General features: G+C 41.6%; 5 protein-coding genes across 6 annotated transcripts; 2 read left to right on the forward strand and 3 right to left on the reverse strand.

The window, feature by feature from the left end:
* Window positions 1–8,861: 8,861 nt before the first annotated feature.
* Window positions 8,862–10,045, reverse strand: LOC115764702 (protein arginine N-methyltransferase 1.1). Of its 2 annotated transcripts, XM_030707901.1 has the most exons (4): window positions 9,958–10,045; window positions 9,796–9,893; window positions 9,503–9,732; window positions 8,862–9,448 (listed from the first exon to the last, which is right to left on the reverse strand). In XM_030707901.1, the coding sequence occupies exons 2-4, from the start codon at window positions 9,880–9,882 to the stop codon at window positions 8,905–8,907; spliced, it is 861 nt and encodes a 286-aa protein (XP_030563761.1). In that variant the 5' UTR covers window positions 9,883–9,893; window positions 9,958–10,045; the 3' UTR covers window positions 8,862–8,904. The 2 variants fall into 2 exon arrangements, with proteins under 2 accessions (XP_030563761.1, XP_030563760.1); XM_030707900.1 differs by having other exon boundaries at window positions 9,796–10,018.
* Window positions 10,046–15,093: 5,048 nt separating this feature from the next.
* On the reverse strand, window positions 15,094–15,610 carry LOC115764741 (hepatoma-derived growth factor). Its single transcript, XM_030707957.1, has one exon. The coding sequence runs from the start codon at window positions 15,596–15,598 to the stop codon at window positions 15,146–15,148; it is 453 nt and encodes a 150-aa protein (XP_030563817.1). The 5' UTR covers window positions 15,599–15,610; the 3' UTR covers window positions 15,094–15,145.
* Window positions 15,611–16,177: 567 nt separating this feature from the next.
* LOC115764829 (inositol polyphosphate 1-phosphatase) lies at window positions 16,178–23,634 on the forward strand. The gene is made up of 3 exons (XM_030708078.1): window positions 16,178–16,223; window positions 22,352–22,846; window positions 22,904–23,634. The coding sequence occupies exons 1-3, from the start codon at window positions 16,178–16,180 to the stop codon at window positions 23,551–23,553; spliced, it is 1,191 nt and encodes a 396-aa protein (XP_030563938.1). The 3' UTR covers window positions 23,554–23,634.
* Window positions 23,635–24,330: 696 nt separating this feature from the next.
* LOC115764792 lies at window positions 24,331–27,940 on the reverse strand. Its single transcript, XM_030708035.1, has 5 exons — window positions 27,278–27,940; window positions 25,641–27,093; window positions 24,858–25,579; window positions 24,604–24,800; window positions 24,331–24,542 (listed from the first exon to the last, which is right to left on the reverse strand). Exons 1-5 carry the CDS (start codon window positions 27,421–27,423, stop codon window positions 24,391–24,393), a joined length of 2,670 nt encoding a protein of 889 aa, XP_030563895.1. The 5' UTR covers window positions 27,424–27,940; the 3' UTR covers window positions 24,331–24,390.
* A 23,321-nt stretch (window positions 27,941–51,261) lies between these two features.
* LOC115764665 (octopamine receptor beta-1R) lies at window positions 51,262–60,940 on the forward strand. The gene is made up of 7 exons (XM_030707853.1): window positions 51,262–51,713; window positions 55,022–55,219; window positions 55,291–55,462; window positions 57,234–57,370; window positions 57,426–57,608; window positions 58,094–58,247; window positions 60,379–60,940. The coding sequence occupies exons 1-7, from the start codon at window positions 51,304–51,306 to the stop codon at window positions 60,643–60,645; spliced, it is 1,521 nt and encodes a 506-aa protein (XP_030563713.1). The 5' UTR covers window positions 51,262–51,303; the 3' UTR covers window positions 60,646–60,940.
* Window positions 60,941–62,663: the final 1,723 nt, after the last annotated feature.

Here is a 62,663-nt window from a genome sequence, read left to right on the forward strand (position 1 = left end):
GGCAATTGAAAGGCAATAATTGAGATATGGCCAGCAGCAGCAGGAGTTGACAAAGGGCCGCCTGCCAAAGCACGCGTGAATATTTGTTATAAATTTGTCAAGCGGCGCAGGCAGACAATGACTGCGGCTCCTTGGCCCTGTTTAGAGCTGTGCAGCTGTGCTGCCAGGAGAGAGACAGCTCGAAGAGATCCCAAACACGGATAGCGCAGAAGGCAAGAAGAAGCAGCAGCAGGAACAGCAGAAGGAGCTGCAGCGGCAGCCGCATCGAGTCATTGCATTTCCATTAATTAAATCGAGTCGCACTTTATTGGGCCATAGAACGTTGCCACGCCCACAGTTGTCTCCTTTTGTAGCGCCTTTGTTGGACTCCATTGTTGGCCTAAGTGGACATCGTTTATTGCACTTTTGTTGGGCCTCCTTTGAAAATTAGTTGCGCTATTCAATCGAACACTCGAGCCGTTTACTGCGACTGCAACTGCAACTGCGACTGCGACTGCGCAACGCTGTAAATTACCCGGCCGCGTACCCATTTTCAGATGTTGATTGCACCCACACGCTCCATTGTCCATTGTCGTGCCCAGAGCTGGCCTGGCCTGGCCGGGACATGCCATGCCATGTGTGTTCCCTCGAAACTCTGGCTCTATGGGATCGGGATTGCCTCCGCGTTTGCATGTGGCACATGCGTCGTGTCTGTCCCCTCGTTTAGCAGCTGTTGCAATCGACTTTTGCTCTGGTAGCGAAATTATGTTAAATGACTTAATTTATTATGTTTGGTTTTTCGCTTTTTGCCAACGAGAGGGGAATCCAATTGTAATACGATTGTGCGGCAGCATTCGTGGGACACTTTCGCAATATGTCATTTGGGGTGTGCGTGTGTGCCTGCGAATATATGTATGTATGTATGTGGGTGTGTGTGTGCGTGTGCCCGGTAAGGTATGTAAATGTAGACACAGCTGATAACATGAGCCTGCGACACCTGTGCCCATAGTATATCATTTCAAGAACTTACATGCTTTTTTATCGCAGCAATCCCTACTCAAGCGACTGACCTTATATATTATGGCACGTTTATTGAGTATCTAAAAATAAATGAATAACAAACTGGGCACCAAAAAGTGTACACTTGTTTTAGCTTGACAAACTAAATTAATCTTAATGATATATATTTTTCTCATTTGCCTTATATTTGGATCAGGATCAGATTCCTATATATATATATAGGTTTCATACCGATCGGTACATAGTTTAATTCTTAAATGTAAAATGTTTTTGTTACCCAACAAATTGTGAATATATCTTATCAACATTGTATTACTTTATGATATAGCTAAAAACTTTATTTATTTTGTTTGCCATACTTGTGAGATGCGCGTTTCTATATTCCCCTAACATATCAATAAGCCCGTGTCACTATATTTTATAATTCCGAAGACAGCTGTTTTATTTGTTTTCAAAATTGTGTACCTTTAATTAAATTTTACCTGATATTTGCTTCAGATTTTTTTAATTCGTATCGTATGTAGGATCTAATATATATTGTATCCTCTTGTATTCCGTTGCTTTCAATTGATCTAGCCCGATAAAAGTAAACTTAAGTTTGCTTTAGTTCTCAGTTCGAAGGGACACCGAGTTGTTGCGGATCCGGCACGTTAGCTCTGCAATATCATTAAAGCGGGAATGCGCCAATTTCCTTACAATGTTTCAGCAAACGGAAAGCACCTGGCGGGCAACCGAAAACAACTGCCGTGTCTTTAAGCAAATCCTCGCCAGATCGCAGTTCCTCATTTCCCCATTTCGCAGCGGCAATCGAGCGGGTCAGCGGGCAGCTTACAAGTTACAAGTTGTCAGGCCATTAAGCTGATTGAGTTGAGCTGAGTTTTTGAGCACATTTCCCATTACAAGTTGATCAGTTTTGTGCCAAGTCTGTCTGGGGAAGAGGACAGCGCCGGTTCGCTTTAATTTTACTGCTTGTTTGCTTTCACACTCTTATTACAACAACAACAGGTCCTGAAGAATGAGAGGCAGTTCGTGATTGAGATCGAATGTCTGCTCCACTTCTGAGCGCAGCCCTTGCACTCCTTTACCTTCTCGTTCTACCTGTGTTTATCGGCTTCAGCTCCTCCCCCCCGCTCCAAACGCATTTCCCGTTTGCAATTTTCACTCGCTGCCCGTCTGATTATTATATTGTACGCACATGTTCCGCCATTATGGAGTTATTATGATCAATAAGACAACTTAAATGCTGCAATTAAGTCGAGCCAGCGATCTTTTTTTTCTGTTTTTTTTTTGTTTTTTGCTCTGCTTCTTTCTGATCGCGTCCCAAATTTGAGAGCTTGCAGCGCCAATGGCAACGGCAACATATTTTTGCCTTTGCAGCGCGTAATTGGCGCTTAATTCTCCTGCGGGATCATTTAATTTTACGAGCCCGGCCAATTGATTATAATGGACGCCATCAGACTTTTACAACATGCTAAATGCGCGCGTAAACAGCGCGAATACGTAGAAGAGACAGGAGGCAGGAGCGGGAGCGGAGGCCTTGGACCACAGATCGTCTCTCTGTCAATCAGCCAGGCAATATTGAAGATCAAGATGCGTTCCAGGCTCAGTTCGAGACCCAGCTTCAGCTCCAGCTCGAGCAGCCGCTCGGTGTTTGTGTTGAGTGGCCGTCGCCATTAGGCAAATTCAGCGATCGATTGTGGTCTTGGGGCAGCAACGCGAATGCATCGCGGATGCTGCCACCAATTTGAGTTTTATCGACGGCAGCAATTTGCAGTTACTTGTGAACTACCTGAGAAGCAGTTGTCAGACTTTACCGCAGCAGCGCGATCGCGCAGAGCCCAGACACGCATTCGCAGGCTCAGACGCAGTCTCAGTGCTCAGACGCAGTCTCAGTCTTAGTCTCAAGTCCCAAGACTTAGTCCCAGTTGCCGTTTCAGTGCTCGGCCTCCGTATTAATAACCACAAAAAATAACGATCGATTGCGGTTATTAGAGGCAATTTGGAGGAACAAGATTTTGGTCTGCGCCGCGTTTTGGCTTTTTTGATAAATTGCACCAAATTTATTGGTTGATTAAATGTTATTGCACTCGCGCCTAAGTGGTTAATGATAGGCACAAGAGTGCATAGCAATGCTGTACAGCTATGGCCCAGCGTTTGCTCTAAGATCGCATCGAATTTGATTTTAATTGACAAACACGTCAGACGAGTTGCAAACAAATTGGCCCACTCGATCCACGATCGTTGATCACCGATCGCCGATCGCTGATTGTCGACGATCGTCGCAACAACTTTATCATCCCAACTGCACACACACACACACGGATCTCGAAAAGATCGTCACCTGGCAATCTGGACAATCAGGCGCTATGGGCGGCAGCCCAGCTCCATTTGCCAGCCGAGAGGTTGTCTCTCCTAGAGTCTCAGAATGTGCCAGTAGCTGTTGCCAACTGCCAGCTGCTGTTGTTGTTGCCGGTCCTCTATGTCGCTGGCTCTTTTTCTCGTGCCATCTCCCTCTGCCTGTCTTAATGACACTTAAATGATCGTTTGCGTATGTCCGCTGAGGGGTTGCATTGTTCCATTTGCAAAACTGGCCAAGTGAGCTCACAATTGAGAGCAGCGGCGAGCACAGCGCTCAGTTTTATTGTGTTGCACTTCACTTTTTGTCGGCTTGTCGCCGCTTGACCGCTGCTCGCCCATTGCTGGGGTGTCAAAAGCAACCTTTTGACATTTATACCCAGTGACAATGGCCAGTCATTTATTAAGCAAACAATGAGAGCCCGAAGTGCCACTCGAAGCCAGCCGCCAGCCGTTGCACTCTTAACAAGTTTTTCTGCAGCAGCTGAGCAACAGTCGCACACGATCACTAGGATCGCCATGTGCCTCGAGCTATTTAAATACAGTTTAGCCTAGAAGTGTGAAATTTGCGGCAATATGCCAAGGATAGCATCGAAATGGCATTACATTTTCAGGTAAATTCGAGTGTTGTTCGTAAAAGATTAACGTAAGTAGCTCTGGAGTTGGCAGTTTTCAGTCAATCAATCTTAACAAACATATAGGGCAATAAGTCTCTTTCCATTAAATTAATTAGAAATTTGTACAAATTCTTCCTATTCATATATTTAGTTAAGAATTCGTGACATGCTAAGAGTATCTCTGAGAATTTTATGTGTGTGTTGCAAAATGCAAAGTTAATGGGAAAGACAAATGCTTGTAAGATTTAAACATAGTTGTAATATTTATAACTAAAAGATACAAAAGCAATTTAGAGCGAACAAGTATCTGTAAAAAGTTTCTGCAAGACTCGAAAACCTTTAAGATACAAAAGCGCCTGTAGCATGAGCGATAAACAAATTTGCAAGATTAAAAACAAATTTGGAAGATACAAAAAATTGTGTAAGATACAAAAAGTATCAGTAAAACACAAAAGTATCTGTGAGATACAAAAGTATCTATAAGACACAAAAGTATCTGTGAGATACAAAAGTAGCTATAAGATACAAAAGAAGCTATAAGACAAATTATCTGTAAGATTAAAAGTATATATAAGATTAAAAAGTATGTGTAACATACAAAAGTATCTGTATGATAAAAAAGTATCTGTATCATATAAAGTATCTGAAAGATACAATTGTACCTGTAAGTTATAAAATAATCTACAAGTTATACGAGCATTGCCATAGGACTAAAAACCAAGAGACTACATTCCATAGGCCTCTGAAGACAGAGTTGTCGAACCTACGACGGGTTTAATGGCAACATTTTGAGCCGAATCCTCATTTGGGCAGTGAACAGTGCAGACTTTTATGGAGCTTCTGCTGATATTTGCATATGGCTCACGAGTTGCCAAATTACCAGCTTCACGGGGCGATCATTTGGGATCGTGTCGGTAATTGCCGCATAAAAACGAATATTAACTGCAAGCAAGCGAAGCTTTCCCTTATTGATGCCAATGAAAAGCTATTGACAGGCCGACGCAATTACAATTACCCAAAACGCTGATCGGGCCCGTTGGCGAGCACGCACCGAGAAGCTGCTCCAAAAGGTACTTCAGATTTTGGGTAGCTCATTAAACTGTATTTAACGAGTAAAACAACGCGCTGGCAATTGCCAGTTGCCAGTTTCCAGTTAGCAATTGGCAATGACTTCGATTTATGGACGCCAAAACGCAGCCCGATAAAAGGGCGGCCAGCGAAGCACAAACTGGGCTAATGAAAGCGTTAATATAACTGAGTCCGGGCAGGCAATGGAGCAGCTGAGTGGCCGGGATGAATACGAAAGTGCAGATATATGTGTGTAGACGGCCTTAAAGATGGCTGGAGAGAGACTGGCTGCTATTTGTTTTAAATCATTTGGCCAAATGCCAGACATATTTCATGCTCGAATATAGCGCATACGCCTCCGTGTGCCACGTAACTCACGGACAGTGCCAAGTTTCGTTTTGGGCCACGTCTTCTTTCGTTGCAAGGAATTTGAATTTGAACGCCAGACATTTGGGCGTTGCACGGTTGTAAATTCATTTGTTAAACGATGCGCTCATAAAATTTGCGCCCTTTTTACGGCGCTGGCAGAGAGCTGAGCCGACCTGAGCTGAGAGGGCCACGATCTCGACTCGCCTTGAGAACAGCCTGGCTGCAATGCACAGGACACAAGGGGGCGTGTCCGACATCGAGTCTCGAGTCCAACTCTGTCAGCTCTTGGCAGTGCCATTCGCTTTGGCTCTGCGATTCTGACCAACCTCCACTCCATCCCGGAGGCACTGAAAGTTCAACAGCAGCGCGATTTATTTGCCAGCCACAGACGGCGCCAGCTGAGGCCCCTTTCAGTTCGGTAGGGGCTTAGCTTACCGCAAAAACTCAACACTAATTATATGTTTTGCACTCGCAAAAACACACATACACACACACATACACACGCAGACACCCTGCCCAAATGCAAATTGTGTTGGGCCAAAAGAAATTTCAGCTAATTTGCCAAGCATTTAAATACACACAACGCTGGCTGGCCCATAAGGTTGATGCTGCTGTTGTTAATCCCGATCGCAGCTGCCCCAACTGGCATTCCACTTGCACAGCAACTGAGCGTGTTAATTCGACATGTTTTTCGCCAAAAACCATTTAGGGCCAACTATTTGCACTGCGTGCGGCTGCTGTGCCCGCTGCGGCTGCTGCATCCTTGTGAAGCTTATGTGGATTTCATGGAATAAAAACGCGCGTAAAAAACGTCAAATTGCAACACCTCGAGGGCAAAAACAGCGCTCAGCGGACAGCCACCACAGCTAGAGCCAAAGCTAAAGCCAAGAACCAGAACATCAGCCCCGGCAGCCAAGTCAGGGCAGAGCAGAGCTGAGCTGGAGAGCCTGGACAGAGTCCATAAGTCAGTCGCAGTTCACGTTTCTCTGTTTCTCTCCCTGTGCCTGGCCCTGTCTACCCTCATAATAATTGCGTATCTGGCAGATGCAATTTATCCGTGAATTTGTTTTTAATTTTCAACACATTCGCTAATTTGATTTTTAACTTCGTTTCGAACACTGCCTCGGTCTCAATCACAGGCAGCCCGTCCAAATTGCTACACCTAATCGTGGACGTGGATGCTGCTGGGATGCTGCTGCGATTCTGCTGCGTCTCTGAGCTGCTCTCCTGTGAACGGCGTCCAACACCCGCTTTCATTTATAATTTTGTGCAACTCACTCTGGCCAGGCAGAGCGCAGCCTGTTCCCAAGTGCCCAGTGTCCAGTGCCGAGCCAGACCCAGTGCCGAGCCAGGCCGAGGCTTTGTATCTTTTTTAGCTTTCGGCCAAGTTGGTTGGCATTGGTTGGCTGCACGGGGCGCTGCTTGTTAGTCGCGTAATTTATGTTCCAGCAGATACTCGTTGGCGTTGGCTTCAACCATTTCGCCTTCTTGCCCCAGCGTCTGTCGCACTGCCAGTCCCTGTTCCCCTCCCCGTTCCCTTTCCCGTTTCTGTCCCTTTGCTGTGTGTCTTTGCTTATTTTCTTATCCGTTCTTATCCAGGGGCCGCGTTGTTTGCGCAGGCGCAACCCAAACAAATCGATTTTCAACGCAATGCGACGTACCTCGTTACCCGTTCCCGCTCCCGCCATTCTTCATGGCTCGTTGCCCGGACTCTGGCTGTCTGGCCGCAAATGCACAGTGAGCGTGAAAGGATTAGGGATTATTAGTGGCAAAGACAAAACTGTGCAATATGTGGCAAATATTGGGCAACCACATCTAAAAATGAACAATACTTAATCCATGAGGCATGATTAGACCCAAGATGTGCTCCTGCTCCTGATCGATTTGTGTGTGTAGAATATCTGGCTTTTTGCTAACATTTCGCGCAGGTAACGCTAATCGGTCCACCTCCAGCTCTGGATTCCCAGTGGCAGCACAAGCTACCAGCCAACTATAATCCACACCTTGGCTTTATTGCCAATAATTTTTAGCATCGGCCGCAAGAACACGAACCGGAAACATAACAAATCATAAATTAAACCCTCGTTAAGCGAACTTATTGCACTTGCGGGCCAAGCCGGGCCATGCCGGGCGTCTCGCCCATGCGCCATAACCTGGAACCGGGCGCAGATTCAGGCCAGGCGAGGCCAGACCTGGCCAGCTCTACCCCGGCATCATTTGCCTCTTTTTATGCCTTTCAATGCGTTGCTGTGAGTTTTATTTTATGTTACTACTTGTTTAAATTATATTGCGCTATTAAGCGAATTTAATGAAAACGCTGCGAGGCGAGCGTGCGAAAGGCGGAAAGCTGCAGAAAGAGAGAGAGAGAGTCGCCAGAAAGAGACAGCATTAGCATTGACTGGGTAGGTGTAAAATAAAGCAAAAATTCAGCGGGCTACAGAAAAAAAGGGAGCTTTCGAGTGGAATGCAGCAAGTGGCGCGGATCAGTGGGCCCGCCAAATGCCGCATGCCCCACTCGGATCTCGGCATACCGCACAAATTGCGCTTAATCCATTGGCATTTCATTATTAAGCAATTTTCTGGGTTTGCCGCGAAAAGCCAAAAAGTTCGCTGGCCAATTTAAATTTTTATGCAATTTGTACAAAAATGCTGTTACTTTTGCGCAAAAGCAGCATAATTATTTCCGAGAACAGCACGAAACCCCAAAAAAAAAACAAAAAAAAAAACATGTCAACCAAAATCATTGTCGACGACACATTATCCTCACGGCAAAATGATGCTAATCCATCACAGACCCACGTCCCGCAAAATGTCACTTAAGCATGCGAGCGAGTGGATCGATTCCCTGCCGCTGACTCGAAAGATATCATTTAAAGAACGAATTTGTGTGCCCAGCACAGGCAGGACGAGGAGACAGCCCATTGTACTGCGCCTTGTATGGAGCGTTAACCAAGTGCGAGCAGCGGACAGTGAACAGTGAACAGGGAACAGGGAACAGGGAGCTGCGATCAGTGATCAGCGATCAGTTATGAGATTTGAACAAAAGAACTTAACTGTAAACGAGGGCAGACAGAGACAGAGCAGAGCTCTGCAGGAAGAGGGAGCCCGAGCACGACGCAAAGTCTGGCGAAACGTGAATCCTCGATCTTGTACTCGATCAGTGAATTATGCGCGACATCATTTTAAATCGTTGTAGCAACGTCAAAGCTAAACACCGATCAGTTCAGCAAAAAACGCAAACCAAGCCCGCGCTGCCCATTGTCTTTTGAGCAGCAGTCGTCGGGCTGCCGCCCTAATTGATGCAGCACGGCCATAAATTTTGATCTTGCAACGATCGTTGCTCACAAGCCTTCAGCCGGAGCGACGTGTTGGCCTTTAAGGCGAACTGCCCAAAGAACGCCTAAATATTGCCATGAATACATCAACCCATCAGCCATCCGTTTCAGCATTCGCATTCGCATCAGCATCAGCATTACCCTTTATTAAGTACAGCCAGCTACTGACCCAGCCATATGCCCAGGGAGAATTCAACGCCGCGCGGTGCAAAGCAGCCGACTGCCATGCTAAAACGTCCAAACAGAAGCTGCTGGTCGACAACCTCGAGGGCATCCTCCTTCAAGTATAAGACCGTTTGCATCATATACGTTTTGGGCGACTCGGGACCTATAGAGAACAGCTTTTGCAGCTGACCCTTGGCATTTGTGGAGCATATGTCAAAGTAGAGCATGCACCCGGACACCTTTCCATTGCGCACAGCCTTCATCTTAAAATCGGCCTTAAAGAATTCAATCTCATCCTTGGCGCTGCTTAGGTTTATGCTCTTCAATAGATACTTCTCTGTCATGAGCGATTGCCGATTCACATAATCGTCCATCAGCAAGATGGGCGGCAGGCTTTTATCGATGATCTGATGTCGGCTCTGGGATATGCCCTGTATATAGAGATTGGCCACATTGGGAAAGATTTGGCCGCCCTTTGTCAGCCACTTGTCACGTGCGTACAGCACCTGGCAGAATAGAGAATCCGCAAATAGCGCATGCCTAAAAAGAACAAACAGACTTATTGAATGATAGCTGGGAATAAGTATGCCCTACCCCATCCATTCGGACACTATTATGTCCACTTTCTTCAGTCCACAAGGCAACTTGAGTTGGCTGATGCAACCGCTGAGCGGCTCAAAAATCTCCGCGTTCTCCCCATGGGCCAAAACCTTCGTAACACATTTGGCACTCTGCATGTTGCCCACGGCAAAGACCTTGATGGCGCCTGCCTCAACGGCCAGGATGCTCAGCAGTCCACTGCGACAGCCCACATCCAGTACAATCTACGTGCGAGCTTTCCAATCAAAAAGAGTGGTAAAATTCGTAGTATTGAAGGAAGGCCTTACCTTGTCCTTGAATAGCGATGCGTTCTGGTGGATAAACTGATTGTAGACATTGGAAACGAGCACATCCAACAACATGCTCTCGGCCATATTCCAAGCATCTTCCATTATTCGCAGTTAGAAAAAGTACAAAATTATGCCTTGCATAAGGCTTAGAATTCTCACCAAATATTCCGTATTTGAATGCAAATGTTGTTGTGCTTATTAACAGTCAGTGACAGGGTGATTCCTGATGACAGAGAGCTGACAGATTAACTGCCAGAGACAGGGTGATTCCTGATGACAGCGAGATGACAGACTATGAAGCACCTGTTACCTGTCACAGCTTGTGCTCCTAATAAGTATATCATAAAAATCTGTTAATTAACATTCGGCTTTACATTTCATATTATCAGTTTTTTATGATATATATTTGTATACCCTGAACCCATTAAAAATGGGTATAAGGGTATATTGTATTTGTGCAAAATCCAAATGTATGTAACAGGCAGAAGGAAGCACCTCCGAACCCATAAAGTATATATATTCTTGATCAGCATGAATAGCCGAGTCGGTCTAGCCATGTCCGTCTGTCTGTCCGTCCGTCTGTCCGTCTGTATGAACGCAAGGATCTCAGAACCTATAAGAGCTAGAGACTTGAAATTTTAGATGTAGATGCTCCTAGTGCCTGCGCAGATCGAGTTTGTTTCCGATAATCGATAACTTACTCCGTTTCCAAGCAATCGATAAAAATCGATATCGATATCACGTTTTTTCACCAGTCACCAAACTTGACATATAGCTTCTAAAATAGAATATATATATGCATTTGATGTTGGAAGAAGAGGGTTCAGGGTATCCCCTAGTCGGGATCTCCCGACTAGAACCTCTTACTTGTTTAATATATTTTATATTTTTCATATATTTTTTAATACGTAAGTATTAAAGTACTTATATAGAATCAAACTCAGTATACCTCAGCTGATACTGATCCTTAGTTGTTGCTGTCATTATAAATTAAAGAGAAAACAAATCTCAAACAATTTGTAGCTATAAATAAACAAGTATTTGTTAAGTACGACAACAGAATATCTCTACAAGGCACAACCACATGTTACATCTTATCGTGCTCCCACAGCTGTCCGCTTGAAGGAGCAACAATTAGTTATGAGCCAATGGATGACTTTGATAACGGGTAATCTCACGCCGTTTTATCAGCAGAACTTGTTGCCCGTGGTACGCCGGCTATCTAACGAGCCCTTAATTTATGGAAGACTTGCTCCGTTGACAAATGCCGGCAATTTGATACCCAGCACATTCCAGGCAACAGGAACAAGAGCAGCAACAAGTTGGGGGAAAGACGCGGCATGATATCATTATACAAATTGAAATGTTTGTTGCGCCTTCTCCGCATGCTCCTGCTCGCTGATCCGGGCAACTTGGTCTGGCCATTGTTTAGAGTTTTGTTAATGTGCGCCGCAGGGTGCGTGAGGCTGGTGTTGACCAAAATCAAAGATCGGGTCTCGCCCGCGGCTGGGTCACAGTCTTTGGCTCATTTGTGGCGCTTTTGTGTGCTCGCTTGATACTCAATATATTATAATAATGTCCAATATTGGTGTGCATATTAATATCGTAAACTTATAAAGCAATTTTATGGCATTTTAAAAACGCCCATTAACCAGAGACACACCATGCACAAACACAAAAAGAGCTGACACCAAATCTCGAACTACAGACAAAGTGAATACCCAAAAATTGTAAATAGAGCTATAAACGCATAAAAGGCGCTCTTTGTGGGCAACGCAAGGCGATGGCTTTCACAAATTTAGTATGGGGCTATCAATTAATTAGAAAATCAACCATTTTCACATTTTTAAACAAACCAATGAACTGAACTCTTGTATATCCATCTGTCATGTCAAACTTGGCCAAACTGAATTGAGTTTTTGTTAACATTCACGAACATTTTAATGTCCACTTTCGAAGAGAGTTTTTATTTGATTGCCTCAACACACAATTTGGTCTGAATTTAACGACCCGTTTTATGCTAGTTATGGGATTTTCATAGCCGCTAAGTATTATTCAAATATATATATATACATATATATATAACATGATACCAGGTCAGCCAGGATAATCGGCTTCAAGTAACTCACGACAAGACTGTTAAGATTATGAATACATTTTCTAATAAAAGCATGTATTCAGATTTCCAAAATGAATACACATAATTAAGTTATCAACTTTTATGGGTATTAAAAAACCTGCCACATTTTCGGCACGCTCGTAAAAAGTTTTCGATTCGAAAAGAATCCAAAATCATGCCGCCCCAATATCTTGGTGTTAAACAATAATAACGCCTAATCTGCCCGACCCAAATAATATTTATGGTCGAAATTTATTGACGCCTAAAACCACTTTCACTGCCAGCCCAAAAATCAGAAACACAAATTGTGCAACTAGTGCCAAAAAGAAAAAAACAAGTTCAGACAGACTTTAAAAAAAAAAAAAAACTTATAAAAGACAACAATATAATTCGTCATAATTTGAGTGTACCATAAAAATTGTCCATATGCAAACGAAATAAATAAATTGCTTCATTAATCAATTTTGTCACAAAGTAACCATTAAAAACGAGCACCTCGAATGTCAGTATATGAGCATAATAAAGTGGGTATAATATTATTATTTAATGTTGCAAAGTTTTATGCTAATTTGCCATTCCTGGCATAACTTAATTAGCCCAGGTGATCGCGGTCCCTTTTCCTCTCGAGCGAGTGTTGGCCTACAAAAAATTTTAAGCTTTTTGGCACAAATCAATTAATGTTTATGGCCAGTAAAGTATCCAACGGAATGGTCGGATAATGCCACCCACTGTGCACACGAGTGCAAATAAAAATCGTAGACGCTTTGCATATTGAATTTTTGTTTTCTGTGGCATGCTTTTGTCATCCATGTATTACCAAATGCCTAACATCCAATTATGAATGATGGCATCGAATCGTGTCGTTTTCACCTGCTGACCCATAGAGCACAGTCGAAAATTTATGACTTAATTATGCAGTGCGATGGCTGCAATGTCGCCCGACTTGGCATCGACTGCGTTTATGACACATTACATGAAAGTTGTAAATTGTAACAAATGAACAATGGTTGCTCGAGGGAAATATATATATATATATATATATATATATATATATATATATATATGGGGTGGATTCGTGTCATAGTGAGCCACTAATAATAACATGTGCGTAACAATGGTCGTCAAAGAGCACAGAATTAAGTGGTTGATTGGCCCATCAAAATCGTTATATATTCAATTGCATGCACCATTCAGGGTGGTTACACTATCCTACAATATTGAGGGCGGCAATCAGATCAACGTGTAAATTTGATTATACAAATAAATCACAAAATGGTTTTTAAATAGTAACGATTACTAGTCTTGCGTTACGAAAAGTGCTGTAAAGTGCTGTTAATATTGCCTATCGTTATCGTTAGCAATTATCGATTATATTATTGCCCCTATGAATTTTAATGCTTATAATAACTAACTGTACTTATACATACCGTATTTATTGCTATTTTATGTTTCATTTGGTTCTTAGTCGAATTTTTCGTATGTAGCACAGTGTAGGTAGACAATCAGTCATTGAACTCAACTGACTTCTTTTGCTCCCCTTCTGTTCCTGGCCAATTCGATTGCCATAAATTTGATTGATGCAATTATTTTTGCAAAGAAATAAATATACTTTCCGACACTTGGGAATTTTAATTAGAATGCCTTTGTTTCGCTGCCACTTGTTCGGGCCATAAAGTGATTCGATAATGCAAATGAAAATGTACGAACATGCACATATACACACACATGCACATGCATATGAAGCCAGTGTTGCGCAGCGTTTATTTTGCCAATTAGCGCCCGGCAAACTGTTAGCACGATTTGAATGCGGCTGATAAGCAATTTTTAATTTGATTTCCTTAGCAAATTTCCGCTGAACGGGCCGTCTGTTGTGGCTGCCAGAAAAATAAACTTAGCAAATTTATAGCCTCGGGCCGCAAGCACACGTGTGCGACATGCCCACACATTGACACCTTTTGCTGGCCAGATATCGAACCCCAAGCAGCACACTCCTACTCCTACTCCATGCACACCTGCCTATTCAGTTTGCTACAGTTGCAGGTCCCTCGGCGCGCTTTGTTTTTGTTTATGCTGGGCAGGCACATGTTGACAATGCTCCATCATGTCCAGCGTACGTGCTGCCAAACAAATTACAGGGGCACTGCGTCACCTGCAGGAATTTCCAAGTCTACATTGTCAAATGCCATCAAAAGTTGTTGGACATGTCGTAACATTAATTTGACATTTTACTGCCCTGGACGTGGGCCAAGGGTTGGTAAGCAGCAACAAACGTTCGAGTATAAATGAATAAATGAATTATGCGTGAATAGTTAACTCCTTAAAAATCTGTCCAGAAGTCAATTGCTGCGGCGGTCAACCGCAACGACACAGGACAACGTTTACCCAGCGACAGCTGTCAGGGATGCTTCATCTGCGAAAGCAACGGCAAGCAGCTGCTCTGCAAGCTGTTGGAGTACCGAAAGTCCCACGAAACATCTCGTGATAAAACCAAATTGATGCGGCTGCCAAATCTCATTGCAGGCCTAGCGAATCTGATTTGCGGTTAACTGCAACAGCAGCAGCAGCAGCAGCAGCAGCATCCGCCTTGTTAACCCAAATATTTGATGAGGCAGGCAGCCAGTGCAGATGCCAGCGATGCAACAACTGCAGCGATTAATTTTCTGCGGTTCAGATAATTTGCTAATGTAAATCGAACTCTGCCAGATCCATAATCCCCTCAACCATGCTCTTGTGCGCTTAAAGATCCGGCGTCTTTAAATGTAGGGTGGGAAAACAAATATGGACGTGCCGTTCTCTCTCGGGTCAGCCAGTTTCATGGGCAGCGCTCTTTACGATGCCCATTAAGCTAAACTATGCCCGCTTCGTTCTCATCCACGGGGTGGCTCCGGTTTTTGCTGATGGCGCAGCATTTAATGCGCTGCCATTTGTGCGCTGCCATCGAAACGTGTATCGGCAGGTTTTTGATTAACTGAGAAACATCTTATTCCCTCGACTGGATGCGTCACGCAGTGGACATTACGAGGGCAGACACGCCCACGCGATAAACGCAACAGCGCCGAAATCCTTAATTGCCACGTGACGGCTAAGTGTCACAAAATTGCAGCTGGAACCAGCTTTCCGTATCAGATAGATGTTACTGAAAAACAATTCTTTATTAAATTCCATTAGGGAAGAAAAACTTTGTTCAACTTAATCTTCATAAATGATCAACTTTCACGTGGCTGAGCCCTAATCCGAGTCGCCGGTTATGTGTGCAAATGGTACACTTGTTCTGCCCAATCTTTTTTTCATTCTCAATTGTGGAGATGTCGAAGCTAACGCTTCTTCGTCGTCGTCGTCGTCGAGCTCCGCCTCATCGCTGACCAAGTCGGCCTTTGCCTGAAAATAGCCATGATCCTCGCCGGGATTGGTCAGCGAATGCTCCACGTGCAGCATCGCCTCTTTAAATAGGCCGTAATGCTTCTGCTTGACCTCGCCCAAACGTGACTTGCACTTTTCGTACTCAAAAAGCTGGGTGACGCCGACTTTGGCGATGTTGCAAGTGCCGTAGAAATAGACCTGAAACATGTTGCCGTCTTCCCGTAGAACGCGCGCTGGCCAGGCGCGAAATCCACGCACCTTGGCGAACACAAAGTCGCCGACTCCCAGTTGTTTCGGCTCCTTCTTGCCCTTGCGACCCATTTCTGTGAAATAAGGCACAAAAAGTGTCTATTTGCAATGCATAAATTCAATTGCGCATCGCCTGCCGCGCAAGTGTTGCCAGATCGCGCTCTTGGGCGTGAGCACACGTGCTGTGCACCAGTGTTGGGCAGCGTGCGCAAATTCAAATTAGCATGCCAACGGAAATTGGGTCAAGCCGAGTTAATGTTTTCTTAATAAGCTGCTGATCAAGCCAAAGTGGCGACATTTGCATTAGCGTCTATTTGCGTAGAAATTCGCAGCCATAGCTTGGACAATTCTGTTTAAGATTTTCGCTCACGTTTCCCGTATTATGTGCAAATTGGCTTTTTAAATTGTCGACTTGGCTAGGCTAACCGCAGCTACACTTTATGGCCATGTTTCGTGCTGCATTTTAAAGCATGCGAAATACCGCAAACATAAAAACTAACTTGCCAGCCCTTCGACTCACTGGGCTTGTTAACTCATTTATAATAATTGCCATTGTACAATGCATTATTTAACAGGCGTAATTGCCACTATATTAAATATGTTAATCAATCTGTAGCTGCAACTGCTATTTGAAGAGATTCATGCACTAAGATGGTGATTCAAGACGTTTGCGTTAATGAGAACAGTTCGCAGCAAGGTGCAGAAATGTTTTGTATTTATAATCAAAAGATGGCGATTATTCATTCAGCATTTAAAAACCATTCTTGCACGGTTGATAGAGGCCCACACCCACTTGACTGTCATTCGGCTTGACAGTGCTCAGAATTCAATTAGGAAAAGCAATTTACGACCCGGCCGGCCACGAGACATAATACTAATACCAGCAGCGACGACTGCCTCTGGCCACATGGACACATGGACACATGGGCTCGTAACCCGCCGCAAAGCACATTAAGCAAACAAGCCGAAGGCGGCACGGGGGCATAAGCTACGCATGTAATTTGTAAGTAATTTTTTCAACTATCAACGTCCCAGACGACGACGACGACTACGACGATGACGGCCACGCACTTTGCCAGCCAAAAGGCATTAGCAGCGAGCGGGGAGGAGGGGCCAGAGCTGAGGATATGATCAGCAGGCACAAGCCAGTACGTTAAGTTGGAAAAATTAAGTAACGAAAGCATTGAATGGCCAACTGAATGGGTATGGGAACGGGAATGGGAATGGCAGTGGGAATGGGAATGGCCATGGCCAGCGACAGGCAAAGAACTAGGCATAAATTATGAATCATTTAGACGCTTCCTTATGACACCAAAACGTAGAAGCCACCACACTCTAACGTGGCCGGGCCAACTCCAGGCCCGATGATACAAGGCCAGCCAGGCGAGGAGGTGATTAACAGAGAGACTAAGACGACTACTTGGACGACGACGACGATGAGTCCAACTACTCTTCAGCTGTCGTCTCTGTGGACTCGAATGCAAACTTCTCAAGGGGGACTAACAAGTATTTATGCGCTGGCCCCGTGCCTCGTGTGCTTGTGCCTCAGTTATTGCCATTTCATTAGCCCTATTGCCTGGCAATGGTTAGCATAGAAATAGCCTAAATATGTGACAATTGCATTCCCAATCAGAATTTCAGACTTGTCCCAAAAAGTAGAGCAGGTTATGTAGAAGTGGGACCTGGTCGAGTATATGATAGGAAAGTCTACAAGGGCTACGATCCTGCAGAGAACTGGAGAGCTGTTCAGCTCACGCACTTTTGCGTCACCTTTAAACAAAAGACTTAAGACACGAACTTGGCTCGCAAGACACACATTTCCTGCGCGGCACGCAAACACGGCAAACAGCACACACCTTTTGCATAAATTGCAATAAATTCTAGTAAAGACAATTAAAAAACTCTCTAATTAAGTGATTAAAAACGCGCACAGACATCAAATTGTGGAAATATGCAAGTCAATAAAACAAAAGGCATGCAACGCGCAGCCCGACACAGCTGGCCACCCCACGCACCCCCCCCCCCCCCCCCCCCCCCCCCCCCCCCCCCTTCTCCTATTCCCTATGCCTGGCTGTGTGTGTGTGTGTTTTGTTGGTTTTCCAGGAACAAACACGCTTTCGCATTTTAATGCCGCGCAAATAAGGCGACGCGCGGGCCAGCAAACGAGCCGCAGCGTGTTGGCCAAATGTGTCTTGGCCATGCGGAGGTGTCGAGTGTACGAGAGTGTGTGCAGGTGAGTGTAGCTAGCACGCACACACACGCACACATACATTGGCATTGCCTTGTTTCTGGCTAATAAATGCCTTTTTAATGAATAAATCACTCCGAGATAAGCATCTCTTAATAACGTTCATTTAAAGCAGCGAAAACAAAACACACTCCGACAAATAAACAAGCCAGCACACACACACACACACACACACACACATGCACACATATCTGTCGAAAGCAGCGCCCAAACACTTGGCGTTGATTTTGAGCATTTACTTTGAGAAACCTTGAGAGATTGGCGCTAGAAACGCAAGGCCTGTCCATCTTCCATCTTTCAGCGGCCCACCTGCCCCCCACCTGTCTGTGCCCGAGCTGTTGCTGTCTGCAGGTGCCACAAATTTATTTGTATGTCTTCTTCATGTCAGTCGGCTGGCAACTACTTGCGTATACGACTACAACTAGCAGACTATATGCCTGACATACGCAGCTCAGCTGTCACTCTGGTCCGATATGATTTTTAATAATTTTGTTGCCATGCGCATTCCAATTCCGAGCACGCTGCGCGGGTAGCTGCCGTTCTCAGAGTTGTCCGCTGCCGCAATCATCAATGTCAATTAAATGTTAATGCCAAATTGTTGGAGGCCATCTGAGGAGTGCACTGCGTGTGGGAGTTAAACAGGATATGGCCATTGGAATGCAAGGTGTCTGCGGCAAATGAAGCTATCTACAAGAGTCGGACGGGGTCAGGACCCGGGCTTGTCTGTGGAAAAGCTGCCACAATTCATTGGCCGGCGCGTAAATCTCCAACTAACGCCTCCAATGCGAAAAATCTACATATTAACGCCACGGCAGAGCCGGCTCTCGATGGCAACAATTGGCACAGACTGGCTGGGGCCAGGTCCGCGCGACCCAAAACGACGATCATTTACTTTATGATCACTTGAAAACCAATCAAGCATAATAAATAATATCTGCAAAGGCGAGCGGGAGGCAGGCAACGATATTGAAAATTGCACAGACACACACACACATTAAATTATATTCACACTCTGGCCCCCAGAAAATGAAATGGTTTTAAATATGGAGGAAAGCCAAACAAGCCAGATCGCGCCGAGATCAGCAAACAGAACAGGCAGGATGCGTTCTGGCCAAATCCCATCCACAGGCCATTAAACATGACTCGGCATTGGCAGACACACAGACCCCAAAAGCAGTCACAGTCAGCGTCACACTCCCATTCAGAGTCCCCAGCTGGCCAGGGTTGAGACCCGAGACCTGAGACCTGATCTTGGTCTCGCTCCGCGGGCAGCCGCAACGCGCAGCACGTTCGACATGGTCGCCGCAACGTTCGCTCGCTTATCATCATAACAATAATGTTAAAGTGGCAAAATGGCAAAAATTTATATGCACTCGTCCAGCAACAGATTTGTATTTCTATACGATTGTATTTCCGCTGGATCTGTGCTCGAGTGCTAGTGCCAAGCAATACGATCGCAATGGACACCAGCGGCAGGCGGAACAAACTAATTTCAATTCTCTGCCTGTCAATTATGGTGAATAAGTGAATGCAAACAAATACGCCTCTCAGATATATATTGACTAAGGCATTTATATAGACCCATAGAAAGCAATAGATTTACGGGTCTGTTACAATGATCGGTGATAACCCAACCCCAGGGCCATATAAAAGAAATAAATGCATATTATTATGCTTATATTACTATCTCAAAAAATTACCATCATTTAACAGAAGGACACACAAAGGGAGAGAGTAAGAGCGAAAGAAATTAAATTATATTTATATATTATTATATTTTAATTAGAGCATTTTAATTAGAGCGTGTTAATCTGAAATTATGAGATTCGCAAAGAAGGGCAATATTAAAGAATATGATTTACTTTAGCCTGCGAAATAAATCAATGTTTTCTCGTTGCAAAAATATTTTACAAAGACGTTTGAAAATGAGATTGAATCCGATTGCGCGAATAATTATGAGTTTCAAGCAATAGTTAGTCCTCAAAGTTTTCAAAAATTGATGTATCCGATCGAACTAAATAACACATTCATTTTTACAAAGAGATCCAGCCAGTTCTTTAATCTACAAACCTGACAAATTCCATGATATGTCAATTCTAATACAATTTTTGAGCTTGTTCAAATTTTCCATTTAAAGACTCTTCCAGCATTCTTTTATTAATGATTTATAAACATTGAACCAAATTACGCAAAATATTATCTTGCAAACAGATTATGAATCCAACTAATTAAAAGAGGAAAGGTTTTCCAAAATCTCACTTGTATTTAATGCAACGTAATAGTAAATGCCTATCGCTGTAATAAACAAAGTCAAGGTCCAAAGTGAAAGACTTAAACTAAGGTTGGGGGCGCAGTGTGATGCTGCAGCAGGGCAGGGGCCGCAGGAAATGCAACTGGGGAAATAGAAGCCGCAGCTGAGCAGCTTTGTCGAGTGGGTGCTGGCCTCCTCGCAGTCTGCAGTCTGTCGCCCGTTGGCACCAATTGCACCAATCGAAAACTGGCAAAGACAAGTTCTATGTTCAATAGGCAGACATTTTGCAATCAGACTCGAGCTGCCGTCTACCTTTCTCGCTCTCGCGCAGCTCGCCATCTTGCTCTAACGCACAGAATATTGTCACCAAGTTTTTGCAGCTCTCGCAGCTACTTAGCTAATTAATGAAGATGTGTACTTTGCTGGCCATTTGGGCTTGCCACGCCCACTAATTACTAAAGCAAGATCTGGGCAATCGAATGAGACGCTTAATTAAAAACGGCTATCAACATTGTTAGCTTTGTTGTGGCAACTTAATAATCAAGTTAACTGCGAGGCAAGAAAATGATAAACAAAAAATGATAGAAGCAAACAAATTTGTAGAAGCGCTGAAACTTGTTTAAAACACCTCAGGGGCGGAGCCGAAGCAATAACAACACCAACAACAAAGACGACAACAACAACAACAATATTGTGGCCATAACAGAAATCAAGTCACAGAAAATTTAAATATTTATAAACAACGAGGGAATATGTATACATACAAGCGACTGGCTTACTTTTCGCTTTGGCGATTAATTAAAGACTCATTAGGAATTTGTTTAGCCCAAGCGATTAATTAAAAGGCTGTTAGACTTGAAAAGGGTGCCCAAAACATAAAGACAGATAAACCAAAAAAAAAAAAAAAAAACATGTGTAGCCATGTGAAGCATATCACAGCCTTAATGAATATATTATAAAGTAAAACAAAAGACTTAGGCGACAAACTTGTTGCTGCGACGTCCACAAACTGAATCATGTGTTCACATATAGGAAGAACATTCCAATTGAATATGTTTGTTAACCAATACAAAAGAACATTTTCGTTGGACTTAATTTAATCTGAAGAAGCCCGCGGAGATGACGAATACATCAGGCTGAGCTGTTGAAAAATGGGCAGCCGTTGAAAAATCGTTTGGCAAAAAGTTGTTGGCGAGATGAAAATTGAAACGTCAAAAGGTAAAAGGTGTCCAAAACGAAATGCAACATATGTTGCGGCTGATGCGGCTGTTGCGGCCCGCATGAATATTAACACATTATAAGCAACGCGTGCGTTTGAGTGAAAAATTAGCCCAACGAGAAGCCAACATGTTGCGCTGCTGCTGCCGCGTAAATTATGCAAAGTCATCAAGTCAACGTTATCCAAACATCAATTGCTTGGCCTGGCTCGGCGGCGCGCTGCCTGGGAAAATTAGCATAAGCCAAGCGATACACGAATAACTTGCAACTTGGATGAACGCTGGCCCGTAGGGCACTCAGGACAAGGGCAGAGCGGGGCGGGGCAGGACCAGAGCTGGCATTGCAAGAATGCGTAGTCGTTGCCACATTGATGCAGTCACTTTGATAGCGCGACATTAGCAGCAATTTATATGCAAATGCTTCAGAGGCAGGCGCTGGGATGCGGCAGGAGCAGCCGCACAAGCTGATTGATGGTCTCATTTCATAAGATGATGTCGCGGAGTGCGGGAAGCACTGCGAAGCCGAGCATCATTAATGCGAATCATTAGCGCTGCCCGTCGATAAGATCGGGTGCAAATTATGCAGCAGTTCGTCCAATATTATGCTCCTGCCTTGGTTGTGCAATCCCATACTTTGACATGATTTATAAATTTGTCCGATCACGCTAAATGGGGCGGTGAGTGCGTCATAATTAATTGCCAATTAAAATTGCTTTAATGAAGATGTGAAGGCAAGTGACAAGGCATGCAAAAAACTAAACATTTCACTTGCTCAGGAAAATTAAAAATAACTAAAGAAAAATTCACCATTTTTAATTGTTTGTTTTACTTTAAATTATTATAGAAATAACCAAAAATAATTATTTGAAACTTTTGTTTGATTTATAAAAATCAAACGTAAACAAACTTTCAAATTGAACTTGTCGGTTATTGTATCAGGTTGGCAGCACCGAACACTTCGTGATAAACTATCGCATAACATCGATAGGCGCGGAGTGTGGCGGCAGTCGATAACCGATAACTGGCATGTATGAGCAATCTGTTGGCATATGAAATGAAACCTTAAAAGCGAAGTCAAAACGTTAAAAGTATGCAATATTAATTCGTAGTGCAACTAGCAGACATGGCTGAGCACATAAATTTGCTGCGAGTGCTAATTAACTGTGCAGAGAAAGCGGCAAACATTGCGCGCGTTTGTCGCTCCAATGATGAACTTTTGGCGCTGCTTGTCCAGGAGAAGACTGGCGCCGAGGCCAATCAACGTTTCGAGCACGATTTCAAGACGCTGGCTGATGTTTTAATACAGGAGACCATCCGGCACGAGGTGGGCAAACTGTTCCCAGCCATGCGCGACGCAATATTGGGCGAAGAATCCACGCATTTCACCAACAAACTGGGCCAGGAAATTACCATAGCTGTGGGCGACACGGAAGCCGAAACTGCCGCATGCCTGGAGGCGGTGCTCGATGGAAATAAGAAGGCAGCTGATGCGCTGGCGTCCGAGGTGCATAGGATCGTCGACTATGCAGCGAACCTGGGCGACATTCCGGAACTTCCAGCTCAGCTGGACTACAGTAACTTGGGCATTTGGATAGATCCAATTGGTGTGTAAAATACCTTATTTCCCATTATTGTTGCTTAATACACACGTATTTTTCCAGATGCCACTGCTGAGTACATTTCGGGTGACAGCATGTTCACCGACTTTCCCGGCATCACCTCCACAGGGCTGGACTGTGTCACCGTGCTGATTGGTGTCTATGAGCGCGACAGCGGCACGCCTGTAATCGGCATAGTCTCGCAGCCTTTTGGTCATAAGCTGGATGAGCGCGTGTACAGTTCCTCGTTGTATTGGGGCGTCTGTTTGCCCAGCGTACAGGCTCATAACTGCAACTCGGACGCAGGCGGCAGTCATGGCCATAACAAAATTGGCATATTCTCTAGTTCCGAGCAGTCCGAGATACTTCAGCGTTTTCTCGACTTAAACTATCAGCTGGCATTTTCTGCGGGAGCAGGGCACAAGGCACTTAAGGTTATCTGCAATGAAGCGGACATCTACTTGCTCAGCAAAGGCTCCACATTCAGATGGGACACCTGTGCCCCACAGGCGATTCTGCGCGCACTAGGCGGCGATGTGCTCGACTTTAATGCCAGCATCAAGCAGCAGCTGCCCATACCCATAAGGTATATTCCACCTGAGGACATTCAAACAGAATCCGGCTCCGATTGGAAGCGTAATGCGACGGGCTTGATAGCCGTGCGAGATATCAGCATTTTAAAGGAGATCTTTAGCAAATTCGCCGAGCACTAAATGTGGTTTTGTTGTATACCCTGTTTATTATTGCTGTTGTAGCTAATCTGTTGTTGTTGTTTGTACCGCATAAAAACTGAAAACCCATTAGCCTTTTTTAAAATGTTAGTCTAACACAATGGACAAGTGCAAGATAACCGAAAGAATTGGGGTTTTCTTGCTAATCAGTCCCTTAAAGCCATTTAAAGTAAAGGGTAAAGTTTAAACATGGAAACCTCATTCATAGTAAAATATATATATTTTTCTTTTAACAACAATTGCAGTGAAAACTCGAACAGCAACTGTCGGGCACGATTTCTCCGCTCAAAAGGAGTGTCCGGCTAAAGAAGGTAAGCGGGTTGGCCTTTACAAAATTTGTTGTTATTAATCCATTATGATCCTATTGATCCACTATGAAACTCTTGATACGTTACATATATATCCAGTCTGCGTTCACAGGCAGTGTAGTCGAGTGTACAATGGAGGCTCAACTAGCAACTATAAGCAATAAGATTCAGTGAAAGGGAGATTCAACAAATAAATAATTCACTGAAATATAATGATATCAATTACCAAAATAATTGCCTATTTCTCTCAATTTCCTATTTCTACTTTCATACACGCAATCAAATGTAAATTTTGAAAGTCGCGACAATAACCTTCTTTCTTGAACAATCCAATTCAAAATATCTAATATGCATAGTCAATGATGAACATAACATTTATTCGGAACAAACGCAGCATTATCATTGATAATTATATATTATGTATATATGTACATATACATAATTATTTAAAACATAACAAACGGACGTTATCCATATCGTCAAAAATGAGGTTTTTCAAAGTATATTAAAATTAAATAAGTTCCTGGGACAAAATCTTGTCCAAATGTGGAATGCTAATAAGACGTGTGTTCGGCTCTGGTCCTTCGAGCACATTGCAGAGTATCTTATTTTTATCTGCCAGATATTCCTCAAGAATCAAGAAATTTTTGGCTTTATCGAAACCTAAAATCAGGTAGAATATTTTATATAAGTCCAATGGGAATAAGTTTATCCAAAGGCTTACCATCTATAAAGCATTTGGTGGCATATACTCCATGCAGCACCTCGGGCGTAATTGGTTTAATCCGCTCCAGGGGAACCACTTCTGAGTTTCCAAAGTCACAATACAAAATGCTAGCTTTTTGCCCGCTAACACGCTGGCAAACGCCACGATACCAATAATTGTCCTCGGTAAAAAGGGTCAGGCACATTTCGCCAACGCTGTTTAAGAGATATTGAATTAAATAATTACAGCCTTTGCTAAAATATATTATTTACTCAGGTAAATAGCCCGGCTTCAGTGTATCGTCTACAATGCCAATGCTGGCCACAAGATCGAGCAGATTCTGGAAATCTTCTGCGACCTTCTCGCTGGAGAAGAAGCAAGCAGTTGCGTATCCACACTTATGCAGACCCGTAGTATTTAGGATCAAAACTAGCACATCTTCGCCCAGCGGTACGAGATGACGCTCCAAATCATTGAAGTAGTGACGTTTCACAGCTTTAGAAGACTTATCATTTTCAATCGGTGAATTTGGCGGCGAAGGTGGAAGCGGCGGCAATTCAATGGCTGACATTTGCTCGGCTTGTTGCGCCTTAATGGGCTCCGGCGCAACAACCGGGGATGCAGGTAAGCTCAGAGCTGGCTCCAGCTCGACTGCAACTGGCGTAAACATCAGGGGCAGCATGCGGGTCATCAACGATTGCGGTTCGGCCGAAAAGTCAATCAAATCAACTGTGCTGCCAACGGCATCTTCAAAGTCCACCTGCATCTCCGTCTTCTGGGTGAACAGCTTCATCAGTGTCTGCAGGGCAACTGTATTTGGCGGTACTGCCGACGACGGTATGTTACAGATGGTTTTGATTTTGACGCGGCATTGGCACACGGGCAAGTTCTCCAAAAATGGACAAGGCATGCGAAGGTAATTCCGTGCCACATTATGCGTGGAGCCAGTGTCGATGTTACGAACAATAAACTTATTGTTCTCCACTCCGGTAACCTGTGGTCAAACATCAAAATGTATTATTTAACGAATCAAATAGATAAATATTGTTGCTAACCTCTGCACGAAAGTTGCCTCGACTGGGACTCACGACAAGCACAAGGCTTCCAACCGCGACATCACTCGACTGCCTAAATGGTGGACATTTTGACTCCACGTATTTAAATATGTCTTCGTATTGCTTGGTCTGCACAGAGCTGATACACACCTCCTGGTAGTTGATGACATGCGATATGTATACCAAGCTACCGTTCTCAATCGACTCCCGCCAGTATTTGTGGCCCAGGTCGCACACGCGGCCCAGGAAGGTCATGGCGCGCACAGCGCACATTTGAGCATTGTCGGCCAGCAGCGTTGCCTGGGCCGTGCGCAACTTGTCCTTGCCTTGCAAGTTCTCCATGTTAAACTTGATGCATAGATTTTCACCGGCTTGCGTTAGCGCCTGCTGCAAGGATCGCGTGTAGCCCTCTGCAGGAGTGACGGCAAACACGCACAATGCATGGCCGAGTAGCTCACTGGGAATGCGACAAACCTCGTCGGTCAACGAGATGCGGCCCTCATCCATTTCGTAGACCAAAAACAGCATGGGCTGCTCTATGAAGTCAAGCAGCATGGCACGCCGATAGCCCTGCTTGGTGCGGGCCGCCAGAAAGAATGTACGTATCTCTTCGGGAAAGGGTTCAGTGAATAGCAGTCCAGGCTTGTCAGTCAGCCTGGCGTTCAAGTCGTCATTTAAATTGCTCATAACCTTAATTTTCAGCAAAGCCACCAGCGGCTCCTTGAGTGTGGCGTCATGTTGCAGAGTTCTTACGAAGCTTACCTCCGGATTGATGGCCAGCATTTGAACTGGCAAGTTGAGCGGGATGGTCATTTTGGGCTTCAATTGCACCTGCTCGATGCCATCGGGTGTCTGGCTGCCTATTAAGCGCAATGTTACATTCTTGTTGATCTGCACGCCCACATTGGTCGGCAGCTTGACCCTCAAGGCAAACGCATTGTGCTCGGCCATGCGCGGCACAGGCAAATACATGTCCTGCAGTTCGCATCTAACAACTGCGCCATAGTCAATGAGTCGCACCTCGGCGCAATCATTCAGTGCGATCACCTCACCGCGATACATTTTATGGTCAACATTAACGCCAACCAGGTCGCCAACAAGAATATTCTCAAATAAACATGATTTCTGGTACTGCATGCTGCGCGCCATGCTGTCGGTGAGACGCTCCAGGCGCTCGGTATTGGCTATAGCCACAACCCAAATGGATCCATCCTTTTCCATGTAAGTGACGCGACACTCGAAGAACTCCTTTTCCGGCGGCATTACCGACTCACGCCATGTCAGACTCAATTGCTGCTCAATTGGCTCGCCAATCGTTAAATCCTTCACCATAGGTTCAAGTGCGCTTTGTTCATTTGGAATAGGAGTTGGGCTTGTTGCATTGTTAACGACATAGGCAGGAACTGCTTCAGGCCTATAAGCCGCCGCTGGTATTGAAGCCTTTACCAAGGGTCTAGAAAAATATAATACAATTAACAACAAATATAAAGTTATACTTAAACTAGATTGTGTGAGTAGACCCTTCTCAGTAAATATGGTATAATTTCTTAATCAATTTTAAAGTGTGCACTCATACACACACACATACACATGCACATAAACTTGCTTATGTATGCATTTTACACACTGCTACTTACGGCATTATGGAGCAGAAGTATTTGTGGCGCTGCCAATCCCTGCGTTGACAGACATCGTTGCAGTAGGATTCTCCGCAACGCTGGCACATTAAACTGGCCCAGGTGCCGCAAACTATGCACGTCAGTTTATCAATATCCAAACTCATGATTGATGCTAAGCAATGATTCACAAGAAATTGTTTCTAGAAAAGCAAAATCACGCGGTCTAGACAGAAACCGAGAATGATGGCGGACCTAACGGTTGTTCACTTTACGCACATGTATATGTATATAAAACCAAAGTATGCGATGAGCTACAATTCCACAATATTAATTTTACTCTGGCAGCATGCTTATTATTTGAATAAGGTTAAATTATTGTCGAGCAGTTTAATTTCAGCGGTTTTTTAATAGCTTGCGCATTTACGTATTTAAATTCGGTGCAAGCTCGCGAAGTATCGATATGTTCTTGCTTTACCTAATTATGCGACCTTTTTGATGTACTCAAAATGCACTGTTCCACTTGGCTTTTACTTTTATCGGATTATGCAATGTCAATGTACGGCGACTGTTATTCTCAAATGGTACTGTTACCCCTGTTTACAGTGCTGGTAAACCGATTCGGATATTTTATATTTGAAATTTTACTTGATACTCGTTTTCAAATTTTTCAAATGAGACTTTTCAAGTGCAGCGTCGATATAGTAATGTAATGAAAAAATTTGACAAAAACATTCATTTTGCATTTGAGGAATTATGATTTGAGAATTAAGAAAAATTAAAAAATAATTGAGTTTTTCGCTTAGCTAACATACGGATGGACCAAGCGATCCAAATAATGTTTTAATTAAAGCTTTCGGAGTTGGGCTTAAAAGATGATGTTACTTTACCCATCTGGCAACTCTGAAATTGTAACGGCTGACACACAAGTGCTTTTAAAAAAGCTTTAGATTTTCCGTCCGCACAAGGCTTTCTCTCTCTTTCTATCTCTTTTTATAAACGGACGAACATGTATCGAGTGCGAAAACCAAATTGGCTTGCTTATATTTCCCTGCAGAAAGGGAGAAATATAGAGTGCGAGAGAGACAGGTTGACACTGCATTGTATTACTGGTTGTTTTTGTTGTTTCCAGCAAAGTGTGACGATTCCGTGCAATTAAAGCTGCTTTTGTGGATGTCTTCAAGTCCAGACAAATGGTCTCGGATGCAAGCGGAAACATACTCTCACACACACACACACACATGTATGTTAACAGCCACAGCTGGTTATTGCAGGCATAACGCCTGCTGCACGCCGAATTAACGGCTTGTGCAGTTGCATGTATTGCATGTATTTGTATTGTTTGTATGTATGTAAATGTGCAGCATACTTGTGTATGATGTTGAATTCAATTTACTGTAAAGATATATGTATATGCATGTGTACATGTGTGAACACATTGTTATTATTAAGTAGCTTTCCATCGGCTATAACTACAGTTCGCTAATGACCTGTAGGAGCTGCAGGCGCTGTAGGAGCGCAAACGTTGATAAAGGCAACGGTTAACTTAAAGCCAACCTGGGCGCAGGCGTCACGCATACAGCCACACACAACCGCAAACAAAATACACGCAGTGTCTTTAATTGCCCTGCTGCTGGGCGCAGGCAGGCAGGCAGGCAGGCGGGCGGGGAGCAAGCGGTTAAGACTGCCCGATTCGCTTGGAGTCGCACGTTTAGTTAACGTTGGGTGGGATTTATGTTTGCCGTACATGCATGTTGTACAAACAATTTAGCTGTAACTGTGACATTCACATACAAACTCACACACACGCACATATACAGAGACGCAGACACGCAGACACGTTCGAACATGCACACCCAACTGGCGACCTCCATTTAACACCAAACGTGTCATTTGTGGCCATTTGCTGGTTGGTTTGCCTTTCTCTGCCTCTGCCTGTGCTTTATGGACTTTTGCAGCTTTTGTGGTCTATTAAGTGGTCCGCAACAGTAAATCAAAATACGTACTGCATAATCTTTATGAGGCCTGGCACACACACACACACACACACACACACACACACACACACACACACACAACACGCGGCGTATGAGTTATTTAATGCAAAGTGAGCAACAAGCGGCAGAATTACATTTTGAGTTGTCCCGTTAAAATTACACAAAGTGCCAGCAAACCGTTACCAGGGCTTAGAACTGGAGAGTGACAACAAAGCGAAATGAACGTGGATGTAGTATAAACTGAAGTTCGTTATAACTAAAAACAAACGAGCAAAGTCTTAAGCCAGCTAAAGAACTTTGCCGCGCATGCAACAGTGGCAGCAACAATTTCCCCTTGGCAGAGACACTGACAAGACAAAGGACCCAGACTAGCCAAGGGAATTGCACTTGGAGAATCTTTCCATAATCACCATAGAATGTACAAATTAGAAAACTTTTATTTGTGCTGCAGCTTACAACTGAATCCGGTATTATAAATAATTTAATTTAAATAATAGTCATAAGACTTGAACAAAGAACATTGATTTTTGATTTATTTATAATTTACAAACGTGTTATAAGCAAGAATTGGTGTTTCCTTTTTAAATTAATTAAGTTACTATACTATTTTAATTAATGACACATTTTCTAGTTAATGATTAGTTTTAGTTGTATTACAATTTTTACAGTGCATCCGGTCAGCACACACGCGCAAACCTTTCCCAAAGCAACAGGAAGTCGCACACACACACACACACAAGCACATGCCTGTATGGATGGATAGGTTAGGATGCGTAGCGCAGTGCATAAAGTTGTCTATCTAAGGCCGTTATTGTGCGTCTGTGTGTTTCTGCCTGAGTATGTGTGTCGGCTGGATTGGTAAGCTTGTATGAAAAGCATATAAAAAGCAACGTTTAAAAGGCAAACTGGCAGCGGGGCAATGAGCAGCGCCGCGCGCAAATAAACAAATTAATAAAAGCCAAATAAAAATACAACAAACAGAAGAAAAACACAAGAAAAACACGAGTCATAAATTAAATAGAAACAACGAAAATTACTTACCCAAAAAGAGAGGCCGCCCGAAACGGCGAATGTGTCCCCTTTGCTTTGGCTGTCAATTTTTTTTGTGTAGCATACACACAGGCGCGCGTCAAAAATGATTGGCGTGGGCGGGTGAGGGTGCGGGGCAGCAGCATTGGGTGCCAGCACGAATAATCTACTAGCGATTTATTTGTTGCTGTCGCCGCGTTCGCTGCCGCCGCCGCCGCTGACGTCGCAGCCAACGCAGCCATCGCTGCTATTTTTGTTACTTCTTTTTCATATTTCTACTTACTTTCAACTAATGCCAGCCGACGACGCTCTGGCAATGGGCCATAAAGTAACTGCTGCTGCCGCTGCTGTTGCTGCTGTTGCTTTTGGTGTTCGGCTTTTCTAGCTCGTCAACATCGGCGTCGACGTCGTCGTCGTCGTCGGCGTCGTTGTCCTTGCCATCGTCGGAGCTCGTGCGCCGCAGTCGTGCGTTATCCTTTGCTCCAGTCGGTTGTGCACGCGCTTGGCATTAGTCTGGCGCATCAACTTCTCGCCAATTTGCTTGCTTGGCTGCGAGACACGTCCAGTGCACACACCTGTGCGCGCCAGTAGGCGCTGCCTCTGCCTCTGCGCCAGAAAACATACCAAATTTGCACCTAAATTGCTTTAAATTATCGGCACAACATTTGGCACGCGCGGAGTTTTGTACGGCGCGATTTGAGTATTGTTTGCCGCTGCTGCTGCTGCTGCTAATGGGTGTTTGTTTGGCGGTTGAAGCTGGAAAAGCGAAAGGAAAAACACCATCACCGTTAAGTGTTTTCCAACTTGAACGCATTAAGTCTGGGTCCACTCTGGCCGGAGCTCGTCAAATCTTGGTAAGCATGCACTTGTGTCCTTCTCTCACCCAAAAGTTTATTAATTTGTGGCACAATGGCATTGTTTCTATGAAATATATATTAAGCACAATTTGTTGTCCCTAAAAGGCTGGCTTGAACCCATTTCTTTCAAGTATTTAAATGAGTTTTCGGGTTATGCGTAATTTGTTCGCTTTGTAACCGAATCTTTAATATCTATTTCGGTTAAGATTTGTGAAATACATCCCACAGGCATACGAAATATTGCTTTTCCGCGACTCCTGAAGCGTGTAAGCAACTGTCCCGAGCCGTCACCTTGTCGCACCTGCCCACAACAGCATTAACATGTTTCTTTTCTAAGCTACGATGTGCTTTGCGTGTGTGCAGGCCGTGACGGTTTGTCTTTCCACTTTCCAAGTAGCTGTGCTCCTGTTGTTGCTCCTGTTCCTCATATTCACGCATAAATTTCAATATTATTTCTATGCTTTAAATGGCCCTCGAGCCGTGTTTTACCAGGTTTGTCTGTCTATTCTGGCTGTGTCGTCAGTTTGGAGCCTCCCGCCCACTTTTGGCTCCCTAAAAATAGCACACGGCATGCACTTATCCTTGTATGTAAATTTCAGAATATAAAATTTACATTCATGTGCCCAAAATAGATGGGGCTTCTTTTGTTTGTAACCACATTTAGGTCAAAGAGAGAGAAACTAACAAAGTGTTACAGCTAAAGTCAATTTCATAACTATTTGCATTTTGGTAAAATTAAATTCTATTAAATATAACTTGTTATAAATAAACCATGTAATATTTGTAAATATTTACTCAAGAAAGTTAGATAATTATTTTAGTTTCATAAATGAGTAGGAGAAGGCAAGAGGAATAAAGCGAGTGAAAGAGGCAGCAATTAGATTAGGGCTAGGGGCAGACATCCAGTACTACAGTACTCTCTCGCTAAGCGCGACTCAACAAAGCTCAACTGCAAAGCTGAGGTATAATTTTCTATTAACGAACGGACTTTCTATTAAAGTGTGATTCCCTTTCTTTACATTAAAATGAAAGTAGCTCGAGTTAATCTAAATTTAGAGTAATAATTAAATTTTGAAAATTGCCTTGAGCGAGAGCCTACTGTACTTAAATTCAAGGCATGAAAAACTGCAAAGTACAAACATACCTTGTAAATTTGCATACTTTTAATTACATATAAATCCGAAAGATTACACATACTTTTTTATATATATTGTCTAAAATGAAAGAAAGAAAATGAAAATAGGCTTGCGATATACAATAATTGTTCGAATAATATATTGTTTATTATATATAACAGAAATATATACTAAAAGTAATTAAACATTTTCAGGGCAATAAAATGAATTTGAAAATATGTGAAATATATGAAATGCAGTCAATTAAGTATTCTATAAATGTTGCTGATTTGCGGTCCTTAATATAAAGCAGCATGCGCAATTTACATATTCGGGCATTTCAATTATTTTCCACTGAAGTGTGGGCAAACACACGTGGTCATCAGTTTTCCGATTGGCTGTGTGAGTATTTTCCATTAGCACATTTCATTTTAATTAAGCTGGCAAGTGTCACGTACTTCAGTTCAGCTTTATTCTGCATTGAGAGCTGTTCCCCTAGCCCTCCCTACACCAACCGCTCGCTCACTCTCGCCCTCTCTGCAGCTTAACATGATTGCAATTTACCTTTGCCCGTCGAAGTGTCAAGTGGTAGCCGTGAATGTTACACAAAGTGCACAATGTTCCAAATTGGCCGCCCACCTGTCTGCGCACTCGCCCGCATCCACAATCAGATTTGTTCAAATTTGTGCAAACTACCCGAGGACGTATGTATTTGACCCAAATCGGTTGTGCTAAAAACACTTACTTTGAATTGAATTAAATGCAATAATATTTAGTTGAGCCAAATTTGGCGCAATGTTCAAAAGTTTTCCCGAAAAGTTCCATACAAACAGGCGCCCCAATCGCACTTAATTAAACGCATTTTAATCGTTGGGCACCGCCAAACTGATTGCACTCTATTCTATTCGCTCGAAAATGTTTTCAGTTAGCCCAAACATTTGCCAAAATAAAACACTAAGAAGGGCATTTTTTTGAATAACGGGAGATTAAAGACCCTTGCAGACCCTTTCGACAGATTATTCGATATGGTAGTCCGATATGCTGGGAGCATAGTGCAGACTTTAAGTATGATCAAATGATCAAGGTATATTGAATAGCTGAAAAACTCTTGTTAATAAATTCTTGCTTAAGAGCCAAGTCCAAGGAGGCTAAGAGTTTACTAAAGTTTAGGAGTCATATTGAAGATCGCAAGTTTAAAATCTGGTTCCAATTCTAAGAGATGAAAACGTTTTTCAATTAGTATTAGCTTTAATGTGGGGAACATATTGAAGTTCACTAATTGCAAATTTTGTTCGAATTCTAAGAGATAAAAAATGTTTTTCAAGTAGCATGAGCTTAACTTTCGACTGGTATGGCAGCTGTATATACTAGCTGCAACAAAAAAGAAAGTCGGACAAACGAACATGTCTATATATAGACTTGGTTCTTGATCAAGACGTCTTTTTCTACGTACCTCACATAAATATATTAAAACTAACCCAAAAAGAAAAACAGATAAACAAACATGTCTATATCGACCTGGTTGTGGATCGAGAGTTTATATACTTCATGGCGCTAAAGCCATCCTTCTGCACATTTCGTGGCAATTGATAATGCCCTCTGGCAGGGCATAAAAACAAGGAGCATTAAAAGTTTGGCGAGTTGCGCAGCGTTTATTTAAGTTGTTGCTGCCAATTGTTGGCTTTGAAGTAGTTAATTAAGTGATTGCCTGATTGACGACCAAGCCAGTCATCCGCCCACCACCCCCCACGGTTAACCAAGCAGAAAAATATTTCCAGTTACTGATTTGATTTTCAGTGGGCTGAGTATTGAGTAACAATTTCCAGCTTGGGCCTCTAATTGGCCACAACACGACAGAGAGAGAGAGAGAGAGAGAGAGAGAATTGTTCCAGCAGCAAAACAACAAAAGTAAATTAAAGCTGTCGATCCGGGGCGACTTAAGAGCGAAGTGCTCTGTCGACTGCAAGTGCCAGGGTCAATTAGAAGGGCCATAACAGAATTAGCCTTGATAAGTGTGTGCACTGCTGCAATAGCTGGCAATAGCTGTAGCAGGACGCAGCCAGCAGGTTGATGGTTTGAGGCTCCTTCGTTTGATTGATAGTCGAGTGGAGTGCAAAACATGACAGGAATAACAAGGTTACCCGTACGTAAGGCCAGCAGCAGCAGCAGCGCACATATTCGATTTGTGCACAGTTTAATTCAGCATCATTTTTGAGCCATAAATAGATAAAAAAAGAAGGAGCAAATATATGAATGCCTAAGTGGTTGACTAGGAAACGGCTTGTATGTAAGTACAAAGTGAGCTACCTGTGCATACATCAAAAGACATTTTATTTGTTATTTATTACGAGTTGAACGTGTGTCAAACCAAGTATTTAGTACACAAAAATACATGAATTGCAATTGAATAAAAATCTATTATTTGTTATCCTAGCAGATGCCCTGATCCCAGGGCCAAGCCAAGCTATCTTCTATATCAACACACACAAAACCACACACACACACACACACACACACACATCCGCACACACAAGCATGCACTTCGCATTCTGCGCAGTTTACACAAAGGTTGTGCTTCTTCTTCACTTTGCATTCTTGAACAGATTCGGTGAATGGCGTTTCTGTATCTTATACATATATATATTATAGCTAGCCCGATTCCTTGCTTGCTTCAAATTTAGGACATCAATTTGCCGCCTTTGAAAATCGACATCTGCCCGTTCCACAGCTCGAGTCATGTTTTAATAATATATATATTATAGTTTTCCGCTCATTTTTCCCTCGTCGTGTGAAGCTTAAGTCCGAAAAACAAGCATTTTTATTCATTTAACCTTTTAAATGCGTTTTCACAAAATCTTTAAAAATTACGCTCCACCCATTTCTCACACTAGCAATAGAAATTTCTAAAATCGCCAACATTTGTGTTCATTAATTAAAATGGGGCTCCGTTTTTTTTTAAAACTTGTTTAATCGGACAAAACTTAAAACTTCGTCCAAAAAATTTGTTGTCCCTACAATTTTCATTGGATTTTTCTTAACTTTTTGACTAGGATTTTTCGCAAAAAGTCAAGCATGTCTCAATTGAGTTTTCAAAAGCTGCCCAGCATAGTTTTCCGTGATTTTTTTACACTTTCGGTTGGAATTTTCTAAATCCCTGTTTTAGCACTTTTAGCTTTTTAGTGCTTACGGCTTGCACTATGCGTTTGTTACCAGTCAATCCCTTGGGACAAGCAGTATTGTATATAGAGAAAGCAGAAGGTTTTAAATTTCTGTCACGCAACTAATATGCATTTGATGTTGGAAGAAGAAAAGGGGGCTCCCAACAAGAACCTCTTACTTGTTTAATATTATGTTCATGCAAATGGCTTGGGTATGCAAAGTAAGTATATTGATTTAGATAAAGCTACCTATTTATATGGCTTGAATAAATCCAGTGGAGAGAGCTCGATTGGGACAGTACTTCGTTTAGCATAATTTAATGAATCTCACTTGAGATACTTCAAAAAAGGTGGACTTTGCAAGCGAAACGTTTTTTGGCCAACAACTTTTTTTTAATGAATGCCATATGATAGTAGGGATCCGTACGCATTCAATAAGGTATAACATTTTAAAATGAGATTATATTTACCCGAGATTTTCAAAAAAAACGTCAAACAAGTTGAGATATTCGAACCTACCCCGATTTTGGAAAAAAACGTGATGTAACCCCTTGCTTTTTGGTCGATTTGGCTCAAAATTTAGATTTTTAATTTTCTGATGGCAGTCGATAGTACTGATCCTTACGAGTCAAAAATAGTATTAAATTCCAAAATCTGAGATTTTTTGGCCGAAATAGTCTAAAAAACTATCAAAAAAGGTTGATTTTACAAACGAAACGTTTTTTGGTCAACAACTCATTTCAACCCATCAATTTTTAATTTGTTTGAATGCCGTATGATTTCAAAAACAGGATATATTTACCCGAGAGTTCAAAAAAAAATCGTAAAAAAAGTTGGTTTTTTTTAACTTATATATGTTTATTGTATTGAATCAAAAAATAGCATAAATTTTTATTACAAAACCGTTAACTTAGGTGGTATCTCGCCAATCCTGGTTGGCTCCTCAGGCTTTATCGTGGACAAACGTCAAAGCCGTCTTCTTTGAGTAAGGCTGCACCGTCACGTAGGTAGTCGGTGGGCTCTGGGGCTGCTCCTGTGACGTGGTTGGAGAAGGTCTCTAAAGGATCTTTCCTTGAGCCTTCTGAATACACACCTCTCAGCGAGGTCTCTTGTATGGGTTGGCGAATGCTTCGACTCTGAGATGACTTGGCCGAGATAGTCTAAAAAAATAAACAAAAAATTTGGATTATACCAACGAAACGTTTTTTGGTCAACAACTTTTTCCAACCCATAAATTTTTAATTTCTTTGAATGCCATATGATAGTAGGGATCCGTACGAATAACTCCGCTCGGAGATATGACGTTCCAAGACGACATAAATCCGCGGGAGATATGACGTTCCAAGACGACATAACTCCGCGGGAGATATGACGTTCCGAAACGATATAACTCCGCGGGAGATATGACGTTCCAAAACGACATAACCCCACGGGAGATATGCCGTTCCAAAACGACATAACTCCCCGCGGAGATATGCCGTTCCAAAACGACATAACTCCCCGCGGAGATATGACGTTCCAAAACAACATAACTCCGCGCGGAGATATGACGTTCCAAAACGCCATAGCTCCGCGCGGAGATATGACGTTCCAAAACGCCATAGCTCCGCGCGGAGATATGACGTTCCAAAACGACATAACTCCGCGCGGAGATATGACGACGATATGACGACTTTTTCGATGATTATACCCTGAATCCATAAAAAATGGGTATAAGGGTATATTGTATTTGTGCAAAATCCAAATGTATGTAACAGGCAGAAGGAAGCTTAGAGACTTGAAATTTTAGATGTAGGTCCTCCTAGTGCCTGCGCAGATCAAGTTTGCTTACGATAATCGATAACTTACTTCGCTATATCGATATCGATATCATGTTTTTTGGGCAATTTTGGTAAATAATTAGAGCTAGAGTCACCAAAATTGACATATAGCTTCTAAAATAGAATATATATATGCATTTGATGTTGGAAGAAGAGGGTTCAGGGTATCTCCTAGTCGGGAACTCTTGGGCTAAATCTTATTTTCATGGTCAAAAATAGATTGGAATGCCGAGCACGAACAGTCCCATATTTGTAATTAATTTTATTTGTATGCGCTTAGCTTCGAATCCTTTGCAGCTCTTGATAATAAATATATAGAAGAGCTGAAGGCCTGGACGCTAGCGCTCTTCTGTTTTAATTAATTATAGTACTATTTATAATGTAAATGTATTATAGTTAATCCTAACAAAAAAAGCACTATATATGTATAGAATGCATCCAATATTATTTCTTCATGAAGTAAGGCTTCAATATGACTCCTCAAAGTCTACAATCAAATGAATTTTAAATATTTATGTCTAATTAGCGTAACAAGTATATCGACTAACTAGTTAGTGACTCTTTCGCTCATTTCCATTAGTCGACTGACAAATTACACACTTAGTAATTCGCTCTAAGCTCCAAGTGCCAGACAAAAGTAAGTTCAAACTTGTCTCACATAACTCATACGCACCGTTGCCCAGGGCATTTCCGTGTGCATTCCTAATGTGTGCGCCACGAAATGTCGCCCTGACTGATTAACAGTCATTCGGGCTGAACAAAGTAGTTAAACAAATGCGATATTCGGGCCCAGTTGTAAGTGTATCGCCATGGTGATGTCTATGGCTTCCGATGGCTGTCAGTTGGAATTTGGCTGTTCAAATGTTTACAGCATTTGCTTTTGTTTTTGATACTGCCTGCTGCTGGCTAAAAATACAGGGCCACGTTTTGTGTATCCAAGAGATACACATCGTCATTGTTGCCAACCTGGCGAATGAATAGCTCACCGGGCTAGCGTGCCCCTTCGCATAGATAACTAGAGCAGAGAACTCCTGCTTAGTTGACTGACTAACTGACTGACTGACTGACTGACTGACTGCTGCTGCTGCTGCGCTTATCTAATTATAGCTTCATTACGGCAACTGGATGAACTTAACGAGCAAATGGAGCAGAGGTAGCAAGGCTTGGCCATTGAAAGGACGACGCGCCGCCCGACAGGCTGTTGCTCCGAGCTCCGACCCTGGCCGGAGACAGTTTATTTATTTTCATCATTATTGCAGGCAATATGACAGCTTGATAGTTCCATGGCATCGCCACACATGTGTATTATATGTTATGATGCTGATGACATTGTAATGATATTGTAATCAGCCTGAGCTGTGCACCAATAGTCAAAATAACACTCATTAGGCAATAAGCCCACACTTATTATAGTTGTCAGTCAACAGAAATTGAGTTCGTTAACTATATGTGTGTGTGTATCTGTGTGTGTGTGTGTGTGTGTGTGTGTGCATGTTGTTGCTATTGAAATTGCGATGTCATAAGTATTTGCAGCAAGCCATCAACACCATCAAATTGAAAGCATTTTCTCACCTTGGCTACATTGGCAAATGGCAGCTAAAATGACGGCTGACAGCACATACATTTACTCACACACACATGCACACTTATACACACACGCACACACACACACAGCAAGCAGTGCCATTATTTGCTTTTTTGTATTCGTTTTTTATTTTATTTGATTCGCCTTCACATTTCACAGACGCTGCTCAGCTTTTGGCTTTTGTTGTTAAATCGTTGGTCCATTCCACTTTTTTTTCTCCTTTTTTTTTTTTTTTTTTTTTGTTTTGACGCCTCGCTTGACGCTGATTGAATACAAATACAAATGCAAATGGGAATACAAATATAAACAAATGTCGCCCACCTGCATGTAAATACAAACAACAGCTTTAATACACCATCACCAAATGATGGCATGTCTGGCAGACAGCTGCCTCTGCTCTGCCCGTCGCCAGGATACTTTTCCAGCGAAATTCGATTTTCAGCATTTGCTGCTGCTTCATTTTTTTTTACACTTTGCTTTTTTGTTGGGTTGGTGCCATTATGTGATTTTGTTATACTGTGCACCTAAAATTCAAAAACACAAAATACGTAATGGCCCATCGACAGTTTATGCTTAACAAGACATTAAGATACCCTGTAATCAGCACAGGCACAATCAGTTGCTTGGTTAGATGGAAAGGTAAAATGCATTGCTAGAGCGAAAAATATATCATTAATTATTAATTTTGATTAATTTAATTAAATTTTTCTCTTATGTATATTTATATATATCTATGGCAATACTTTTCTTTCACCCCATCGAGTCCTTTACCTTATGATAATTTCTGTTATTGTTATCAATAAATCAATTCGTAAATTCACTTTTAACTTTTTTGTAAGCGCCGTGAGGCAAGCTTACTCTCGAAATCTGGCCAACCGTTTTGTGTCAAAATTATAGGGTATTCATTGTGATAGTTGGGGGGGATTGGGGTGTTGGCCACCTCGACAGTCATTACCTTGGAAATTCCCCATGGAGCATTTGACTTTAATGGCGTTGGGAGTTAAAGTATATTGACATGTTATGATGCGTGGCCCAAGCAGCGGGTGCACACACAAGCCCAGCCCCAACCCACCCCCAACCCACACACACACGCGCGTGTGCAGCTGATATTTGACAAGCGGTGCGTGCGCTGCTTCTTAACGGTCGCTCAGCGCCATGGAGAAGTCCATTGAGAAGTCCTTTTGTCCAGAGAGATGGGTATTTCAGATTTTTCCAATATTAATTTAATCACTTTAGTTTCGAGTGGCATTTTATGCCACGCTCATCTTTAAAGCCGGCGCTCTCTCAATTTGCGAGTTTGATATATTTTTGATAAGAGGAAATAGAGACCACAAATCGAATATCAGACAAAAGCCATCAGGCCAGCGGGTTTTTTTTTTGTACCGAGATGTAGTTTGTGCACGTTTATTGTTTCTTTGCCATCTTGAATAACGTGATTTTTCTTGTTGCCGTCGCCTGTCAGCCAAATAACAAATATGTATTTTCTTGCGAGCATTTTTCACAAAGCGCTGCTTTGTCTGCGCTCAATATGCTTGCCAGACCTTGCAAGGTCGCCGGCCATTAGGCCAGGGGTTGGGGGCTGGGGGCTGGGGGCTGGGCATGACCTTTGCTGGCAATCCGAGACCGAATCGCATTATATGTTATATATAAGTATATACGCAGCGCCAATAAAAGTTAAATTGTGCACCATATACCGAGCATTCAATATGGGATTTCATATTTGTGCCCTAAATATTTCATTGGGGGCCGTCAAAAAGGATAGTTACACAGGACACAGCCTGGCCATCTATCGAAACTCGAAATTGCTTTCTCGGCACGAACAATAGATACAAAATTCGATTGTGCTCAGAACTGAATCCGTATTCACTTCACTAAAATTCTATTACTTATTCAATTTACTGAGCCGGAGCCTTTGGAACATTGCAGATAGTTTTATTTTCCTAGAGAATACTATGGTAAATGTAAATGTAAATGTAAAGTGACTGCTGGCACTGCTTGAAATATAAATAGTTTACTAGCGGACATTACCCGGCTTTGCTCGGGCCATCCAAGGGTCTTGAACATTAAGAGTTCATGGAAAGTTCATTATCCAAAGCTCAATTCCACTTAACGTAGACTTTTAAAAACAGTTTAATGTCGATCGGATAAAAATTACAATCAAAAAGTACTTCGTCCGGCTTGTTCCAAAATCGGTAAATCACATATTGACCTTCATTTACCAAGGATTGAAGGATTTACCGAAAAGTGTAAAGCACTTTTCCAATGAATTCTCAACAAGATTTTCGCAAGGGAGTTCTAAGCCGATCGGATGGTTAACAATAAAGACTATACAACCATTCCGCCAATTTTCCACACTTGCGTGCGGAATTTTTGCAAGCCCCGTTTTGACGTAAAGTTACATTTTCCTAGCTCCCAGTCGGTCAATCAGGCTTACTATATTCAAGTCGACTTGGTATGTAGTATAAAAAATAATGCAATATCATAATCTCGAACATAAATATTTAACAACAGTCTTAGTTAAAGTGTTCCCAGTTCAAACGTATAGCTTTCAAGTCTTTCGCACAATTTACAAAAGAAAACAATTCGCGGAAATCTGCGCGCCAAAGCCAAGGAAATAAAGTCAAAGGATTTACAGCTGCAAGCTTGGGGCTTATCACCGTGTGTTATGTGCTCGGGCCAGTCAGCCAAGTCGACAAGAGTATTATTTTTATTTCTTATAAATATTTGATACTAAAAGCTGAATTCATATTTTATTGTTGCTAACAGCTGCTCTGGCTTTTCCAGCTGACCTTAGAGACTCTTAGCTAGCAAATGCTGCGAGTTAAAGTAGATATTTTAAAACATTTAATTTGAATTAAATTTGATTTGTTGTAAGTAATATTATAGCCAGGTGCAAACACAGACCGAGAATTTAGGCAGAATTTCGGGCAGATATTTGGAAGGGATACAAGTTGAAAATACTTTTGCCTCTTCACATGGATCGCACTTTGAAATAAACCATATTTTTAATACTTTAAATCATAAAAGGCATAATTACTGATATTAAATATACAAAAGAAAACAAATTTGCATTTAAAATTCTTGGTTTCATATCATTTAAGAACATATTTCTACTCTTGAATTTTGTCATAATAAGTTCGTATTATTTTTCGTCCTTTCTTTGGCATTAAATTTGCATTTAAATGAAATATGTTGTTCATATCTTGTTAAACAATTAACAGCATATAACATTAAATTTAATTAAATGAGCATCTTAACAATGAATGTAAGGCAATCAAATTATCTACCTAAGTTCATATTTAAAATATTCATTATTGGATTGTAAGCTTTTTTGCTCAGTCAACATTCTTGGCTTATTAAATATGTTATTTACGGCCAAGCTGCGTGGGATGTGCTTCTGGGTCAGGCCATAAAAACGAAACGGTCTTCAATATAACCATAAATACATGCATTCATACACATACATATATATATATATATATATATATATATATATATACATGTATTTATAGGTATGTAAGTACACAAGTCGATGATGTGCTCAATATGTGCACAAATTTAGCCCAAGAGCACGCTGCTCGGACCTTAAAGATGCTTCACTTTAACCAAAATTGGGCTTAAATACAAAATTAAACATTTATTCAGGCGAAGCGCGCATAATCAAATTCTATTCTCTGAAAAGTGCTAATGGTGGAATGTAGAAGGCGGGCTTATCGAGGGCGGGGCGTGGTAGGGCGTTGGAGGCGAAACAGCTTCCAATCAGATATTCATACTCGGTGTGTGTGTGTGTGTGTGTGTGTGTAAATAAAATAAGTACAAAATTGCAGTCATATTAAGCATCAAAATGCCATCAAATGTGCCGCATTTTACACACTCGAATGTACTTGAGTGCGTTCCGCAAATGCCATAAAAAGCCCACAAAAAGGGCGGGTCGCTCGGTACACATGGCATACTTTCTTTTTGGGGTGGCATTTAGATACGTGTACTATATATATATATATGTATTTTATGTGCAATGCAAATGGCAATTGACATTCCTTTTGACCGACAAAGGCAAAAATGTCGATCTCGAAGGTTGGGCGCTCGTCGCTTGGCCTCAAAAAGCCAAAGTCATTGTCTATCGACTTAGTTGATTGACTCGAACGAAATCCGGACCGTGCCGTGTACGTGATTTCATGATAATCATAGTTTCTTGCTTGGCTCAGCTGCATCAACAACTTGGCCAAAGTTTTGCCCGCCAAACCGAGCCAGGGCCAACCGCACACCCCCTGCACCTCCTGCACCCCCTGCACCCTCTTGAGTCTGTCTGCAATTTTGCGCTTCGTTTGTCAATGTCGTCGCAGAGACTTTGTCGTCGGTTTTTACTTCTTCGGGCCATGTAATCAATTAACACTAATGAAGCAGCGCATACTGATGCTGTGTGTGTGTGTGCGTGGCAAAGTTCTTGTTTATATTGCATAGTTTCAGGCACTGCAATCAGGTGCAGACTGGCGACCAAGGTCGTGGTCTTGGGCAAAAAAACAAAAGCCAAAAAGTGTGTGCGGCTGATAGACGCCAGTCCTTCGAGCCACGTGGCTCAGGTTGGCATTCAGTCTGCAGTCAGCAAACCCAACCACTCGTGCCAAGAGCAGCTTCCTCTCTATCCACACACACACACACACACACACACACACACACACACACACACAGAGACACACAAACACACACTCAAATAATCAGCATAAAAGTTACAACAATTGAGAAAAGTATTTTCCTCGTTGGGCGCTGGCCCGCCCACATAATAAGAGCAACAACAAGAACATGCTAGCGAGTGCCGTGCCTCACCGTTGCAATTGTTTATGTCCTTGATAAGGATGCTTCTTTTCTATTGTTAGCATGGCATTTAAAACAAAATGCTCTCGTTTTGCCTTTCTCTTTCGCTTTCACGCTCAAAGCCAGCGGCTTTTGAAGCACGAATAGCCGTGCCTGCTGCTGCACCAGTGCATTTATAAATATGAAATCATGCGGAAGGCAGACGCACTGCGGCAGACACATGAGCAGGACCATCTGCTATACTGCTATACTGCTATACCGTTGCCCTTGTGGCCGTGTCTCTGACATATATACACATATTATATAGAAAAAATCATACAGATGTGACCGAAACACACACGCACAGCCAGGCGTGGCTTTTCGCATTTCTGTATTATCCATCAACGTGAAATAAATCTAAAAATTTGTGAAGCACATTGCGACACCTTGTGCATTAATTTAAGCGTTAAGAACACGTTTAAGCAGTTACTTTTGGCCTTGTCAAACGTTTGTCAACAATTTCGAGTGCCTAAAAATTCTAAAATAAAGCCTCGAGCGTGCATAGCTCAACTATGATGACCACAAAACATTCTCCGCTCGATGGCTGGCAAATAATAAACAAGAATAAACAACTAAGTAAAATATTTGCATATGAAAGAGCAACAGCAACAATGACACGGCACATGTGTGCACACACCTGTGCCTGATGAAGTGTCCTGCGCTGACTTCTTTGCACTTTTACATTTGTCAAATAAATTATGAATGCCAACGCTGGCGGCTAAATATGTATAATACAAATTATGTAACCAAAAGCAAACAACAAACCGAAAGAACGACTCTCGACGATAAGCCGAAGATCTAATACCCTTTCGCACATTTGACATCGTAGTGCTCGCATATATACAACTTATCTTGGTCAAGAGATCTTTAATAAACATATATTTTTTCTCATGTGGCGGTCTTTCTAAAAAATAAAGATATCCGACCTTAATAAGACTTCGTTCATCATATCTAAGAGGGATAGTTAACCTCGCAAATGCCGAGTTTGGTTTCAGTTTTTATACAAGAACCACATTTTTGACCGATTCTTCAGTTGGCAGTCATATGATATGGCTGTACGATCCAGCACATCCCCAAATATATGTGTATTAACTGCCTCAAAGAGAGCTAAGTAAAGCTGAGCAACTATTTCGCACAGAAACGGTCAGACATAAAGAATTTCTATATTTTATAGAGTCTGGGACCTTTCCTTCTATGCGCCTAAGCTACCCTCTTGAAGGGTATTTAAAAACACAACTGCCTTGGGAAACGTGTTCACGCTGTCCAGTGTGCCCACACACACACACATACACACACTCGGCATAAATACTGCAAATAAGCTGAAATATTCAACAGCTGGCGCTTTGGCACAGAAACCCTAGCGCTGGAAAGTATGCTATGGAAAATGGTTTGCCGCGCCGGAAACGGCTGCCAGCGCGACGTATGCGCAATGTTACGCAGATGAACATGGTATGCGATGGCAAAAAAAAAAAAAATGGTAAAACATTAAACGATGTTTAATTTTCTTGGCTTCTCTCGTTTATGATATAAACATTTATTTTTATATGAATTCGCGTTCATCTTTCGTAGAAAAGCATGTTGTATAAAAAGCTGGTTAAGGGCTTGTTTGCAACAGGAGAAATTAATTAAAAATTGCGCAAGTGGCATTTTTTTCGATTTACGTTTACACAAAGGGCTGCCAGACACATAAAGCCATGTTGGTGTCGAGCATGCATGACTTAAAGTTACCCCAAATTGAATAAAAAAACTATTTTATTGATTGATGGTTAAAAAATGCTTGATAAATAGACGAAAAATACTTTTAGATACACTATTAAAAAGAAAAAGAGATCGCAATTGATTATCTGATTCTTATTAGAAAGAAAGACAGAAAAATGTTCTAACACATCTACAAGGAACTGCCCAAAATAAGTTTAAATATAAAATATATTTGAAATCTTGTATTCATAAGCTGTATTGTGTTCATTTTACCCAGTTGATGGGGATGAAAACTATTTATTTGCCTGCTTGTCATTATTTAGCTCACAATTTGTTATTCATATAAAAAACAGCCATCCGGTTGTAATTAGCAAACTGTTGCATTGTTTGAAAGTATGTGTGCATATGATTTTGCAATCAAGCTAACCTTTAAAATGTTCTTTTTGCTTTGTATTGTGCACAACATTCGTTTATGTACAATATATACATAGGTAACACAATATGCTAGATAAAGAAATAAACAGTTGTAGAGAATTTTGTTTGATTTGAACTGTGTTTAAGGTCTGTACGTGGATGAAAGCATGCGAAAGCCTCTTATATTTGCGATTGCTTCTGCGATGCTTGTTAAGCCTCGACACGTGTGCTCGTTCATGCGTATCAAGTTCAAATGTCACAGTCACAGTCGCAAAGAGTAGCAAATGATTTGAATTTGTTTTCAACCTGCTGCACGAACTTTTGCTTTTTTTTTTTTTTTTTCTTACCTCAATAAATGTCGAACTTGAAATCAATCATATAAAAGGTTACCTTAAGCCTTAGATGTGTGAGTTGGTTCTACAAAATATTTTCCAATTTTCTGACATCTATGTGAAGTCTTAGATAAACCGACAGATGCTGTTCGATTGGCCAGTTGCTGTATATAAATGTTGTACTATATACTATATAAAATGTTGTACTTTTCTACAGAAATCAGGTCAGCCCACAGGCTTTCCATTGCCGCTGACATTTACTATTTACATGTGTAATTGTTACTTGTGCACTTTTATGACATGTCACTTTTGTGTTTCCTTTATTTTTTATTTTTATGTTGCTGCCATATTTCAGGAATATTTCAGAAATGCCACCCTTTTCTAGTTGTCATCCACATTGAAACCACAGCACTGGTTGTTGGCGTTGTCAACAGCCATGTGAATGTGAAAAGCCGCTTAAATGCCAGCCTCAAAAGTTCGCTCCTGTTCAGCTCAGGTTGCATGTTGTGCGTGTGTGTGTGCGTGTGTTATGCAAACTAAATTCAAATTGTGTAAAAAAAATGCTATTCAGAAATTTGTAACGCGTATTTGAGGCCATTTTGCTGGCAAATGCAAATGCAAATACAAATACATAGCTGCAATTTAATATGTAAATGCTCGAGGCCAAGGAGATGGCCAATTTGCTGTTGGTCAGCAATCTACATACTTATGCGTGTGTGTGTGTGTGCGTGTGTGTGTGCGTGTATTGCATGCCGCTCCGTCATAATAATGTAAGGGAAAAGAACGTGTTTGAGGGTAGATGAATAATTGAACTGCGACTTCCGCTCTGCCAGCTGATTGCCCGATACAGTTCGCAGCACTCGCAAGGTCATGGGGCACACACACACACACACACGCTTGTGTGCTTCATGTTGGGCAACCGAAAGTTTTCTGGTTTCCTTTTCCATTTGATTTATCAAATGGCCGCTATAAACCAAAAATTTGCCCCTTGCTTTGGTATCCATTCGATGCGGTCCGCACAGATCGCTGCGGCTTTATCTTTGCATATTTCGAGGCGCCCAATTAGTTCCGATTGGTTGGCATTCGATTTGTTTACGCATTCGGTTCATATTTGTTGTTTGGCAAGCAAAAGAATGTTCTCTTGATTTGGTTTGTTGTCCCTCGGCTCGTCCTTTTATCTGGCCATCGCATCCGCTTTGTCTTTGCCATTTTTAGCACTCAATTAATTCACATCTGGACAAAGACTCGATCAATATTTTTCTGACCACGTCCCTGTCGCTGTCGTCCACATTAATACTGCCGTGATAAATGACCCAAGAATAGGCTTGATCGGGTTTTTTTTTATACTTTCGATACTTGAGCCCACTTTGAAAGTAAAATCAATTAGCGTTAAAAATCTGCTTGCCTGCATAAATAAAAAATTAATTAAAATCAGCGAAAAGTGTTTAATGCCCGCCCCCAGATGCCAGCACAAAGAAAGTAATTAAAGCCCAAAATCGGCCAACAAGTGACCTTAATCCAAGCCAACAAGCACTTGGTCTCTTTGTAAGACGAAAATGTCTTTAGTTTGTGTGTGTTTTTGTGTGCGTGTTAGCCAAAGCAAATAGCTGACGCCTGGCTTCGTCCAATGCTCAGCTGTAAATAAACACACTGGCAAATTCAAATAAGCAAAAATAAGTACGAATAAATAACTTATAAGGGAACAAGAAAAAGAATATCCGTAGCCTGTATAGCCAGGCAGGTAGCCAGGCCAGCGAATCATTCTCGATTGCACCTCAACAATGGCCAGACGGGCCGCAGTCGGAGCCCAAATGAAATGAATCACATCCCGTCACAATATGAATGGAGCGTCGTGTGAACGACCCGCTGACCCACCAGCCATAAACTCGCAACGAGAGCCTGCACAGTGGGGAAACAGAAACGACAACAAAAAATCAAATAATATAAATTTTGTATGTAAAGTACTTTCTAAGAACTGAGTGCAATAAAATTTGTGTAAGGCTCTGTATACCTTCAATTATATTTCACATAACGAGAGCTCCCAATTCATCGAAAACTATTGTATTAATATAAAAAACACAGTATTTTAAACATCGCCCTTCTATACAATTCTCAAGCATAGATGGTAATATTAAAAGTGTTGTTTGCCTGTCTCTCTACTTGTTTAGCTTGATCTCTCATTCTTATATGTATAAATAATATATAAAGAAATAGAAAGCTCAATTATATGTCACATTACAATAGCTCCCAATTCATCGAAAACTATTATATTAATATAAAAAAACACAGATTTTAAATATCGCCCCTCTACACAATTCTCATGCATAGACAGTAATATCAATTGTGTTGTTTGTCTCTCTCTCTCTCTCTCTCTCTCTCTCTCTCTCTCGCACTTAGCCTTAGGTATTTTATTGTTTATATATTAAATATAGATGCGCTCTCGCTAATTCCCATATGCTTTGACCTCCATGTAGCTTGTATTGCTGCCAGTTGAAACTGAAATATTCATTTCTGGGCCATTGTATATTGACCTTCTCCTAAGCATGACCTTCCCTTCAGAATGAATGAATCCCAAAAGCAAACAAGCGCTGCCAAATCCCAGATACTTTAACAACAAATAAAAGTCGAAAGGAAAAAAAACCAAAAGAAAAGCGTGAAAAGCGCGAGTCAGCCAACAATCTGGACTAGGCGCTGAGCGAGAGAGAGAGGGACTGGGACTGGGAAAGTGGGCTGAGAAGGGCTAGCGGCTGTGGTTTGAAATGTCCTTACCTTGAGAGCATCGATGTTGTGTGTGCCTGTCTGTGTACGGCAACCAATCTCAATCGACTTCATTCCTCTTGGGCTACTCCCCGCGCCCCCGCACGCGCCCGCGCCCGACCCGAGTCCCACAGCCACTGGGCACTTGTGAGGCAGCTGCAGCTATTATGTTCTTCTTGCCGTATTCTGTATTGTTGTGAAGCATTGTCAATGTGGTTGACAAAAGGACTCTTGGCAAGCAGCAGCAGCCGAGCACCGCCGCGTGACATATTTCAAGATTTTCATTTCGTGTTTTTCTTTTCGTTCTTGTTATTGATTTAAAGTTCACTTCAGCTGGGCAAATGGGAAATAAAAGCGTGCGCGCGCTTTTGTGTGTGCAAGTGTCGCTCTGTGTGTGCGTGTCGACACGAAATTCATTTACCCAAAGGTAGAGCACCCAAAACCCAAAACACATAACACAATCCCATCAGCTTTAGACTTTGTTAGCTAACTCCTAACGCCTACGCACACGCACACACGCACACACATTAGCATCTACTGTTTGTTATATTTAAGAGAATGGCAAGTCAAAGCCGCAAATGTTTGCTTAACCGGAAGCAAATCAAAAGATAACTCCCACACACACCCACACACACACACACACACACACACACACACCCACACACACTCACATTTGTAAATAGCAACATATTTTTTTTTGGCAACAGCCGTTAGATATTTGTCTATGCGCAACTTCCGTTTCCAGTTTTTCGTTTTAAGGTCCTTAGTTCCGGTTGCGTTCAAGTAAGCCAATATCCTTAAAATATATATTTCATCTAAAATTTTAAAAATAATGCCCTAAACATTTATCTTAGCCTTGCTTCATTGGCATAGCTTAATATATGCTTTAAGCTGAATTTATTTAAAAGTAGCGCAAATTTCAGTAAGTAATTAATTATTTATTTATATAAACTAATCATAAAGTTAAAAGTAAATCATAAGTGAATGTCAGCAACGGCTGCCAGGGTGTTCAGCTGGTATCAGAAAGTAAAAAGAGCCCATATTTTGTGCTTGATTTTAATGCGTGTTTACTTTAATATGAGAAACAATCAATGCCAAATCAAAAACTAATCAGAACGAAGCCAACAGCATGGTATTGCGGTTATTTTTTATAGAGTTCCATTACATTTTATTAAAATGAACAGCATAATTTTATCTGAAAGTTCTAAATCTTTTAAATAAATTCAAAAATCTAATGCAGACTTTATGTTAGTTTAGATTTAGATAGTGACTAAAGGACTTATTAATTGATAATAGTAATAGAATGATTTGAAGCTAAAGCAAAACAGGCATCAATTCAAATTCCTGAAAATGCACTTATCAACTTTTTAATGCTCAATGAAAAGTATTCAATCGTGAGCTGCCAATTTTCCAAGAACCTTAAACCAATTCAAAGCCGTGCAGTTTTTATGCTGCGAACTATTTGCGATGCTTGATCGCAGTAGATATTTGAATATTTGTTTGCAAGCCAAGAACTTTTGTGCAATTTGTTAGTTATGTTTGATTAGAAGCTTGCAGTTTGGCAAATTGGAAAAGTTGACGAAGAAGAACAAGTGCAAGGTAATTTAAAAGTTGATAAGGATAAAATATTGACAGGCAACAGTTGTCGGTAAGCGGAAGGAAGTGAATTTTATCGCTTAAGCTGGCGTCACAGAAATTGTCCCAGCCAGCAGACACATTGGCGCTATTTATGGCAAATTAAGCCAATTGAGTTGAGTGGGATTACGTTAGGCAAGAACACAGACAGACAATTTCATATCCCTGTGTGGGTAGCAATTTCATTGGCAGTTCTCAGTTCTCAGCCAAAGGCTCATCCGAAGCTTTATTTGTGTTTCCACAGTGTGTGTGTGTGTGTGTGTGTGTGTGTGTGTGTGTGGGTATTCGTTAGCCAAGTGCCTGGAGCTGCACAATTTATACAATACCATCAAAGGCACAAGGTGTTTATGAGGCTGGTTTTACATTTGCATGTTCTACAAATTTTGGGCCCGCCCCGCCCCGCCAAGAGCCGCAGGCTGATAAATCGTTGGCACGTTGTGCTTCATTAAGCTGGCACAACAAATGCCAAATTGATACAAATCGAATCGAGTATAGATTTCAATGCGACAATAAATGAAATATGAGCACTAATAAATCGTTGATATCTATTCAATTGCAGACTTGGCCAGCAACTGCTGTCAGCAGTAAAAGCAAAAGTCAATAGAAACAACAAACAAGCAAACAACAAATGACAGTTACATTCAGCATGTCCTGCAGAACGAGCGCCCCTAACCATATGTATGCCATAGGGCAACTAGTCAGCAGTGAGTGGCAAGCCAATAATTGCATTGGATTCAAGGACTAACTTTGCCATCGAAGCGCAACAGCAGCAACAAAATAACAATTTGCTCCATCCACTATGACACTCATGCGCAGGATAACGGCAACGGCTGCGACTGCGGCGAGGACCCTGCTCGAGGATGGCGGCGCGGGGGCGACATCACAACCCGTTTACATGCCACTGCTCCTGGAGGCAACGGCCACGGTATCAGCATCGGCACATGCGAGCTATTTGAATTTCGTTGCCGATGGACTCATCGATGTGGACGAAGGTGTTGGCAACGGCGGCAGCCGGTCCGTTCCTTTGGATGATGTTGACGCTGGCCATGTCCAGGACAATGGCAGCACTGCCGCAGCCGCTGCCGAAACTGGCGGCGCGCATTTGACATTTGTCATCGTCAAGTGTTTCATTATTGGTTTCATCATACTGGCCGCCATACTGGGCAACATGCTGGTGATTGTGTCCGTTATGCGCCACCGGAAATTGCGGTGAGTTTTAATCGCGTTGCCAGCCACAACGTCAACAAAACAAGCCAGAAAGAATGGTTATCTTCGGCACTCCGAAGATTTAATACCCTTGCAGACCCAACCTATTCATAATGCTCATAGTGCATAGAAAATGCCGTGTATTGTTAGGATATCTTGAAGAGCAAAATGTTTTTCATACATGAACCTCATTTTCGACCGATCGTTCCTATGGCAGCTATATGATATAGTGGGCCGATCCAGCTGGCACTTCTGCAAAGTTTCATAAAGATTAAAACTGAGAGACTATTTTGCATAGATATAGACATGCGGACAGGTGGACATGGCTGTATCGACTTGGCTGTTGATACTGATCAAGAATATATATACTTTATGTGGTCGGATATGTCTTCTGCTCCTGCATTTCACGACAAAATTACAATACCCTCTGCAAGGGTATGAACAACAGTAATGGAAGCAACGCCCAAACGTGTTCCATTTATTCATTCATCCATTGGCCCGACTAGCTTGCGGCGCGCTTTTCTTTTTATACCCTGTTCGCATTAAAAATGGGTAAAAAGGATATTAGGTTTTTGTACAAATGGGAAAAGAAAGAACAAAGAAAAGAGAAAAGAAATGAAAATCTAAAGAGTAAAATAGCTATAAGACATGAATTTCTTGTGTGCGATAGACAGATTGAAAATATTGAACTCTACGAATTGAAGCGCTCGGTTATCTCGGTATCGGTATCTCGTGATCTGGCATACCCCACTTTACCACTCTTTCTTGTTTATTATTGAATTGTTCGCCACAAAGCACCATTGTCATCAAGCGCTGTCAAGGACACGGCCAGGACTTTGTGTCTATGTAGCTTTTTGCGCTGTGGCCGCAGGCGTGTTAATCCCGTTCGCCTTAGCGCCCATTAGCTGGCCATCATTTATCATATTTTGGCCAAGTTGCGTGTCAAGATATTTGTCAACTGGCCGGCTCTCAATCGCACCCGGCTACTGTTTGTCGTGTGGGGGCGGTATCTGTTTAATAACATGACCCCGTTGGCATACTTATGTGCGGCACTGTCAAATGTCAAAAACGTGCGTAATTACATCGAATATGTTAATAAGAAGCGCGCATTAAAATATTGTGGCCTTCTTAAAAAGGGCACACACACACACCAGCCCGGCTGGCATTTCATTTACGGCAATTCGTATAAATTTTGTGGCAACAACAAAAACAACAACAACAACTGAGTTGTTGGGGGTTGTCAGCCTGCGGCAGTTCTTCATAATTTTGTACGTGTTTCAGGCACAAATTCATATGTTGTATTTTGCTGGCATTTAAGCAACATAAAGCACACATACACGTAGACGACCGCACGGTCTCTCCCCCTCCCCACGCCCGGGGGCGACCAATGTCAAGGCATGAAAACTCTTAAAGCGGCCCAAGAAAATGTTCACCTTGGCGACAGCCCAAAGGGCCACACAGACACACCTGACATTTGCGGGGCTCATTTAACTTGTGGAGCCTGCGTAGCCGGGTAATTTTGTTGCCTTGGCAGAAGGGCATCTAATGGAATGGTGGAATGTTGCCTATTGCCAGGTGCATAAAATTTTTTATCTGGCTGCTGCTTCTTCGGGCCCATTTCAAATGTTTTGCTTAGCTGCGCAGTTTAAATCATTATGGCAAATTAAGCCTAATTATGCTTAACATGCATTCCTACTTAAGTCTTTGGCCCGTGAGTGCCCTCTATGTGTGTGTGCGTGTCAAATCACAGGTGTACGTCTAACTCCAGCTTTCCTGCGATAATTTGGGCCTCATTTAAGCCAACTACATCACAAGGCTGTGTAAACGTGCAGAAGCCTTTTCCTAGTTCAAGGAGCTAGCCAATTGTACGTGTGCGGCTGGCTGACTTAATATCCGGTCCGCTAATTGAACCAACTTTCTTACAGACCATTAAGGTGTAACAAACTAAAAGTCGGTTGTGTGTTGCAGCAGGTCTAAATAGAGCTATATAAGTTATATGTACTGCAAAGATGAAATGCTGCTTATTATATTCTAGTTATAATGACAGAAGTTCTTGTGGAATTTTATGCCGAAAACAGCTTGAACTTGTCGGAAATTATATAAGCTCTAAGAGTTTCAAATAAATGTTAGGTTTGTCAGTCTGCCCATGTCTTAGCATATTTGAACATAACATAATGTTAAACTGTTTTCGCAAATCTTTGTGACGTAATAAGCTCAATTATCGTAGGCCCAAGCATTGCATTGCTGCCACCTTGGATCTGGCAGCGCCCAACAATGTTAACAGCTTGCCATTAACAGTTTAATGTGAATTCCAAAATGTATCGAGCTGTGTATCGATAAGTGCTGTCAATTTTCAAAGTGGCGTTGCCACATTTTAAAACTTTATTGAACAGATAATGCAGATCAAAACAGAATTTAACAGTTACTTTGCAGAATTTAATCTATTCCATAGATTTTCAAGAATGTTCAAGTAAACATTTATATAACAATGTTCAACATAGCTCACAACAGGCTTCCAATAATTTCAAAACTGCGTATCTTACCCCGACAAAGACCCCAAATTTTAATGGTGAAGTTGACAAGTCATAAATCTAATTAAACTTGTCACCTATCAGAATCGAGCTGGCACCGTTCAGGCTGCCAGCCCACAGCTTCATCCTTTAATCGGCTTTAAAACGACGCCTTTTTACTACTTATATTCTGACGTTGCCTTGTACTACCTTGTACATTTTCTGCGGTGCTTAAAGCTGGCCATCGACTGTCCGCCTTTGGCCAACCCCTTGCTGTCTGCCCTTTTTTGACTCCTCTGGCATCTGGCGCCTGGTTCCTGCGGATTGTAATTAAGTTTGTGGGCGTTTGGGCGTAGAATTGTGCGTGGTTCATTGGCCTAGTGTAAATTGTGAATTATGAAAATGTAATTGCCTCTTGCTTAAAGTTTCGGCAATTAAAGCTGCAATCACTTTCAGCGTCGCGCATACGCCGTGTGTCCATAATTGAGTTTAACATTCTGCGGTGCTTGTTGTTATTGTTACTGGCGGTTGCTGGTGGTTGGTTGCCTCAGTGTCTTAAGCAAATTATCAATTAACTCATTAAACTCCGAAATCCACGCCACGAAAAGCTGCTGTCACATGCGGCGTATGTGTAATATACAGACATGTTATCAAGACGACAAGCTGAAGGGGAAACTAGACGCGAGAGTATAATGACATCAATGTGTGGGTTGCTTAAAACTCAATTTGTACAACTTTTGAACTGCATTTCCGTCGAAAGTTTCTCAGACTTCCTTTTCCATATACATGCTTAATTTACAGCATCATCACAAACTATTTTGTGGTTTCACTGGCTGTGGCCGACATGCTGGTTGCCCTCTGTGCCATGACTTTTAATGCTTCCGTCGAGATATCTGGCAGATGGATGTTCGGATCACTCATGTGCGACATTTGGAACAGTTTCGACGTCTACTTCTCGACAGCCAGCATTATGCATCTATGTTGCATTTCGGTGGACAGGTAAGTGGTCAAACACAAATGCCTGGTACAGGTACCCCAAAAATACACTCACACACACACTGTTATTTTAGGTACTATGCCATTGTGCAGCCGCTGGACTATCCGCTTATAATGACGCATCGTCGTGTGTTCATCATGCTGCTAATGGTTTGGCTGTCGCCGGCGCTGCTCTCGTTCCTGCCCATCTGCTCGGGCTGGTATACCACTAACGAGAACTGGAAGTATCTCAAATCCAATCCCCATGTAAGCTGCCTTAATTTGTGTCTGCATTGTTTATTCAATTTCCCAGCGCATCAGAATTCAAAATTCGCAGCTTCCGCTCCGAGATTACGTGTTCGTGTGTGTGTGTGTGTGTGTGTCTGTGTAGGTGTGGGTGTGAGTGTGGGTGTGTAAGTGTGTGCCTGCTAGACATGCATTTTGCTGGCTGCTGCCCCACATATTGGCCACAAGGTGTGCCATAAATTCTGCCAACACCTGCAAGTGTAGTTGGCATTTGGACTTGTCTTCAGACTAGAGTTGGACGCGTGTCGGAATTTATTATCACGACACAGGCAGCAAAAAACGCACGCTCTTTAAAATTTTGAAAAATATATGACAAGCAAAAGATTTAACTAATATCCGGATTCAAGGATGTGAGGAACATGCTTCCCGAACCGTTACCTAAAGGCAGAGCGTTTTTTATCGAATCCTCAACTACAAAGCAATGTAGCTTGTAGATTATATTGAATCCCATTACTTTATAACTCCAAAGAAACCAATCGGCTGAAAGCTGCAGATATATTTGGCACTTGGATCCCATAAAATATATATATAGTACATATAATATATATATCCTTCCTAAATATATCCTTCATCAAGAGGGCGAATTGATTTAGTCTAGCTGTCCATTCGCCTTTATAAACGCGTCAGTCTCGAAAACTAAAATATCGATAAATATCAAATTAAGTTAATGGTTTTTTAGGCAAAACTAGTTTTAAAAGCAGAGCCTTGCGCTTTCCAGAGTCTGTGTGTAAAGTGCATAGTTAGCTTGCCTGTATGTAATTACATACATACTCATATGTGTGGGTGTGTGTGTTTGAAACTTTCTGCGTATCTCCCGACTAAAGCTTGCTCGTAAAATGCACATATTCAATTCGAGCACCTCATATTACGTTCAGTTGTTCACGATAACGAACACGACACGCGTCCAGCGCTGTTGGCTCAGTCTGACAGCTGAGGTTGAAAGAAAATTGATTTATGTGTGCAGCGTTTTTATGCTATTTTAGGCGCTCAGCCGACGGCTGGCATATTTATTACTAAGTCTGCTTTATTGGCCAGTTTTCGACATGAGCACGTCCTGGACCATTCCAACATATATTTGTTAAGTTGTCAGAGAAAGTGGTTCAATACCTGCTGCCTGCTGCCTAACAACTGTTGCCAGCTGCTGTCGGAGAGGCTTTGCCATACAAATGCTGATGTATAAATAAATGTAATTATATTTGCGTTTGTGGTGTCACATCTTCAGCTTGTGCTTGTGCTTGTGCCGCCTGTGCATAATTTTCGACTTCACACAAAGCGCCGACTCATTGAAAGCCCTTTGCATACATTAGCATTCAACTCGGGCTTTAATTAGTTTAACTTATTGCGGTTGTTCTTGTTGTTATATTTAGTCAGCGTCAACTCTTGCATAAATCTAATTAGATGGCCTCCAAAGTTGAGGGCGTGGCCACAATATCACATTATTGATTTAATGTATGCGGTAATTGGGTTTTCTATTTATTGCTACAATAATCGCATTACGCATACGCAACGTTGCGCCCGCGATTATCACAATGGCAATTGTCTGTCCGGGCTGCAGTTGCAGTTGCTTCTAATGCCGTTGGCAGGCCATAAAAGCCACAGCAATTGTTGGCAGTCTTTTGTTTAATGCACTCAACTATGTTATTTATTTTGATTTATGCCATGAATTGACAGCCCTTGCATATCAAGTGCTGCACTCTCGGCGAACATGTAATCTATTTTAATTGAATTGCAGATATGCGAATTCAAAGTGAACAAAGCCTACGCCATTGTTAGCTCATCGATGAGCTTTTGGATACCGGGCATTGTCATGCTGTCCATGTACTATCGCATTTACCAGGAGGCGGACCGTCAGGAGCGTTTGGTCTACAGGTAAACCAATTAATTTGTTTGCCACAATTAACGCTAATTACAAAGTCCGACGCAGATCCAAAGTGGCCGCCCTGCTGCTGGAGAAGCACCTTCAGATTAGCCAGATACCCAAGCCCCGGCCCAGCATACAGGTGGAGCAGTCAACCATAACGACAATGCGGCGCGAGCGGAAAGCAGCCCGCACATTGGGCATCATAATGAGCGCATTTCTGCTCTGCTGGCTGCCCTTCTTCTTATGGTGCGTACAGGCAGCTCGAGGCTGGCCAACATTTGCCATATCAAATATTAGAAAATGTACTAAGAAATTAATTGAAATACGTGGAAGCCATTTCTAAAATTATATTTATTATTTTGCTAGAATTTTATGAACATTTTAAAAATGATGTTAATAACTGTCAAAGATTACAAGAGTCGAAAGCTTGAGTTTCTTGTTGCGCCTAAGCGCAGGCAACAATTTTTTAGTTAAAGTTGAGATAAGAAAAGTTGAACAGAAAAAGTTCTTTGCTCCTATTAAATGAGTTCAGAGTTGCGAATTACCTAGAAAACAACTTACCTTAGTTATTCTAAGCCTGCCTAGTTAATTACTTATAAGACAAGAGAAAGAAAACAAAGATATATCTATGAAAATTACAAGTCTTTTGCCTGTAAATGCAACAGGAGTTTCTACAATGCCTGAATATATATTTCATATTTATAAATTATATTTATTTCCTTGCTCAACAGGTACATCATATTTACGCTCTGCGATAGCTGCAAAACCCCACGACTTGTTGTTGGCATTTTGTTCTGGATTGGTTACTTTAACTCGGCGCTGAATCCAATCATTTATGCATATTTCAATCGCGATTTTAGGGCCGCCTTTAAAAAGACGCTCAAGGTGAGTTCAATGTGGGGGCTATTTGTCCTATTTACGTAGTGGGCGGGGCCTCATTATACAAATTGCCAAGTAAGACCTTCTATCAATGCATATTGCTTTTGAAAACACGTCGATACCCAAACGCCGTTTGCCTCCCAACTAGACTTAGTTAGAAGCAGCTGCTGCAGCAACGGAAAAACCAAGTACAACAGCAACAACAGCAACAACAACAACAGAACAAACAACAACAATAAGAGGGGGAACTGCAACAGAGGCCCATCCTGGTAGCTATATGAGTTTACTTGGCGCTGCATTGGCAACTAGTGCCCCATTTATAGCTTGAACTTAAAAATATAGCATATATAAGTATTAAGCTGACTGAGCAACAGTATTAACTAACTATCAACTGTCAAATGCAACTGCAATTGCAACTGCTTCAGCTACAGCTTTTCACGACTTTCATTGCGACTGCGATACTGTTAATTGCCTGTTGACTTCCATGCACGAACTGCTTGCCCTTTCTCTATAACTCTCAAGCAATCGCTTGCAATTTCTCTGTCTCTATTGTAAATTGGTTTGTTTTCCTCTATCTTTATCTCTGCTCTCTCCTCTCTCATCTACTCATCTCTTCCATGCACAGCTGGCTTTTGCCCTACTGATATGTTCCGACAAACGCTAAGCCCTGCCAGAGAATGCCACAAAACAAAATGTAATATTCAAATTGAAAAGCTTGCGCTTATATAAGTATACTATCATAATATGTACATATCCATATATGATATGTGCACACACATGCACACACAGACATGCTGCTCTCTTTTCGGTTAAGCAACAACAGCACCTGTTACAAAACGGTCTCCAAACAAACAACAACAAACACTTACAAATGCGCATATTTTGATGCCCACAGTTTGTTTGAATAACATTTCTTTTTCTGCCTTTTTTTCTACACATTTCTCATTTGGCACACTAGTCTTTAACAGCCACGCACATATTTACACGAACACACATTGCGAGTCCCTTTTTTTTTTTAAATGAATGCGGCTTTATGTTTTTTATTTCCCTCGGAATTTCCCTTTTGATACCCTGAACCCAGTGAAAATGCCTGCAATGGGTATAAAAGTTTGCGGGAAGGTAAATATATTCTTGATCAGTCTCAGCAGCCGAGTCGGTTTAGCCAAGTCCGTCTGTAATAATCGAAGATTATAAGAGCCAAAGATTTTAAACTGTTAATTAAGGTTCTCCTAGTGCAGGCCTAGATCGATTTAAAATATCGATAACCTTTCTCAATATCAATGAGTATCGATATACGCTCTGGTGTAGTATCCCGTTATTGGTACCATATTTAAGAGAGGTAATATTAAGAGTGTAGCAGGATAAATACATACATACATTCACATACATACAATTTCCCGTTTATCTCAAGCTTGCTCAAAAGTACTCTAATTCTTGCAAGAAGAGCTCGACAAGCCCAATTACCTCTTGTCTCACTCACACATGCATTAAACCCTTGTCACTTCTCTTCTTAGTCTGTAGGCATAAAGCGAACTCGGAGTCAGTCGCGATCGAACATTCGCATAAAATAGACGTACCGAGACGATTTTGTGTTTTACTTCGTCAGCGACATTTGTCTTTCTTAAGAGGTAGAGCCTTCGTCTTTGGTATTTTACACACTTTTTTATGCGATATTTAAGCCATGTTCAGTTTATCAAGATCGAACGAAGAAAAATAAAAGTAGCCTGAGCTAAGCAGCAAGAAGCAAATGTATATAGCTCTTCGCTGAGCTTAGGGTATATCCTAGTCGGACACTTTCGACTAGTCCACTTTTACTTGTTTATTTTTATTTTCATTTTTTTTTGTCATTTGTTTTTTTATTATAAATATACAAAAGAAACTTTGCAGAGACATGTGCTGTCTATCTCACACCAACACACGCCCACCGCCCATACCCGAATTCCGAGCGTGTGTGTGTGTGTGTGTCTCTTTTTGTCTCTTATCTATTTATCTCGCTCGCTGTATCTGTCCCCGACGTCGTTTAAATATGCCTAACCTTTGCGTACGTAGTAAGCATTCTCTCTACGCCTATTTGCACTCATTTTGGCTGCGTCTGTTTGTACGTGTGTGTGTGTGTGTGTGTGCTCTTCTCTTGCAGAGCTGCTGTCCCTACGCGTTCATCAATTGTCGCGCCAGCTTGCGGGCGGCTGGGCGGGGCAACGGCGCCGGCGGCGGCCATCGAAGAGACAACGGCACCAGAGACGGTTCCGCCGAGCTGCCGGCCTACATGAACTCGACGGCCTCATCGGAGATACACATGAATGTGATGCGTGCGCGACAGTATACAGCTGGCACGCCCACACCAACGCCCACAATGACAGGACAGGAGCAGCAGCAGCAGCTGCATCCGCTGTACACGAACTAAGCCCTTTCAGCTCTTCTTCTTTGGCTTATGTGCAGCTGTGTGTGTGTGTGTGTGTGTACAGTTAGATGCAGCACAACCTATGCTAGGAATTCCACATATATGTATTACCTATCTATAGAGCTATATATATATATGCCCAAAACTATGACCACGCTAAGCAACAGTTAAATATGGGTTTAAGCCGAACACGACAATCCCACAGAAAAATACTGAAGCCTTCTAAAAAAACCAAAAAAAAAAATAAATCAGATAATCCGAAACTGATGTGCAAAAAAATACACTCGAAATATGAAATATGTTTACGTACAATAAAGAAAAAAAAGAAAGGAAATTGAAATATTTACAAATTGAATTTAAAGCGAAATTGTTGGGCAAAACAAATGAAAGAAAAGAATTCCAAATTCCTAGAATTGCCTGCAACGATTTCACGCAACATTTGATTGGCATTTAGTGCAGTGTTTATAATAAGTATACTTAACTATTTAATATATATAATATATAGATATATACAGACACATACATATATTATATTGAATGTTTGATATACGTATTGCTATTTGATGTCCCATAAATATTGATACATGCGCGTGAAATGGATTATTTAAGTGAAAAATGTCTTCTAATATAGTACTTGATGCTAACTAGATTTGGCCAACTGAAGCTTAAACATATTCAATTGATATATATATATATATACATAGCATATATATGTGCACACCATGCCATACCATGCCATACTCGTATGACTAACATATCCGCTGGGTCTATTAGCCACACTCGACACACCTGTAGTTTCTAGCTAAAATGTAAAATGTGACTTAAAGTCTCATCAAAACAAAGCTGTTAAAATATATATATGTACATGTATTTGAGCAGGTCGCATATTTGAGCGTATTATTTAATTGTTGTAGCATAGTTGGCGCTCAAATATGATATATGTTAAATAAATATTTAGTTGCTAAGTGTATAAGTTCCACACGACGAACAAACAACTAGTTGAAATTTAGTTAAAAACTTATCTAAAAAAATAAATAAAATTAAATGCAATTTAAATGAATTTAAGTTAAAAAATTATTAAAAAAAATTAATAAATAAAATTAGTTGCAGTTTAGTTTAACTTTAGTTAAAAACTTTAAAAAAAAAGTAAATAAATAAAATTAGGTAATTTTTATTTTAAAATTTAGTAGCAATTTAGTTGAATTTAAGTTAAAAAATTATCAAAAAACATAATACATAAAATTAGTTGAATTTTAGTTAGAAAAACTTATCAAAAAAAAAAATAATAATTAAAATTATTTGCAATATTTCTACAGATTTTTCTATAACTATATATATTTGATACTTGCATTTTTTATTTTACATATTTCTTAGATATGTATTTTTATATAATTATTATTTCATTTAATGATTTTATATTTTAAAATTTGATCAATAATCTGCCCGTATTTATAGCACGAGGTTCCATATTTATTTATGATATTTCATATGCCCAGACAATCTTATCCAAGCGCATTTTGACTTTGCATCAAGATAACGAACAATCGAAAAACCAAACAAATTATAAAGATTGCAAACTTGTTTTCTTCTTTTGTTTTCGGTTTCTCGTTGAACTTTCATTTTCAAGAAAGCAATTATTTACAGAATGAACGCTTATCAAGCGTTCACAAATTCGCTTTGTTTGGCTTTAATTTCTATTATAATTTTGCTAGTAAATAATATATATATATTTCAAATCATAGTCATTATCTAAAGCGCCAGCTTAATGGCTCAGCCCAATAGACAAATGAGCCTGTCTGCCCGCATATACACTTATGCCAATATTTATTTTATTTAACTCGGATACTTTGATTAAACAAAAAGGGGCGCCCGTTGCCTGAACTATTGCGTTGCAAAATTGAATCGAACTCTGACTAGTGATGTTAATTAATAACATTTGCCATCAAACCTTACATATGCCAAATTTAACAATTGCAATTAGTTAATTTCCATATTCCACGAAACAGTCACAGTTAAAAGTC

Source organism: Drosophila novamexicana, unplaced genomic scaffold, assembly GCF_003285875.2.
Source record: "Drosophila novamexicana strain 15010-1031.04,08,12 unplaced genomic scaffold, DnovRS2.1 tig00000870-arrow-arrow-pilon, whole genome shotgun sequence".
Lineage (NCBI taxonomy): Eukaryota > Metazoa > Arthropoda > Insecta > Diptera > Drosophilidae > Drosophila > Drosophila novamexicana.

Coding starts and splice junctions, on each gene's coding strand:
- LOC115764702 (XM_030707900.1), bottom strand. CDS start 9,900: ATGGAAGATGCTTGGAATATGGCCGAGAGCATGTTGTTGGATGTGCTC. Junction 9,733..9,795: donor CATCGCTATTCAAGGACAAG/GTAAGGCCTTCC, acceptor GCTCGCACGTAG/ATTGTACTGGATGTGGGCTG. Junction 9,449..9,502: donor ATAGTGTCCGAATGGATGGG/GTAGGGCATACT, acceptor TGTTCTTTTTAG/GCATGCGCTATTTGCGGATT.
- LOC115764741 (XM_030707957.1), bottom strand. CDS start 15,598: ATGGGTCGCAAGGGCAAGAAGGAGCCGAAACAACTGGGAGTCGGCGAC.
- LOC115764829 (XM_030708078.1), top strand. CDS start 16,178: ATGGTGATTCAAGACGTTTGCGTTAATGAGAACAGTTCGCAGCAAG. Junction 16,224..22,351: donor TGAGAACAGTTCGCAGCAAG/GTGCAGAAATGT, acceptor ATTAATTCGTAG/TGCAACTAGCAGACATGGCT. Junction 22,847..22,903: donor CATTTGGATAGATCCAATTG/GTGTGTAAAATA, acceptor GTATTTTTCCAG/ATGCCACTGCTGAGTACATT.
- LOC115764792 (XM_030708035.1), bottom strand. CDS start 27,423: ATGAGTTTGGATATTGATAAACTGACGTGCATAGTTTGCGGCACCTGG. Junction 27,094..27,277: donor TACTTCTGCTCCATAATGCC/GTAAGTAGCAGT, acceptor ATATTTTTCTAG/ACCCTTGGTAAAGGCTTCAA. Junction 24,801..24,857: donor AAGCCGGGCTATTTACCTGA/GTAAATAATATA, acceptor TCTCTTAAACAG/CGTTGGCGAAATGTGCCTGA.
- LOC115764665 (XM_030707853.1), top strand. CDS start 51,304: ATGACACTCATGCGCAGGATAACGGCAACGGCTGCGACTGCGGCGAGG. Junction 57,371..57,425: donor CAGGAGCGTTTGGTCTACAG/GTAAACCAATTA, acceptor AGTCCGACGCAG/ATCCAAAGTGGCCGCCCTGC. Junction 58,248..60,378: donor CCTTTAAAAAGACGCTCAAG/GTGAGTTCAATG, acceptor CTTCTCTTGCAG/AGCTGCTGTCCCTACGCGTT.